This window comes from Narcine bancroftii, chromosome 12 (genome assembly GCF_036971445.1).
Source record: "Narcine bancroftii isolate sNarBan1 chromosome 12, sNarBan1.hap1, whole genome shotgun sequence".
Lineage (NCBI taxonomy): Eukaryota > Metazoa > Chordata > Chondrichthyes > Torpediniformes > Narcinidae > Narcine > Narcine bancroftii.
In genome coordinates, this window is record NC_091480.1 from 13,944,805 (window position 1) to 14,016,893 (window position 72,089).

Here is a 72,089-nt window from a genome sequence, read left to right on the forward strand (position 1 = left end):
ATCACTACACTTAACTTATGGATGATGATGATCTCGCACTCTCCGTTCATTGTGGTCTGAACTTGAACTGGGCTGGAATCAGACACCCCAGCAAGTGATGACCTCCTCTCTCTAAGTTTCTAGTTGCTCAGTCACCCTGAAGCCTCTCAAACTTTACTCTAATAGTTGCAAAGTGCTCAGTTAGCTTGTATTGCTGACCTTGAACAAGACTAAAGGTCAGACTTCATTTGTGTATCAACACTAACAAGGACAAACTCACAGACTGCTGCAAAACATGGCTGAATGTCCCAGAAAGGAGTCCAAGAGGTCAAAGGGCAGACTTTCTTATTCACATCCATCCAGGATTTCACCGCGAGGAAAACCATGTACTGAATTTAACATTCTATTCAGAGACTTAGAAGAAAAAAATGTTTATGTTGCAGCGACAGAGTTAGCTCCTTGGAGGGGAACTGTAAGAGCTGGGGGTTGTTTTGTAAGAACTGCAGCGAGGGAAATAACCATCTAACCATTGACGGAGCGGAAACAGGCCATGTGGGCCTTTCGAGTCCGCACCAGTTCACTGATTTTGTGCGCCCTCTTCAGGCCTTGGTCCCGGTAGATCTTCATTCAATAATGATAGATAAGTTTTAATTTCAAAAGATTAAAAGCAAATCAGTCATCATATTTCATGGACTCAAAACTGCCAATGCTTTTGGAATACAGTCCATTGACATTACAGAACGTGCACTACCCATAAGTGCCAATGTCATGGGTTATAAAAGTATGTATGCTTGTAGTTTATTGATATTATTTGTGATGTCACAGAGTGATGCCAGAGACTGAACGATGAAAATTTTGTTTCTGAACACTTTTGGGTGCATTTTATGGAATTTGGGCCCCTGATCACGAAAATCACCTTAAAATTTCCTATCACATGCTGTTTTTTTAAGATATAAACTATATTTGTGATTTCCTGTCATATTTTAAGACTACTAGAATATTATCACAAAGCAAGCTGTTTTGGACAGTCCAGGCATACCTGGGCATGCACTCAGTTCAGGTTGTCTTAGGCCTGGGCATGCTTAGTCAGGATAGATGCAGACAGGCTATAAAATCAGTTCACACATACAAAAGCTGTGCATTGCATTGAAATTGATTGAAAGCATGTTGATGCACTTGTTCAAGCAATTGAATAGTGAATGTATTTAACAATGGCATTTATTGTCTTCAAGAACATTTAATACAGCGGAAATGCCTTGTCAATGTTACAACAGCTGCAATACATTCTGTTACATTTGTGGTGAATATATGCTTAAGGCTCAAAGACACAGCATGACTTTGTAATAAGCCTTTGAGCTCTATTTTGATTGTAAAATTGGTGACCAAGGACAAACAAACCCTGGGCTCCTCACATTTGTTGTGCAACATATGCAACCTGGGAGCTTAGCTCAGAGGTACTCAGACTGCCATTTGCAGTCCCAATGATATGGGGAAAACAGGATCACGTGATGGACTGTTAGTTCTGGCTGAATGATGTATCTGGGTTATCTTCTAAAATTAGAACTCTATTGAATACCCCAATCTGCTTGCAGCCATGAGATTGGTGTCGCAAGATGACAGTTTTCCAGTTCCGAAGACATGGAGCCTAGATGAGGCAGATGAAGATGCCACAATGGTCAAACCAGATGTGGAATTTGACATCGATCCAGATGTTAAACCATTTATGCCTGGTTATCCTCATTTGATAACACAACCAGAATTAAATGACCTGGTCAGGGACTAAGGTCTGTCAAAAGCAAAATCAGATATATTTGGTTCAAGACTGCAAGGATGGGGATTTCTGTCACCAGGTATGAAAATTTCTGTCTTTTGGAGCCGTCTACATCAAACTATATCCAGCTGATGGACAAATGCTTCAAGCATACAAAACATTGAAGTGGATCGTGCCATTGAAAATTCATTTTCTGCATTCGCACTTGGACTTCTTCCCTGCTGATCTTGGTGCAGTCAGTGACGAACATGGTGAAAGGTTTCACCAGATTTTGTGACCATGGAAAAGCTGCATCAAGGCAACTGGAATCCATCAATGCTGCCTGACTGTTGCTGGACACTGACAAGAGAGGCATCAGATGCTGAGAACAAACAAAAATCAGCAGCAAAACATTTTTAGCTCAGTTGAACTAACGCAATGTCGGCATCATTACGCCATTAAGCAGGCTAAATTCAATAAAAGTTAATTTAATGTTTCTCCAACTTCCTCTGTGATAAAGCAAATCTGAAATTATCTTTGTGTTTAGTTTGAATCATAATTCCCTTTTTTTTCAGGAAGCAAACCTTCTGAAAAAGTTTGTTGTCCTGTGTAATATATTGTGCTGTATCTGCTATAGGCACTCATGCCTTGTGTCTCCGCCCTAGTGATCATGAAAAATGAAGAGCCATGTTCACTCGAAATATCTGAGACCTGCATGTTCTGTTGAACCATTATCACTTCTGCAAATATTGCAACTTTTCAGATACTGAGTGTGTCTCATGGTGACTGATCCATCCCCAGAGACTCACAGGTAGTTTGGATCAACAGGCAAAACAAAGGCCAAAACTGATGCTTTTGTTCTTTCACAAATATAAAGTATTCACCCAGTTGTCCAATATTGAATCATAGATTAGTTCAATGCAAAGTGGGGCAAGGTTCAAATGCATCCAGGACGTCTCGGTTCAAGAACAGAACTGCCATCAAGCTCTAGAGTCTCCCCTGTTCCACTAATCAGATAATGATCTCATAAATAATCAAAATAAATATATATTTGGGATGATTTACATGGTTAGAGAACACTGCTCATAAATCTCACAGCCTGCGGGAAGAAGCTATTACCCAGCCTGGCAGTCCTGAATTTAATATCCTGTACCTCTTTATTGATGGAGGTGGGTTGAAGATACTGTGCACTGGATGGAAAGGATCTCCAAAATTCCTTGATCCCTATTTAAGCCACACTCTCAGTAAATGTCATCTATAGAGGAAAGGGGGATCTCAGTGATTTTCTCAGCTATTTTAATGATCCCCTGTCTAGACATCTGGTCTGATGCTTTGTAGCTATCATTCATCCTTAATGTACACGCCAAGGAACCTTGAGCTCTCCACTTGCACCATGGTGGAACCATTGGATATGTAGTGGAGAATGGTCGATCTATGGTCATCTCCTTTATCTTGCCCATGTGGAGACTCAGGTGGTGATTCTAGCACCATTTTACGAGACACCTTGCTGGGATGTGGCTCATATTAGGGATAGAGTACTGGTAAATACTGGAAATATGTGTGGAGAAATCCTTTGGGAACAGTAATTGAAATCAGTAAAATTTAAGAAAGTAATGGAAAAGATTAAATTTGATCCTGGAATTAGGATATTAAATTGGGGAGAGTTGATTCGATGGTATAAAACAGATGCTGGTGAAAGTTGATTGAGAACAGCTGAGAGAGGGAAAAGGACATCAGGTAAGTGGGAGCTAAAACCAAGCTTCTGGGGGTAATTTGCAGAGTGTCTCTCAAACAAGTGGGAAATGTGTAGGAATTTCTTCAGCCAGAGGGTGCTAAATCTATGGAATTTGTTGCCACAGATGGTTGTGGAGGCAAGGACATTGTTTGAGACAAAGATTGATCGGTTCTTGGTTAGCCAGGGCATCAAAGTAATGTGGAGAAGGCCAGGCAATGGGCTGAGTAGGAAAATGGATCAGCTCATGATGAAATGGCAGGGCAGTCTCAGGAATTAAGACTTCATTGTCATATAATAAATACAGTGCAATATTACATGGAATTTGCTTTCATCTGCTGAAAGGCAGACAGATTCACCGTCACCAGGAACTGTGCCTCTTATAGTCAGAGAAAGAGAAGCAAAAGAGAGTCCCCTCAAAGTCCCCAAGGGTCCATGGATTCAGCTCCAGCCCCCACAGCCATACAGAGTCCAATTCAAACCATCAGCAATCCAAGGTCCAGAGATGAACCTCTGACATGATCAGGAAACCTTCAGTGCCCTTGGCACCCTCTTGCATCCCAGACTCAATATCTGGTACCCTTTCAGTCAATCTTGAGCCAGTCTCCAGGGTGAATCCCTCGGCTGCAGTCACCAGCAGCCCGCACCCTGGGTGGGTTCCGCACCCTAGGTGGGTTCCTCACCCAGAGTCACCAACACCCTGCCGGCAGTGTGTTCTTCAACTGCAAAACCCCTCAATCATCTGCCGCCATGGTCACCATCCCGTGGGTCATCTCCTGTGCCCTTCCTTCTCAAATGAAGGGGGGTATCTCTGTTCTCTGGTGCCCTACGCCAGGTCTCTGTTTGCTTGGAGTCTCCAATCCCTTGTGGCTGTTGCCAATTATAAGCACCACCATTCTGGGCCCAGACCCTGCGGTCACAGAATTTTAAAACAAGACCACAGTCAGCTCCATTTAAAGCCTATAGGGATCTGACAGCCATCAGACTGGGTGATTGGGCCCAACAGGGTCTCCCCTCCCTGCTTTCGATGGGCTGAATAGCCTATTTCCACTCATGTCTGAGAGTTCAGAGTCAGCAGATCCCTGAAAGAGAATAAGATGAGGACATCCTTGGCCAACAAAGTAAATTGGAAGTTTGATCAGAAGAAAGGAGGAAGCATATACCACATTGTATATAACACTAGCAGGTTGTTGAGATGCTATTAACTTGCCAATTGGCACTATAACAAACTGGGCCAGTCTGCCTGAAGGATACCTTGATGCTCACCCATGGTGTACCATTGTTCATTTAACACAGGTGAGGGAAGTGTTCATTTGAGATGTAGTAAGGAAGAGGATGCTTCATTAAACGTATTTAAAATTTGGTTAGATAAATTTTTACATGATAGAGGAATTAGAGGATATGGGGAGAAGGCAGGTAGGTGGAGTGAGGTCATAAATTAGATCAGGCATGATCGTATTGAATGGCGGAGCAGGCTCGATGGGCCATTTTTGGCCTACTCCTGTTCCTACTTCCTACATCAACCACCCATTGACACCAATCCTATATTATTCCATTTTTTTAATTCTCCCTACATTCTCAACAATCTCCCCCACCCCACCCCACCTTCTTTCTTCAGGCAGAAAAGAAAGCCCTTGTATTCACTCGTTACCAAGTTCTGTTCCACTCCTGGTGATTTTCTCTGCCAGTGTGAAAGTCCTTTTTATCTCAACTGTGTACATTGGCATTCAAGGATCATCTTTTTAGCAGTCCAAACCTTAAACTGTAAGGGTAAATCAGAGCAAAATAATACATTTGTCAATGTTAATAATCTTCTAGCACAGGCATGATTAACTCCTTGTGGCATTAATGCCCCTTCAGATAGCATATAACCTGGCATCAAATCAGTAGCCCTCTATGCCTTTTGAGCTACTAATATTAATTCATTTGTTTTGTAATGAATAATCTGCAAGCATGCCCTCCTCACTCTGCTACCATCAGGAAGGAGGCACAGGAGCCTAAAGACTCAGCTATACAAGGACAGCGTCTTCCCCGCTGCCATCAGATTCTTGAATGATCAATGAACCAAAGACACTGTCTTACTTTCATGACCCGTTACTGTTTATTTTGTGTATATTGTTGTTGTAAGTAGGTTATAATATGAACGTTTGGACTGTGACGCTGCCGCAAAACACCAAATTTCATGACTTGTTCATGACAATAAATTCTGATTCTGAATCATGTTCTGGTATGGGAACACCATACCCCTGAGTGGAAAGGCCTTCAAAAGGTAGTGGACCCAGACTAGGACATCACAGATAAAACCATCCCCACTATTGAGAAGATCTCTACAGGGAACGCTGCCATCAGAGAGCAACAGAAATCATGAAGGATCCACACCATCCAGCACAATCTCCTGTCATCAAGAAAAAGGTATGGGTGACACAAGACTCACACCACCAGGTTCAGGAACAGCTGCTACCCCTCCATCATCAGACTCCTCAATAACAAACTCAATCAGAGACTCATTTCAGGACTTTTATTTTTGCACTTTATTGATTTTTTTAATTCTCATTGTTTTTAAATTTTAAATTTAGACATACAGCAGGGTAACAAGCCATTTTGGCCCACAAGTTCATGCCATCCAATTTACACCCAATTAACCTATACCCCAGCTACGTTTCAAACGGTGGGAGGAAACTGGAGCCTCCGGTGAAAACCCATGCAGACACAGGGAGAGCGTACAAAGTTCTTATAAACTGCATGGGAATTCAAACCCTGGTCCTGATCTCTACTGCTCCTGCTTTGCGCTAACTGCTACACCAACTGTGCCATCCAGTCACAGTCAGTTTGTTTACATTAATTATCTGTTTAAGGTTATTTGTTTACATGTGGACATTGTGCACGGTTTTTGTTTGGCACCACTAATAAGGGAAAGTCTGCCTGGCCTACAGGAAAAAAAAGAATCTCCTGTTGGTATGTGATGTCATGCATGTACTCTGACCATAAAAAAAACCCCTGAAATCTAACTTCTGCAAACATGTGTCCCACAAAGTGGAGAGAGAGCTTGTAGGATGGCATGAAGAGACTCGAGCCCGTGCATCGGTACCCACCCACACCAACTGCCTCTGTGGAGGGGTCACAGTGCTTCCCACATTAGCCGTACCAGACACCAGAGTCCATAGAAACAGAGTGGCAGCAAATCACTCTTCATCTTGAGGAGAAGTGGAAAGATATCAGCTGCAGCAGGCTGCAAAGTTCATCCCCCAGAAACATTGCTCACAGACTCAGACAAAAAAGGACAACTAACCAGATTATGGCTGATTAGGTGAAAATAGTTCAGCCTTCCAACTACTCTCTATTCTTCAGTTGGAATCCTGCCTAATAAGTTAATTGTGTTCTTAATGCAAATAAGCAATTAGCTGCATTCAGAAGTTCTGGCAACTGATCTCTGATGTGAAAACATTTTGGCCCAATGGAGGCATTCAGCAACAGGATGAGCATTTTGTATTCAGGCCACTCACTGTCTTCTTGAAATATCAACCTCCAGCAGTAAATGAAGGACAATGCACAGGCAGTGGGGGGAGAGGGACAGGCACGGGGTGGGGGGAAGAAATAACCATATAACATATTACAATTACAACACGGAAACAGGCCAATTTGGCCCTTCTAGTCCGCACTGATCCAAGTACCCTCCTCTAATTCCACTTATTAGCAGTCTGCCCATATCCCACCATCCTCCTCCCATCCATATACTTATCCAACTCTTTTTTAAAATACAAAATTGACGCTGCCTCCACCACCTTTCCCAGAAGCCCATTCCACACAGTAACCACTCTCTGAGTAAAGAAGTTCCCCCTCGTGTTACTCCTAAACCTTTGCCCATCAATTCTCAATCCATGACCTCCTGTATCCATCTCTCCTACTCTCAATGGGAAAAGCCTTTCCACATCGACTCTATCTATCCCTCTCATTATCTTAAACACCTCTATCAAATCCCCTCTCAGCCTGGGTGGGAGAACTGATTAGCTCTTTAGCCATAGATAATCGTGAGGTTGTGCTTAACCAGTCCAATAATGGAAACCTACTTATTGGAAATGATAGGGGGCAACTGCTGAGATATTTAAGTTAAATCAATGAATGCTCTTTCCTCAATTTATATTTCTTTGATTCAGTCAAGATGCACCTCAAGAGTAAAACACAAAAGTCTGCAACCACCATGATTGAAGTAAAAACATAATGCTGGAGAAACTCAGCAAGTCAAACAGTATTTTATATAGGAAAAATAAAGATACTTAACCAACGTTTCGGGCTTAGGTTCTTCGTCAAGGTATAGAAGTAATTGAAGACGCACTTCAACAATCATTTGTGTAGTGGAATACCTCGAAACAGGAATGTACTCAGATTGTTCAAGCAATGTAACATATGCTAATTTCATTGCTAAATATTTTCTTGGTGAAGTTAAAGATTAACTATGATTGGAAACCTAAAGGGACACAGATAAGGTAAATGCTGCATTTTTGCCCAGTCTGGGGGTATGTAAGACTAGAGGGCATAGATTCAAGATCAAAGAGAAAGATTTAAAAGGGACCTGTGGGGTACCTTCCTCACACAGAGGTTGGTGGGTCAATGGAATGAACTGCAAAGGAAAGTCAAGTTCAAATCATCTGATTGCACAAGTATAACCCGACGAAACCACGTTCTCCAGTCCTCAGTGCAACGCACGCAGACATGCAACAGGACATTACACATATACAGACAAGCAATACATATGCAGGACAAGTATGTATCGATACAGATAAATAAATATTGTTTCATATGAGAGTCTCAAAAGTGGTACTGACAGAGACAATTGTAACTTTTACAAGGTATTCGGACAGGTACCTGGTTTAGAAAGTTTCAGAGATATCAGGGCCAAATGCAGGCAAATGGGAGTCAGCATGAATAAGTTGGGTCAAATAGCCTATTTACAAGCTGTAGAATGACTCTATAATTGCTATTTATAGCTCCTATGATACAGCATTCCCATATTGTACTCTTCCAGAATTCCCTATAGCTTCCTTTTACTTTCAGATTTCTGCTTATTGCTCAGTGTTTAAGCAGAAATCCATGCTAAAATGTTACTGCAGCTAATGTCACAATGTATTCTCCGAATGAAGTGAGCATGGATTGGAATGGCACACCCAAGAGGCAAAGATTCAACTTCCAATCTGGAGGATCTGGGCTCATTTTTAAACCCGAGGATTCTTTCAAGCAGCAGTTACGTCGCTGCAGGATGGAGCTGTAGGAGTTCCTCATGTCTGTGTCTCAACCCAATCAACTACAGATGACCTTCCATCCTTCAAAGGGTCTGATGTGAAGATAAACATTGATGGTCACTCAGTTTTCAGTCCCATTGTGAATTCTTTAGGTATGAAGCAACTATTCCTGCATGTGAGCAGACCGGGACAATATTTTCGCCATAAATTGATCAGTTACAAGTAATACTGTATCACATTAATCCCAGGCAATGGTCCATGACCAACAAGGGAAAGTCTGGCTAGACTGACAAACTCTAAAGATGAATGAATGAATTAATAAGTCTCCCATCTGCTTCTAACAAACATGTTGGGAAGAACCTAGTCAAAGATAGGGACATGGTGATAAGTGCTGGTGTCTTAATCTTATTTGTCATCCCATCTCAAATGTTCAATGATTCCTTTTATTGTCATGTAATGATGCATTAAACATGCATAATATACATTCATATTTTGTCTGCCATAAGGTGAACAAAGAGTTGCCATGAGCATTGCATGGTGCCCCTAACAATAGAGAAAAAGCAGCAAAAAAAGAGTCCCTTCAGAGACACTGAGATTCTCCACCAGCGAACCTGCAGCCTCTGTAGCCTCACAGATTCCACTTCAAAACCAGCAGTAACCTCTGACATGATCAGGTGTCCTTCGGCACTTTGGGAGCCCTTCTTGCCTTCAGTGCCCTCTTAAATCTGGGTTCCGATATCTGGTTCCCATGAGCCAGTCTCCAGCAGCCCGCAGCCTCTGTGAGACCTTCAACCATCTGGCTCCAGAATGAAAGGTTAGTTCCCAAACACTGTTGTGAATGACCTGACCAAGAAGTTGGCTTTTGGTAAATTTTGTTATACTTATTTCGACAGGTATACGTTGCTGAATGTCCATGATTTGCTCTGTGAAATTGAACGTTATGTGATGGTGTTTGTTGTGCAAACACCATATTATATACTTAGCAAAGCTATATGGGATATTGTAGTGTACCTGTAAACCTTGTATTTTTAAGTAGGGATCAGTATGCGGACCATCACGGGGTTGTGGGGAGTGAGCGGGGCAGTCAAATCAGTTTGGGTATACAGTATACAATCTCCTATAGCTAGTGATTGCTTTTTCTAAATTGCTGCAGACTTGCTCACGGTAATTGAATAATTATGGGGCAACGGACTTATACGTGGTCGGACATTGCTTGAATGAACATTAAAGTGGCGCATACCTGTAATTTTTAAAAAATGGTGTTATGGAGAAAAACCTGACTGAATAAGGAAGGAAGTCATAAGATTAAAACCCCAGAAATATGTCCTATCAAATTTAACGATACAAGGTCAGCAGAGGGAAACAAAATTCAGTCACAGGCTAAGTAAGATGGATGGAAATCTTTCTGACAGAAGAATGAAAGTTTTCCCAAAGGGTTTTCACTAACAAATTTGGGAGCCATACATGGAACATAATAGGGAGGGCTTGCCTCGGACCTCCACCCCCTAAAATGATAAGAAGACAAAATGACTTGATCCAGTGTGTAAAAGTTGATGACACATTTTTCTTATTTATTTTCATTGTGGGATGACATTGTTTAATGGTTTTATTGTATTGTACATGTTCAATGTTCATTGGTTTTGGAGGGGGTGGGAAGGGGGGAGGGAAGGTGGGGGGGGGAAAAGGGGAGAAAATGCCACCGTGTCTATTTAAGAGGGAAATGTTTGTATGTATCTCGGATGATATGGTTCACAGTGTGAAAAATAAATTAAAAAAAATAACAACTTCACAAGGATAAAAAAAAGGATTTTCACTGACCCCGTTGAATGAGAAACATACTACTCCTCACACATCTTCATCCCAACAAATCTGAGTTGAATTACACTTGAGTGAAAAATTGTTTCAAGATCAATTTACGGTGCGTCTAAAAGTCAGAAATGGCTTGGTGATGTGGAACAGAACTTGATCATGTATTCCTGATTGGAAGATTTGACATTGTGGTCGAAAAAAGAACATGTTACCAAGATCATCGACACTCCCTGTTCCTCCAAGTCATTAATGCAGTTTATAAAGTCCTGACACATTTGCATCTAGATCAATAATAAAATAATGCCTCTGAGCATGAAATCCTTTGCTACTCAGCAAAACAAGCTGTCGAAAGTCAGCAATATTCACCATTGTAAAGTGGCAGATAACATGAAATGCTGCTGGATTCAGAAAAATCTTGCACCAAATTGCTTTGGGCAAGAATTACTTTTCAAACTAATTTCAAAGTTTTGGTTCAAAACTATTTTATTTATTAACTACAAGAGATCTCGAGTAACTTCAGGGAACAGGGATAAAGGAGACCATTTTAATTGGTTGCAAGATGGTTGTGTTGAACAGACACCCTTCATCATTGAAAGTAAAATACAAAAGTTTGCAGACTCTGTGCTTGCATAAAAAACAATGCAGGAGAAACTCAGCAGGTCAAACTGTACTTTATAGAGCAAAAGGTAATAATACATAATCAACGTTTTGGGCTGGAGCCCTTCATCAAGGTTTGACCTGCTGAGTTCCTTCAGCATTGTGTTTTTATATTTCACCGTTGACTCATTTCCAAGAATCTGAAGTGAGGAGGTTTACTGAGGTATCAGAAAAAGAACTGCAACTGGAACAGCTGTTAGTTCCATTCACAATACCTCAGATAACAAATAAAAACAGAAAATGGTGGAAACAGCACGTCAGGTAGCATGTGTGAAAAGGGAAACAGTTAATGTTCCCAACTCCAAGACGCTTGGTCAAAACCACAGATAATAAACTAGTCTTTAACCTTGATATCTTATATCATGAAGTAAACAGTGTGTAAACTGTTCTTGAATGGTACAGTATCCAACACCTAATGGGGATTAGTCGATGCCAGATAAGTGAATTTTCTGGTTGCATGAGATTGCGTGTTATGCGATTGGTGAACTAACAGTGAGGCAGGGGAATTTTAAATATCCATATTTTTTGCCTATTTATTTTCCGTGATTTTTTTTTGCCAATTGCTTGAATTCGGTCTTTTCGAGATTTTACTGTAGCAATACTTATCTGGAATGGTATAAAGAAGGTAACTCAAGGAAAAGTAAAAAAAAACTACAGATTTATAAATCCAACATAAAAACAAAAGAAATTGTGGCAGGGTGGGCTATTTGGCCTTTCACTCTTTCCAAAATCGTGACAGATCCTGTGATTTAACTTCTTTCAAACCCATTCCCTACTATCCCTCAATTTCCAGGCTTGAAATATACTCCATGATTTATCGTCCTCAGCACTTGCTGTTGGAAAAGTTTTTGGATGGAAATAATTCTCAGTTTAGGTGGCTGACGCACCTCTCTTGAGACTGCCCTCCTAATTGTGGTGGATACAGTCAAAACTTAACCCCTGTAATCCCAAGGACTATCCAACAGGTCGAATAGGAAACTGCTCCAAACGAAGGAATTACCATGGGGTTGCTCCTGGACCTCTCTCACTTCTTAGACCTTCTGACCTCATCAGAATGCCCCAGTATATTTCATAACAACAAATACAAGAAAATACATCTAAAATAGGAGAGGACAGGCCATTTTCTTGAATGTTGCATCAAACTGAAAAGATCTCAATGGTCAAGGAACAAGAGGAGGCTTGCACACCTAGAGTTAATTCAAACTAATATTTCATTAGATGCATTCTCCAAAGGGCTGCATAAGGAAATCTACTGTGCAGGCTAAAATTTGATTATGCTTTGGTCTATGAGTGTACACAGGCAAATTACAATGTCACTTCCAACCATCCCTCAGGGCATCATATCTCTGAATGATAGGGACACAATCCACTAGCTCTTGGCAGGTAAATGTTACAATTAAAACAACTGCAGTCAAAACTCTTTGAAAAATGGCATGCCAAAGTCAAGGCTGCAGCATTATTTTTAATTTAACTCCAGTGATGGGGTAATTTCCCCGGACTTCCAAGCCTATTCCCACATCCCTGTCCCCGAACCAACCCTCACTCTTTTCTCTTAAAACTATACCCATCTCAGTGTCTGGAGTCTTACATATTCAGATCTTGGGCAATTGACAAATAAAAGTACAAGGAATTCAATGTCAAAATGATAGAGCTTTTACAAAACTCAAATAGCATCAGTTCCAACCCAAATATACCTTCAAGATGCACTAAAAAGAATTTCCAAAACAAAACTTTCTTGCTGTAAGATTTTAAACCAAGACATTCATAAAAGCCAAGCTTCTGGATGTCTGTTCTAATTGAAAGACAACCGTTGGCTGCAGTTTTGTTTTTTTGTGTGTAAGCTTGAGCTGGGAAGGCAGATATTGATGACTTTCTGGGCCAGGTTACTGTCTCCTGATAGTTCTGCTCCATGTTGGTGTAATGTTTCCTCAAGAAGCCTTCAGAGATGGCTGGTGTAAATTCTCAGTTTAATAACTGCAGAACCAGGGCCTTTGAATGGCAAGGAACTCTCATGACGCAGACAATAGTTATCATTTGCATAAATACAAATTCAATTACACCATTATGATTTCTTGCTACATACTTGCTTAACTATGAATAAATATATCACACAGAATAGAAGTTCAATGTACAGAGAGCAGAAGAGAGAGAGGGACTTGTGGTTTGGTTCAAATACAGTGACCACTCATTCCCTCAATTTCAGCCATGGTTATAGACTTCCAAAGGAGGGCAAAGCTCATTTCCTGGTCCACATCCACGGTGCCAAGGTGGTGATAATGGACAGTTTGAAGCTCCGAGGAGTCAACATCTCCAGTGACTTAACCTAGTCCATCCATGTGGATCCAATGGTCACAAAAGCACACCAGAAGCCAGAGTAAATTTGGAATATCACCGACATCCGTGAGCAGTATTTGCAGATGCATCCTCTCAGGGTGAGTCTCAAGACCTCAAGAAACTGCTGAGGGATGTGGATGTGGCTCAGACCATCACAAGCAACCCCCTCCCCTTCATCAACTCTATCCATACCTTGGAAAGGAAGCTAATATATTTAAAGGTTCATCCCTTCCCCGCCACACTCTCTTCACCCTCCCCCCATCAGGAAGAACATGAGATCTACAGTACCAGATTCAAAGAGAGTGTCTTTTCAGCCATTACAAGACTTCTGAATGAACTCTCAAAGAGTAAAATTATGTTGCCTTTACTCCTTTCCAACCAACTCCTGGAGTATCTCTGCACTTTACACTCACAGGCATGCACAAAGATTAGATTTAGTCTTTTTCCTAACTTCCTTTCTCTTACTCAGCTGTGCACATGTCTCCAACATTGAACTTGTTCCTGGTGTTGAGGAACCTGTAAAGTCATGACTTGAGGAACGGTTGTTCATTAACAGTAGTTTTCAATCAACATCAGGAATAGATTAATTGTCATCCATTCTGCCAGTGTCTGCAGGTATGTGTCTTGCTGTGATTGTTTGGACATTACCAGCATGAGTGACATCAAAGGACTTCAGATCTGGATCATTCACCAAGGGCCTTTTGCTGAAAGTTTACTACTCTAACCCCTGCTCAGTTGAAATTTTTATTCTTTTCCTCAAAAACCTTGCCTTCAATGTACTTCGGTTGTTGCCTCTCCACTCCTGACTTGGGTGCACCAAGCTCAATCAAGCACAAGTACACAATGTATTAACACCACATTACAACGCTGGACCATAAAGTCATGGCAGTATACAGCCCAATGGTGCATGCCAGCCAAGTTACCAACTTGAACTACTCCCATTGGACTGCAGTTGGCCTATCCTCCTCCAATCCTTTCTTTATCCATGTACCTATCTAAATATATAAAATACTTTGTGACCAAGTTTGCAGATAATATGAAAGTAAGTGGAGGAGCAGGTCGTGTTGAGGAAACAGGGAGGCTGCAGAAGGACTTAAGTTCAGAAAATGGGCAGAGAAATGGCAAATGGAATACAATGTTGGAACGTGTACAGTCATGTACTTTGGTCGGAATTAATAGGCAGGCATTTTTTTTAAATGGGAGAAAATTGAAAATTCCCCCTTGAAAAGGGATCTGGGTGTCCTTGTGCAGGACAGCCTGAAGTTAAACTTGCACGCTGAGTTGGTGGTGACAAAGACATATACACCGCTGGCATTCATTCCCAGAGGAATAGAATATAAGACCAGGGATGTTGAAGCTTGAAAAGGCACATGGAGCATTGTGAGCAGTTTTCGGCTCCTCATTTAAGAAAGGATGTGCTGTTATTGGAGAAGGTTCAGAGGAGGTTCACAAGGATGATTCCGGGAGCATTTGACAGTTCTTGGCCTGTACTCGTTGGAATTTAGGAGAATGATGGGGTGATCTCATTGAAACTTTTCAAATGTTGGAAGACGTGGACAGAGTAGATGCAGAAAGGTTGCTTCCAATTGTGGGAGATTCTAGGACAAGTGGGTACAACTTCAGGGTTGAAGGCATCTGCTAAGAACAGAGATGCAGAGGAAATTAATCAGCCAGTGGGTGTTAAATTTATGGAACTTGTTGCCATGGGTGGCTGTGGAGGCCAGCTCATTGAGTGTATTTAAGGCCGAGATTGATAGGTTCTTGACAGCCAGGGCATCAAAGATTATGGGGAGAAGGCTGGGCAGCAGGGCTGAGTTGGAAATGGATCAGCTCATGATTGAATGGTGGGGCAGAACCGGTGGTCTGAATGGCCTATTTCTGCTCCTATGTCTTATGGTCTTATTTTAAACATTATGATTGTGCCTGCCTATACCAGTTCTTCTGCCAACTTGTTCCACATATTCATAACCCTGTGAGTGAAAAAATACCCTTTCATGTCCATATAACCATATAACCATATAACCGTTTACAGCACGGAAACAGACCATGTCGGCCCTTCAAGTCCGTACCGGTTCATTTGAACAACTCCACTAGCTCCTCCGCAAACTCTTGAGGAAGTAGAGGCTTTCTTCATGATGCCATTGGTGTGTTGGTTCCAGGAAAGATCTTCCGAGATAGTGACTCCCAAGAAGCTACATTTGCTCATCCTCTATTGATAAATCTTTCCTACCTCCCCTTAAATCTCCGCTCTCTGGACTTAGACCTCCTTACCTTGGGAAAAAGACAGTGACTGAACACCTTTTCTCTGCCTGACCATGTTCATGCTTACATTGATAAGTAAAAAGTAACCATCGTGGCACACAATTGCCAGAAAATGACCACTTCCTACTCAAGAGAATTGAAACAGCATGCCTTGTTATCTAGTAAAATTGCCATCATTGTGTCGCCTATGGTCAGCATCCTGGGGTTCACCATTGAATGTATGTTGGTCACAAGAGCATGCCAGAGACAAGGTACTCTGCTCTGAGTCACGTGTCTGTTGAGTCTTTCCACAATATCCAAGCAATTGCAGGGTGGGATTGAATCTTTTGCACTTGCGTGGATGAATGAAAAGCAGTTGAGTTCTCCCTCCCTGCCACTGACCTGACCAGGGGACCCTTGTGAAATGGACCCACTCTGCCTGTGGAAAGGAGACCAAACCTTCAGGTTTCTCCCACTTGATTGTTTGCAGATGCACAGCATTCATGGATTCTTTGCAATAACAAAGCCTAATTTAAATGTAGCTTTTTTAAACAATTTCTCTGATCCATATCACTAAGATAATGCAACTCGGCATGGAGATCGGGATCTGCTGTGACGTTAACAAGGAGGAGCTGGAAGAAGTCCATGAATGTAAAGTGGCGACGCTGCCTGAGTCGCTGTAGCGGCAGCGCTGCCACAAGTGCAGGCCCGCGGAGAGCAGGTAGGAGTCACGCGGTGCTTATGATCTGCAGCAGCCATGAGGGGTTTATTCACTCTGGGGAAGCAGAGGACTAGCGCAGGACATCAGAAATCGGGGAAAATGCCCACCCATTTGAGAAGGAGAAGCAGAGGAGATGACCCACAGGATGGTGACCATGGTAGCAAACCAGTGAGGGCTGATGCAATGGAGGAACACACAGGTGGCAGGCAAGGAACCCATGCAGGCTGGTGACTGCGATTGAGGGATTCATACCAGGTGGCAGACTGCTGGTCTCTGGCTCAAGACTTATTGAAGGGGTACCAGGTACTGGAACTGGGATGCGAGAGTGTTGCTGAAGGTTTCCTGATCGTGTTGGTGGTTCGCATCTGGAGCTTGGGCTGCTGATGTTTTGGACTGGACTCTGTGTTGCTGTCGGGTCTGCGGCAGTGCTGGAGCTCAACCCACTGGCGCTTCAGGACCCTGAGGGGAGTCTCTTTGCTTGTCTTTCTCTGACTTTGTAGAAGAACACTGTAATACATGCAATGTACTGGTTGGGCTTCCCCAATACTGTAACTACTCTCTCTTAGGATTCCTAATAAAGACAGTACCGCCGAATCCCTTCCCTCAGTACTGCTTTGGAATCGGACCAACAGCATGTATGATATGCCTGTAAGTTTATAGCGATTAAAGCCTATTAATCTTAACTTCTGGTCTGTCTGATCTAATTGATAGCACTACAGACTGTAAGAAGCACTTCAGGCAACTTCTGCCGATGGAGAATCTGTCTGCCTTCAGGAGACTAAAGCAAATTTTATATAACATTGTACTATTTTTAATTACATGTCAATAAAAATATCTTTAATCTTGACGAGAACTTAAATGGGCACGGAGAAAATTAATTGATTATTGATCATCTACCCCACCACAGAATCAAAAGTAGCCATCAATCACTGTTGACAGGGTAATTGACAGTAAATCCAGATAAAGGAAAGGATTTTGTAATTCAGGGCATGGGATAAGATGGCAGTCCAGAACTGGACAAAGGGAAATTTGGTTAAAGAAATGAGCCGCAACTTCATTGTAAATGCATTGACTGGAATGTGAAAGAAAATAACTTGAAGAGGAAATGAAGAGCAGAGTGTGGCTCTAGTTGTAAATGCTCACAGTCAAAATGAAAACAGAGATAAATGAGTCATGACCTTAGCAGGGACAGTCAGTGAGCAGATATGAACTACCCCTTTCATTGCAAAATTCCAGACCAATTATCATATCACCAGATCACCTCAATTCTTTGTGACAGTAATTTAGTCTCCAGCTGCAAGTTAGGGTGTGATTTTTCAGAAAATGAAACCTTGCTCTCATTCTGGTCAGTGCTGCTGGTTGGTTTCAAACAGATGTTTTGGTTTTGAATGCCTGATATTCAGAAGAGCAAAATCTGCTGAGAACACATTACAGTGGAAAGGGAGATAGATTTATAGGCTCACCTGTGAACCCCTCATCAGTGAGGCGAGGTGGAATGTATTGGCTTTGTTAATAGGAGAGAATCAAAAACTGTTAATGGCCAGCAAATATAATTTTTGAGAGATTGGCATTAAAAAAGCAATTTTTGCCAGCTCAGTACATCATTGAAAGGAGGCCATTCATTCTATCAAATCAAGAGCAATCCACTGATCCTACCCTTATCACAAAGTCTGGTAAATATTCTCCTTTCAGATATGTATCCAGCTCTCTTTTGAACACTATACTTAAATTGTCCTTCACTAATACCCTTGGAACATTCCGACTCCAAGTACCTTGTTCAGCAAAAAATAAAAATTTCCACCTGTCACTTATTGGGTTTTCTTGCCAATCACCTTCACTTTATGTCCTTCTTCCTCTTGACCCCTCAATCAATGAGAAACTATTTCCCTTTTTCATTTTGATAAAGCGCTCCAGCCCAAAATGTCGAGTTATTTTCTCCCACTGATGTTGCCTGGCCTGCTGAGATCCTCCTGCAAATTTTTTTTTTAATTGTTGCTCCATATTCTACCACCTGCTGACTCATGTCACCCTTTATCTACTAAGCATTTACTCTTCCTGAATTAATTGGCTCCATTTGCAACCTCCTCTATTCAAAGAGAAAAATCCCAGCTCCTCCAATCTGTGCCGGTTATGGTAGATTAGGAAATGATGTACTGATGGAATGTACAAGCATCTCCAGCATGAGACTGAAGTTATTATATTGAGATGATGGAATGCCTGGTCATTCAATGCTTCAGACTATAAGGTCTCAGGAGCTAGAATACAGAAGGATAATGTTATACTTAACATTAGCCTGAATGAGGCTGGTTCCACCATGACTTAGAAATCTAGGTTTGATTTGGTACCTTAAATATATTTTATCTCTGATGCAGTGTAGGAGCCTATTGGGCTCATGCCAGTTCCCAGTGGAACCAACCAAACTGAGCCAATCTCCTATACCTACCTTTTCCCCTAAAGACTTGTGCATGTAACTTTTCTTTGATTCTTTTACAGAGAGAGAAAAAAAATGCAAAAGTAAAAGCCCTTAAATGAGTCCAAGACTGACTTTGTTGTTGAGGAATCTAATGGTGGAGGGGCCTTGAACCTGGTGGTGTGAGTCTTTTGGAACCTATACCTCTTTCCCATTGGCAGTAGCGAGAGCAGAGCGTGTGCTGGGTGATGTGAATCCTTGATGATTGCTGCTGCTCTCCGACAGCAGCGTTCCCTGTAGATGTTCTCGATGTTATGGAGGGGTTTCGTGAGATGTCCTAGGCTGTGTCCACTACCTTTTGCAGGGCTTTACGCTCAGGGGTATTGGTGTCCCCATACCAGCTCATAATGCAGGTGGCCAACACACTTTCCACCACACATCTGTAGAAATTTGCCAGGGCTTCCAGTGTCAAGCCAAACCTATGCAAACTCCTGAGGAAGTAGAGGCACTGACGTGCTTTCTTCACGATGCCATTAGTGTGTAGGGTCCAGGAAAGATCCTTCACGATAGTGATTCCCAAGAACTTACTCACCCTCCACTGATCATTGGATCCTACACCTCTGGTTTTCCTTCCTGAGTCAACAATCAGCTCCTTGCTTTTGGTGACATTGAGTGAGGTTGTTGTTGGTGCAACATTCAGCCAAGTTTTCAATCTCCCTCCTGTGTGTTGGCTCATTGTCCCTTTTTACACAACCTACTATTGTTGTACATTAGTGAATAAGGAAAAAAAGGTGATTAATTGTAACTCTGTAAAAATTATGACCAGTCGACAATCTTTCCCCTCTTGCCTGATTCAAGCCAACATAACAATACTTCTGCAGATCTGCCATCACCTCGTTAGAATTCAAGAAAAATAATGAATAAGAGAGCTTCCCCAATCCAACAGATTGTCAAACTCCCAAACCAATTCTACTCAAAATATAGAGAACTTAATATCAGTTAATTGAGAACTGTCAGTTAGTCTCATCAAACACGTGAAACATCCACTGTCACTTCCAAAGTTAATTAAATTTTGTCACTCCCTTAGTTTGTTGAAATTCAGATCCAGGATGTCGAAGTAAAGAATCAACGAACCCAGGATGTAACTGAAACAGAACAAACGTGCTGAAAATCTTCACACTTCAGCACTCACCAAGACTGTCCTACTGCATAACAGGGACTGGATACATTCAGCTTCAGCTGTGGATCGGTGTTTGCATTCACTAACGTTGCAAGTAGCATTCAACCTGTAAGGGGCAAGGTCAGCTTCAAATGCTTAATATCTGGAGTGCCAGTGTTCCAGACTCTCTGAACTTGGTGTGTTGGTCAAGAGGAATAGAATATAAGAGCAAGGATGTGATGTTGAGGCTCTAAAAGGCACTGGTGAGACCTCATTTGGAGCATTGTGAGCAGTTTTGGGATCCTCATTGAAGAAAGGATGTGCTGACATTGAGAGAGTTCAGAGGAGGTTTACAAGGATGATTCCAGGAAGGAACGTGTAACTTGTATGAGAGCATTTAACGGCTCTTGGCCTGTCGTTGTTAGAATTTAGAATGAGGGGTGTCTCATTGAAACACTCTGAATGTTGAAAGACATGGACAGAGAAGATGTAGAAAGGTTGTTTCCTATGGTGAGAGAGTCTAGGACAAGAATGCACAACTTCAAGTTTAAGGGTTTCCACTTAGAACAGAGATGCAGAGGAACTTCTATTGCAAGAGGGTAGTGAATCTATGGAATTTGTTGCCACAAGCAGTCGAGGAGGCCGAACCATTGGGAAGGCAGATATTAATAGGTTCTTGATTAACCAGGGCATTAAAGGTTATGGGGAGAAGGCCGGGCAATGGGGCTGAGTGGAAAAATGCTTCAGCTCATGATTGAATGGCGGGACCGACTCGATGGGCTGAAGAGCCTACTTTTGCTCATACATCTTATGGTCAATCTGGTCTGAGATGAGACACCAAAGGATGAATTGGGAACCACTTGAAGGGACTGCATCCCAGAAGATTTAAATTGCAAACTTGACTCAGTACAGCAACGACATTGCAGATCGAGAAGGGTTTCACAGGTCCTAGTCAAAGAATCCATCATTGATATCCTATGGTGCTACATGCAAAGCTATTTTTGCCAATTTTGAAACATCTTGGGGAGTCTGTGGTTGGCCTTAACACCACGTCCAGCATGCCAGAAGGCAGTGAACTGCCATGTGAATGCAGGCACATGGAAAAGTGTGTCACCCATATTTGATACCAGTTAGAATATAGCTAACAGATTTTTATAATCATCAGCTTTTTCCTTCTAGCTGTATTTGAAAATGCTGTTGGTTTTTTCATCCAGAATCAATAGCAAATCCTTTTGATTGCTACATTTATACTCCTATTTGCAGTGTAACTGCTTGAAAGTTTGCTACAACTCGGAAATTCATTGTACTTTCCAACCCTGGAGACTATAAGAGCACATTTCAGGATAGATGCAAGGAGAACCAACCAAAGAAATCACCTGCAAGTAGGAAACCAGGGTCAAAAGATTATATCAGTTCATGGGTCCATTGCAGAAATTACACAAAAGGCAATGAGGAAGCATACAGGAGGGAGATAGATCAGCTCGTTCAATGGGGTAAAGACAACAATGTTGCACCTAATGTTAGCAAAACCAAGGAGATAATGGTGGACTTCAGTTGGAAGTCAGGGGAGCACGACCCAGTCCTCATCGAGGGCTCAGCAGTGCAGGGGATCTTCAAATTCCTGGTGTCAACATTTCTGAGGATCTGTCCGGGAGCCTCCATGTTGATGCCATCACAAAGAAGGATCGCCAGTGGCTATACTTTGTGGTGCATGAGGAGATTCGGTATGTCACTGAAAACTCTTGAAAACCTCTACAGGTCTATTGTGTAGAGCATTCTGGCTGGTTGCATCACTGCCTGGTGTGGAAGCACCAACTCTCAGGACAAGAATAAACTCCTTAGGCTTGTTAACTCAGCCTACGTCATCGCAGGCACCAGACTTCACTCCATCGAGGACATCTACATGAGACGGTGTCTTAAAAAAGCAGCCTCTCTCCTCAAAGACCCCCCCCCACCACCCAGGCCTTGCCCTCTTCACTCTGCTACCATTGGGGGGAAAGGTAAAGGAGCCTAAAGACAAGCACTCAGTGGTGCCATCAGATTCCTGAATAATCAATGAACCAAAGACCCTGCCTGACTTTTCATGCTCTATTATTTTTATTTTTTATAGTAATGTTGTAAGATGGTTATAATATGTATGTTTGCTCTAAGACGCTGCCACAAAACATTGAATTTCATGACTCATTTATGACAATAAATCCTGATTCTGTTTCTAAAATGCAGATCCTCGAGCTATGGATCAGGTGTTTTCTACATCTTGACTTCATTTCTCATCCTGGTTCAGAAGTATATAATTTTCTTACTGAACAGAAGCACATCAACCAGGTTGTGGAAATATAATAGATTGCTGTTAGCTCCTTTGATTATATTTCGCTCATCGAATAAATCATTTTTTAATTTCCACTCGCCATGAAAACATTCCACGTGCATCCACTGTTGTGCATACTGGAAACCTGATATAAAAGCTGGAGGTGCTGAACAGACCTTGTGTGGAGAGAGTAATAGAGCTGGTGTTTCATTTAAATGGACTTCCATCGGAACAAAGAGAAGTTAGACATGAAATCAGTTGTCGTATGGATGAAACACGTGCATCAGTAAATCTGATCAGGTATTTTAAAACGCCACAGAGGAACAAGCGGCCAGCTGAAGAGGTCAATTTTAATGTTTAAGAAAAATTTGGACAGGGTCATGGATGGAAGGGCTAAGGAGGAATATGGACAGGGTGCAGGTCAGTGGGACGAGGCAGAATAATAGTTCGGCACAGACTAGAAGGGCCGAAGGGTTTGCAATGTTTCATACTTCTATGGAGAAGGAATCTGTTGCCTTTTCCCCATCGGGCCAAACACATCACATGACTGACTTTACCAAGATAAGGTGCATCCAAGAGTAATGAAAGCAGAAAACTGGAGGAGTGACCAAAATTCAGTCAGCCACAATCTAATTGAATGGTGCAGTATCTCAAATGGTTCTATGTCCAACGCTTGCTCCTATTTCTTATGAAAGGAGGAAGACGGGGAGAAGGCAGGAACTGTCCCCTTGGTTCTAGGAGAAGCTATCAATAGATGAGCTCTGGTTGGAGTCACTGTATTTGAAGAGTTTGATGATACAATAATCCTCCTAGATTAGCCTTTGAAAACTAAATATCTGAACCACTGCAAGAACTTTTGACTTCGAACTGGCATGCTGAGGAGAATAAGAGCAGCTCCTCAAACTCCTGCCAAGTGAGGTTTTGTCGTAGATCCTCTATTAGTTCTGAGTCAATCGTGGGTGCAAGTTCCACTCCCCACGCTCCTTTAGGCTGACATTCTGCAATTTCAGTGTTACACTGCTGGAGGGGGCACCCTGCTGCTGAGAGATTAAACCCAACCCATTTCCAAAGGTGGGTTAACAATCCCATGGCATTATTTGGAATAATGGCAGAGGATTTATCCCTGGTGTGCTATCCAATGCTTATCACTCAGTCCTCATAACACCCCCCCCCCCCCAAAGGAAGGTCATCTGGTCATCATTATATATTTGTTTGATGTTTTATCTTTGTGCTAATTGGCTTCTGGTTTTTCCAATATTACATCAGCAATTACTTATAGAAGTGCTTGCCAGTGGCTATACTTTGTGAGGTGTTTGAGAAGATATGGTATGTCTCCAAAGACTGTCAAAAATTTCTACAGGTGTACCATGGAGAGCATTCTGGCTGGTTGCAACACTGTCTGGTACGGAGGTACCAATGCTCAAGTCAGGTAAATTCTCCAGAGGGTTGTTAACTTGGCCTGCATCATCACGGGGACCAGCCTTCACTCCATCGAGGACATCGCAAGAGGCGATGCCTTAAGAAAGCAGCCTCTATCCTCAAAGATCCCCACCACCCAGGCCGTGCCCTCTTCTCGCTGCCACCATCAGGTAAAAGACACAGGAGCCTGAAGACGAGGCCTCAGCGGCACAAGGACGGCTTCTTCCCCGCTGCCGTCAGATTCCTGATTGGTCAATGAACCACAGACACTGCCTGACTTTGTCTTTTTCTTGTGCTATTTTATTTATTTTGAAATGTGGTTTGTAGAAATGCTTGCACTGTGATACTGCCACAGAACAATGTTGATTCTGTTCTTGGAGTGTAAAATGCTTTGTGATTTCCATTTTATTTAGTCTGCTTTATTAAGTATAATGAAATAGGCGGCACTGAAACCAATATTCCTGGATGCTTTTGTTAAGGGAAGAATGTGATCCTCTTACCTCTGAGTGGGGTAAAACGAATGAAAGGCGAATGACAAAATTCAACCTGATTCCTTGGAGACTCCTTAGAGTGGTATAAAATGTTATTTTCAATTAACATTGGACCCTGCAGCACCGCTCTGGATTCTCTTGATGTTTACCAGCTTATTTCCCTTTAACAGTTACATAATCGTTGTGATTAACCCCCACCTCCATTTCCACTCTCAGAATAATAATTGTCCCCTGTAGGGTGAATCTTCCATGTTGCAACTTACACTTAATTTTAGACATCCTTAAATCCAAAACTAAAATCCCAATCTTCAGACGTGTTGGGTTCAAAAATCCCAGTCTCCAGAATACCTTGATGAAGGGCTCACACCCAAAATGTTGGTTATGTATCTTTATCCTTGCTTTTCCAAGGTACACCGTTTGACCAGCTGAGTTTCTCCAACATTGTGTTTTTACTTCCAAATGGAAAATGGGAGGAAGCATTTGTTGGCTATCCAGCGAAGGATTAAGAATACCACGGCTGGGCCAATACTGCAAGTCCACACTTAAATTCATCGTCATGAAAGAATCATTAAACAGCTGCAGGATAAATCTACGAAGGTGTGGCATCATTAGAAACTACCCAGATTAGGAAGGCAAATAGCATCTTAAAACAAATTGAATTTTTCCACTGCATTTCAGGCAGACTTCCCAATACCCTACTGCAGCCTCAGGGAATAACTGTTCACACTCATTTATGATACTGTATATTCTGGCATAACAAAACATTCAGGAGGCAATGACCTGTGCTTTTTGCCACAGGATAAACATCGCAGCTCATCCAAACAGGGAGTGTGTTCTATATAAAGCCTTAGACAACTCGAAAATCTATTAAATATCGTTTATGCACTGCCTGCCTCTACTTTTTAAGAAGCCAGATTCTAAATGTTAATTCTTCTGATGTTAGTATCCCTCAGGATAATATTTCTGCATTAATAATATTCAAACATTCCTGTTATTTTCATGTGCAATGAAAGGATTTGGATATTAAAGCTATCCCTGTGCCATTTCAACTGGAGTTGGGCTAAAGGCAGACAAAGTCCTGGAATCCCCATGCAGATACAGGTGGATTGTAGCTTTTCAAATTTAGACATACCGCACGATACCAGGCATTTTGGCCCACGCGCCTGTGCCGCCCAATTAAATACCCAATTGATCTACAACCCAAAACCTGGAAGGAAACTGGAGCACTTGGAGGAAGCCCATGCAATGTCTTTACAGCCAGTGTTGGATTCAAACTCCTGTCGCCTGTGCTGCAACAGCACTGCACTAACCACTACTCTAACCGTATTGTCCTTCATGACTTGGAGGATCAGCTTCCAAAATGTGCCTGTGAAGCAGGAAGGTTGGGATTCACGCTATGGGTGCAAGTGGAAAGTGGTACTTGGATGGTCTGCTGATGAAGGATGTTTTGAAATGGGGAAATGGCTCAGATCCAGTATAGATCCACTCATGATGAATGACGTCAGACATTCAGCCAAAAGAATGACTCCAACTCAGGAGAATAGCCTATCTAGGAATTCACTGAGTGGTTGGAGGGCATAGAATCATGACATCCCAGTGTTGTAAGGCCAAAACTGGCCCTTTGCCCATCATGTCCATGCCAACTCTTTTGCCATTCTACACTAATCCCATTTATCTATTTTGGTCCCTTTCCTTCTATGTGTTACCTATTCCAGTGCCTGTCTAAATGCCTTCTAAATATTGTGATTGTATTTGATTCTACCCCCTCCTCTGTAAGTAGGTTGCAGAGGTAATTGGGTATATTTAAGGCAGAGATTGACAGATCTTTGATTAGTCAGAGCATCAAGGATTATAGGGAGTGAGTGGGAAACTGGATCAGCTCATGACAGAATGTCAGAGCAGTCTTGATGGGCCGATGGGCCTATTTCTATTCCTATATCTATGTAAAATAATACTTTCCTTTCAGATCCCCTTTTAAAATCCTTCATCGGCCCTTTACTTTTTGTCACGCATACCACAGGAAAACATTCTGACTATCTGCTTAACCTGTACCTCTCAGAATTTTATATACCTTCATCAAATCCCCTTCAGCCTCATTTGGTTCAGAGAAAACAAACCCAACCTCAACATTGCAGTGAATCTCCTCTGCAGCAGCATGGGTCTACATCTTGTACCTTCTGCTCCTATGCTATGATCTGGATTAATGCTGGATGGAGAGTGCTGGCCAAATCCAGAGCTGGTGGCAGGAGGGATAGTTACTCATGGCTGATTCAACAGCCCCCTTCTCATTGACGAATCTACATTATCTCACTCATTCCATGAAAGAATGAAGATAGCTTGAAACTTAACCCAATCCTCTTTTAAACTGTATTTCTTATGAATCTTTTATCTCACTGTACACTCTGGTGAATTATCTCAGCCAAAAGAGGACACTATTGTTGTTACCTCAACCAGTCAGCTCAGATTCTTAGAGGGGGAATGTTCCTCTTCACAACCTTTCTCTCATTGTCCCTCCAGCTGCTCCAAGGGTATACAAGTGACAAGGCAGGCAGCTTTGTCACCAATCTATCTGAATGGGTGACAAGCATCAGGAGCTCACCAAAATCAGGCCAAGCCCAGTTCCAGGCAAGACTCAAATAAATCACAAAATGCTGCAGACACTGTGGTTGAAGTAAAAATACAAACCTGGAGAAACTCAGCTGGTAAAACTGGATTTTACATAGAAAAGATAAAGATACAGAACCCACATTTTGGCCTTGAGCCCTTCATCAAGGTGTGTAAAAATAGGCCTAGCTAGTCAAGGTATGCCCAACCAATTTATATCTCCACACATTTCCAATACTCATTCCTTTCTCAGAAGTCTCCTTGACATGATTTCTTGCATTGAAGCAGTTTGATCTGCTTTAATTTAAGAGTATTGACCATATTCAAAGGTCTATGTAATTCTCCAGACCACTTGATGCAACCTGCTATTTAGAAAAAAAAATTACAGAATAACATCATGATCAGATGCACTTTCCTTCCCTTCTCAAGTTGATCAATGTTTTGGTGTGAAAAGCGATACCGAGATTCAAACCTGTTCATTTGACATTTGAAGAAAAACTAAATAAATAATCCGTATCTCTGCTGTTTTTGAAATGTGGATCTCTCACGGGGGCCAAATAAACGCTACAGTGTCTCAATAATGAGATCGTGACAATGTGACTGTTGAACCTCAATGGGTGACATTCATCTCTGTGGGCTGAAGACTGATTGTGGAGATTTGAACAGCTCATTACTGAGGAAGGAGGTGCTTTCTTGCCAGTACAATGTGAAGTTCAAATTTATTGTCAGAGCACATACATGACATCACGCGCGCAACCCTGAGATTCTTTGTCCTGCAGGCCACGCAGAATTTCTGCAGATGTTAAGATACCCTTTGTTCTGCAAGGATTTCAGGAAATTGTTCTGTCAGGTGTAAAAATGATATAGGACTGCTCAAAAGCACAGGGACTCTTACAAAGTACATAGGGAATCGAAGTAGACCATTGGGCCCCTCAAGTTACCCAGCAAGGTCCTGACTTCAGTCTCAATTCCACTATGCAAGAGGTTTCTCTCATTTAGGATCAAGTGGCACTAAAATCCCACCTACAGAATACCCATAACTCTCGACTCTCCTATAGTTCAAACATCTACTTTGAGTATATTCAATGACCCCCAACTCCAGTAGAGAGTTAATTGATTCTCAATTTCTGATCATGTTCTGTGATATTACAGATCTATCACCAATGTACATAGTGTATATAGTTACTGTATCTAGACTGTGCTTACAGCGATTGGCTGAGAGCATAGCCACGCCTATTGTCTGGGCTTTAAAGGGTTGTGTCCCTAGCCAGGTTGGATCATTCCGGACTGGTCGGCCACCTGTGAAGAGCTCCTGTCTTTTGCTTTGGATCAACAAGCCTTTGATTCTTTCGACGAGCTCTACATGTTCATCTTAAATGGATGCCACTAATTCAGCGACAATATTTTCCAGTACTAAATGTCCTCCATAGACAAAAAGTCCTCTTAGCATCTACCTTGTTTCACCTCTTTGAACATTTTTTTATAACATCAACCTTTATTCTTCAAAACTCTGTTGGCTTCAACTTTCAAACATACCTCACAATATGTTAATTTTTTGCCTATAACATGACCAATGTCCTACCTTGGCATACATACAAGTGTGCAAGCATGTGATTTACAAACAAAAGCAGACCATTTGGTCCCTCAAGTCTGTTCTACCACAGTTGATTGGACCTGCCCCCAAATCTGTGCTCCCAACCACCATTGTTAGCTTATCATCCCTGACTTTATGAAGACTGTATGATGTGCTGCAGTGCGAACAAACAGGCTCAAACTATGAAGCCTATACTATAGGCTTTAATTAGCTTAAAACTTGCACACAAGGTTCAGTCTCTTGTCTGACTCCATGTGCTCTACTGTTTATACCAGGGCTGGCGTGACCCTTTATATGGGTCCGGTGATTGGCAGGGAGTAGGTAGAGCCAGCCTCCCAGGTTACCTCCCTGCAGGTAGGCAGGCAGAAATACAGATAGGCACAGACAGTCACAGACGGTCTGGTGGTTGTATCATGACAGACTGTAAATATGACTTATGGTTAATCACTTTGCTGTACTTGAGCTCCTGTGGTGTGAACACTGCCTCCAGCATTTCTTTCATTACAACACCACCTCTGAAAACATTTCATGGGTTTCACAGAGGTCCAAGGTCATGAATGCTGCTATATAAATGCAAGAATTGCATCATGTGACCAACTGAGTACAGAGAGTAACAATGTTCCTTGTTGGCAGTTTTAAGTTGGAGTGACGGGATAAAAGGTGTCTCCCAATTTTGCGTGGATGGTTGCATTCCACAAATTTAGAAGGGGTCTCATTTTGACAAGAGTTCAATCTCAAGTCATGAAGAGTATGATTGGACATAAGAGAATAATCTTTCTTGTGTGAAGAATTCCTTCTTCTTGGTAGGAGGTAAACCTCCGCAGTCATGAAGCCATCATCCTCCATATATCTGAAAGTTTCTGACAGTGTGCAGCATGGGTGAGTTCTTTGACATCATCAGAAATAATTGATTTTCAAAATACAATTATCTTGGCTGCAAGATGCTGGATATATATTACAAATTAAATGTGGGGCCATGAAATATACAGTATGGATGTCAGCTCAGGTTAAATATGGTGAGAGAGAAGGACAAAAAGGACAAACTCGTGTCCAGTACCAGATTTGATCCATCAGTCTTCATAATAGGTACTTAAAACATCCCCACTCTAAGATTGAAGATGATGAATGGTGTCCAGGAATTTACATCAACAGAATGACTCCGAATTTAGCATCAGTGAATTAACATTGATTAAAGTGTGCATTTTCATTGAATGACAATGTCATCTTATTGGATGAGGGAGCCATCTGTAGATGAAGACAATGATTGGGACAACTTGGACAAAGAAGTGGTGTAAGTTTACAAACATTATTAGCCTTTGATATCTGTTAAATCCACCTGTATGGCTTAGCACCACAAACATTACATATACAAATGGCATGGAGATCACTTTTGCTAAAACAGGTTACACTGGAGTAATTTGTTAGTTATATTTTCAAATTTTGTCCACAGTTTCAAACCAATAAACTGGAAAAGGGCATTTGTTTAGAAGATGTCTGAGATCCTTCTTTGATGTGTTGAAGTATTCGAGACTGTCTGGTGATGACACTCATTTGGGACCTCGCAAAGGTTCATGAAATTGATCAAAAGGGAGTGTTACAAATGTACTAACAGGTAGGAAGGTAAAATGCACCAGATGTTGGTTCACTGCTCCAAGAGGGCATCTATATCACAGTAGGGACCAATTAATTACAGTCACATACCAGATCCGTGCACAATGTGCTCTGTCTTTTTTTCCTCTATGAGTTAACAATCGTAGTCATGGGCTTCCCTCTGGAGCTCAAATTTCTCCCAACACAGAGGAAATCTTTGCTCTTTGACCTACGAGATCATCAGCTGTGTGACTAATGTCCATAACGTCCATAGTAAAAACCATCTAATCAGAGGCGACTCTCACTCAGATGTGCCTGAGCGGATTTCCTAATGGTTGCTAAGCAACCTGGAAATCATTCTAGTGCAATATATTGCGCCGAGACAAGTACAAATATAACCAAAATGGAAAAATCTGCAGTATATTGGAATAGATAATCAACAATTTGATCAAAGATGGGAATTTTCAGCAGCTTTTGGATGCAGAAACTCAGAAGGAGTAGCAGGTAAAAAATGAGAAATTGCTGCCTCTTGTACAACTGTATTATTCACAGGTTGTCTATTTCTATCTGAAAGAAAGTTACAGGAGGTATGTGTTCAGAGAGTTATTTCTGTACAAAATAATGCACGACATAAGAACCAGGATGGTTTGTTCGGTTAACCAAACCAAATACAAAACTGAATGAACAAAGTCTTTCTGGTTCGCGTCCTTGAGACAGAAGCCGGCACAGAGTGCTCAAAGAACAAACCCAGCAGATGCCAAAAACCAAAAATAAAAGCAGAAAGTGCTGAGAATGCCTTGCAGGCTAAGCAGCATCAGCAAAGAAAGAGAAAGAGCTTAGGTCTGAGGTTGATGACTTTTCATTGGACTAGAGAACTGTTGGAGATGGTGGCGCATTATTGCGTACTTCATTGAACTCCACGATTTCATGATTCAAGATTATTTTATTGCCATAAAATTATCATTGTTATAATAAAACAGAAAATGTGATGTGAAACAAAATTTCCTTGAGTCTACCATAAAAGGGACAAAGATTCGCTTTTAGCCCCTTACAGTCCAAGAAAGAGAAACAATCAGCCACCTGAGCTCCAGATGTACACCTCTGACATGATCAGGAAGCCTCCATCACCATCGGCACCCTCTTGTGTCCCGGTTCCTATACCTGGCACCCCTTCAGCCAGTCTCGAGTCAGACTCTAGCAGTCCGCAGCCTGGCGTGAGTCCCTTGAGTGCAGTCACCAGCAGCCTGCATCCTGCATGGGTTCCTTGCCTCGAGACACCAACAGCCTGGGTATTCTTCAGCCACAGAGCCCCTCACTAGTCCGCTGCCAAGGTCATCGTCCCGTGGGTCATCTCCTTTACTTCTTCTCAAACGTGCAGTGGTCTCCCCATTTTCTGGTGCTTTGCGCCAGTCCTCTGCCTCCGCAGTCTGCAACCCCTCTAGGCTGCTGTCTTCTTGGGCCTAGACCTAGTGGTCACAGGATTTTAAAAGAAACCACCGTTAACTCCTTTAATGGGCCATTTAAAACCTGAACAGAGCGGACAGCAGTCAAACTGCATTGGACCCTGTGTGGGAGCGCTATGTCTCCTCTCCCTGCTGGTTCGCACTGGATCTGGGAGCACTGCCTTTTTCTCTCCTGCACTTTGCAAGAAACTGTGTCAAGACACCATTTAAAGTTTTGAATAGAAGTTTTTCTTGGGCTCCATCCTTAGGATTGTGGATCAAGACTTATAGTCTTCCAGAGGGATCCAAGCAAAACTCATGGGGTGATGGATCAAGTCTCCTTTGAGAATGACTCAAAGAAAAATGCAGTACTGAAACAGGCTCTTCAGCCCATCTACTCTGTGCCAAACTATTATTCTACCTGCACCCAGAACATCCATATAGCTATCCAGTATTTTTCTTCCATGTCAAAATTGAGCCCACATTCACCAATTCATCTGGCGACTCCGCCCACACTTTCACTACTCTCTACATGAGAGGGAAATATGGGTCAGCAGAACATCGAGGGCCGAAGGGCTTGTGCTGTGCTGTAGTATTCTATGTTCTCTGAAGAAGTTCCCCCCAATGTTCCCTTGAAACATTTCGCCCTTGACCCACGTCCTCTAGTTCTTGTCTCGTCTCACCTAAACTCAGTGTTTATTTATACCCCTCATAATTTTGATGATGGTTTTACTTTGGGCTCCTTTCTCCTTCCTCTCGCCCACATCTGTATTTTATTCTACCATGGAAAACAAAATGAACTGTCAACTCTTATTTGCATCACCAGTGAGGTTACAGAGAAAAGGTGGCATGAGGTAGGCCTCCCCCTCTCCCCATCTTGTCATCGCTTTTCTCTCCTCACTCCCTACTCCTTGACAACTCTCCCACACTTTTACCCCCCGACACCATTCCACACACTGACAGATGCACATCCATTTACCACAAACAGCAAGGAGAGGAAGATCTGTCCTTCCTTCATTCATCCTTTCAAAAGCCATCAAAATTCAGCAGTTTCATTCAAATAAACAAAATTAAAATGCAATAATATCCCTGCTATCTCCTTGCTGTCTCTCTTTAACTCGTGAGACAGAGATAGGTAATTTATACTTTTAATTTTATCCTTCATTCATTTGTTTTTGTTTATGGAATGTGAGAGGCAGCATTTGTTGTCCATCTGTATTTGTCCCAAACTGAGCAGATACTTAAGGGTCAACTACATTGATGAGTTCGAATTCACATAGCGACAAGACAGGTTAGGGGTGGGAGATTTTTATGTAACCATATTATTGAGAGGCAAGCCTGAAATCTGAGAGACTGCCTCAGTGTGCATACAAGTTTACTAAAGAGTGGTCCCTCTGGCAATAAAGCATGCCAATGTTAACTTGCGATGTATTTCACCTGAACAGGAGAGAATTAATGGATTTTTAGAATCCAGAAGTTTCATGATTGCTGTTATTGAAAGTGGGTTTCTTTAATAAATTGCAAATGTATTCAATTACATGAATTTAAACTTCCCAGTTGGCCTGATGGAATTCACATTTATGTCTCTGCATCGATGATCTGCTGGTCCAGAAGAGTACTTATCATACTCTAGCAAATTAATGTAAATAATGTGACCAAACGAATCCTAATGGGCTCTCTAAAGTATGAAGGGCTTAAAGTCAAAGTTGCAACTGGCGCAGAGTATTTTCATATTTCAGTATGAAGTCGGAGGTGGCCATTTGGCCCATCCTGTCTATTCTCATTCACAGAACCATCCCAAATGTGGGGTTTCACTTGGAATTAAGACCTTTCAGCCACAGAGCTGCTGCAGTCTGAAAAATGGCTTGGTCAGTTTCCAGAAGTCATGCCTCAATGGATTGATGGTGAATTGACTGCTAGGATAATTATAGATAATAGATTCATAGGGTTCAGTTTGTGGCATGAAAACTGAAAACGACAAATTGAGTTAAAAGGCTCAGGCCCGAAACGTGGACTGCCTTTTACTTCCTGTGGATGTTGCAATGACCCGCAAGTTTCTCCAGCACGTTTGTGCAACTCAGCTGCAGATTTTCTTTCTTGCCTTCATTTCCAGAGGATGGTTTTGTCCCACAGTTCTCATTGTACCACCTCTTTTATTATGAGATGCGCTTAGAATCATTGCACAATACAATAAACAGGCCATTCAGCCCACGGGATCTGGCCTGCCCATCAATCACCTGGTTACATTGATCTTATTTCATTCTCTCCACTTCCCTGTCAATTCTCCTCCCCCCGATACACCCCTCCCCTACAAACTGGATGGTCCGCTAACCTCCTATCCTACCCATATTTGGGATGTGGGAGGAAACCAGGGGACTCAGAAGAAACCCATGCAGCCACTGGAAGAACCTGCAAGCTCCACACCAATGGAACCAGTTGTCAGGATCAAATCCAAGCCTCTGGTGCTGGGAGGCAGTGGCTTGACTTACTATGTCACTGTACTGCCTTGTGGTAAAATCTGAGATGTTAAATAGTGAGGATTATGGTGTTTAAGCCCAGCCCTATGCATTGGATTTAAGTCCCAGTGGTTGTGATGTCTCTTCCCTCTTAGAATTAGCTTGCACACCATGTTCAATGGGTAAAGATGCATGAGGAACAAATCAATTTCACTGTCATTTCAAAGATTTTCAGTGCAGCAAGGACCAATGGAGCACACAGGCAGAACAGTAACCTTAAGAATACAATGTACTGAGATATCAGAGCAGTCATTTAGCTGAAAACATGAAATCAATTGCGAGGCATTGATGAGTTGCAACCCAGTCAATGTCAAGTGTAATTAGGAGACACAATGAAGAAGGGAGGATTCTGGGAGGTTTCAGGTCAATCAATGCATGTCAATATTCTACTGGAAGCTCGTGACAAGGCAATTCTAACCAGTCTTGCTGCCTGTGAACTCCCCCAACCCCAGGTTTTACAAAGAACTTCTGAAATGTGGTGTGAGAACAAAGATGCTGGAGAGACTCAGAAGATCAAACAGCATCCATGAGAAGAAATGGCCGGCCAACATTTCAGGTCAGGACCCTTTATCCAGGCTCAATGAAGGATCCCATCCCGAAACGATGACTGACCATCTTTCTCCAATGGATGCTGCTTGACCTGCTGAGTTCCTTGAGCTTCTCTGTTTCCACTGGGTTGCAGTTTTTGAACTTCTGGGAGATGCTGTGTCATTGGGGGCAGCAGGCAAGATTAAAAATCAACCCCAGATTAATTTCCACTCCATCAACCCCCAGGCAAACCAAACTCTTCAACAGGATGTTTAATGCCACTGGGGGAAAATGAACACAATTAAGAGATGAGACCAGAGAAATGTTAACAAAGACCATTAGACAAGGAGCAGCTCCGGTCTCTTCAAGGAAAATGAAGACCAAAAGCCTTTGTCTGTCTTGTGAGTTATTTTAATGATGCTAACTCTGTTGTGCAATGTGTCCCAAACATGTGTTCGCCCCCTTCCCACAGGAACACAAAGAACAAGGTGCAGTAGTAAGCCAGAGCTTCCAAGCCTGACCTGCCAGTTCGACTTCAGATAGATTTTCAAACATCACAGACAATGCTGAGAATGCTTTTTCCTGCGGGCGAGGCAGAAATGCCGATTGCTGGTGTGCATCGAAACTGTTCTCAATGTAAGGGAGAGATTAGTTCAATATAATTTTTTACATCAATTATATTTAACTCCCTAAAAATTAAAAAAGTGAATTTAGTATGATCAGATTTATGTTTTAGATGTGATCAAGAAACTGGTTCATTTTTTTCATTCTATTTGGGAGTGTCCTAGAGTAAAATCGTTTTTGGTTAGAAATAAAAATTTTTGGAGAAAATATTAAAGGTTAAACTCCCGCTTGATCCAATGTTATTTTTGTTGGGTAATATTAAAATTAAAATTAACTATGTATCAAATTACGATTAACTTTAACTGTTTCGAGAAAGTGCATAGCCATTACTTGGAAATCAGATATAGATTTAGGGATGGAAAGGTGGCATGCTGAATTACGTTTTTGTATTCCTCAAGAAAATCACATAATTTATATATTAAATATAATTTCTTTTTGAAAATTTGGAGCCCATACTTACAATGTGTTGGTTTGAACATCTGAAGGACTCTGAAAGATGGCCACACGGGTAACCCTTAGCTCCAGTATTATGTGAAATGAGATTTAAATTTTTTTTTGGCATTTTCCTTATCTTTTTCTTTTCTTTTTATGATAAAATTGGGTGGATGGGTGGGGAGGGAAGGAGGGATAAGGGAACATTTATATGTATACCACATATGTATGACTTTTTAATTTATTCATTATTAATTTTAGATGTGGTTTTAAATATTTTTAAATAAAATATTTTAAAAAAAGAAATGTAAACAAACTATGCAATACAGAGAGAAAAAAAACATTCAAAAAAGTGCAAAAGTAAGAGTCCTTAAATGAGTCCCTAATTGAGTTTGTCATTGAGGAGTCTGATGGTGGAGGGGGAGCAGTTGTTCCTGAACCTGCTGGTGTGAGTCTTGTGGTACCTATACCTCTTTCCTCATGGCAGAACAGAGCTTCTGCTGAGTGATTTACATTCTTGATGATTGCTGCTGCTCTCCGATGGCAGCGTTCTCTGTTGATGTTCTCGATGGTGGGGAGGGTTTTGCTGTGATGTCCTGGGCTGTGTCCACTACCTTTTGCAGGGCTTACCGCTCAGAGGTATTGGTGTCCCCATACCAGACCGTGATGTTGTCATTCAACACATTTTCCACCACGCATCTGTGAAAATTTGGCAGGGTTTCCAAGGTCATACCAAACCTCCACAAATTCCCGAGGAAGTAGAGATACTGACGTGCTTTTTTCGTGATGCCATTAGTATTGTTGAATCTAGCAAAGATCCTCTGAGATAGTGACTCCCAAGAATTTAAAAATTTGCTCACCATCTCCAACTCTGATCCCTCCATGATCAATGGATCCCTTCCAAAAGTCAACAATCAGTTCCTTGGTTTTGGTGACATTCAACGTGAGGTTGTTGCTAGCCTTGGTTCTTTATCTGTACCATTTCTCCATTTCTCAATCTTGCAAATAATTATCTAATTCCAATTTAAATATTTTTAATTATCCAGTTTTCACCATCTGTTCAGATAGAAAATGCCAAAGATTCACCATGCGCTGCCAAGAGAAATGTCCTCGTTGGTGAGTTTAAACAATCGGCCCCATATCTTGTGGTTGTGCTTCCTTGTCTGAGACTCTCCCACAGGTGGAAAAGTCTCACCATCTGCACTGTCAAGAACCTGTGGGGTCACAGTCTCGGCCAGGAATGGGCTGGCTAGCTCACGCTGGGTCCCCAGATAGGCTGTCTCACCTTGCTGCTGGGACCTGATGCTGAGCAGGTACCAGGTGCAGATCACGTTTGTAGTCCATGCAGTCCTTGATGGCCTGGAAAGCTCGTGGGCCCAGGTTAGTGTGGAACACCATGAGCCTTTTCTGGTTGGTGTTAATCACCTCCGCCTGTGTTAGGATGATCGCCTCAATTGCGCGCTTCCAGATCTCGAAGCATGCCTGGGCATCTGGGTGTTGGGGGTCGATCTCCAGGCTCCCAATCGTCAGAAACTTCTGCATGGTCTCTCTTTAAAATTTTACTGGAATAAATTGTGGTGCGCTGAGGTAGCAGGGAGCAAGCACAAAACTCAAAAGACTGTGCAACAGGCTTTCTTCCAGTAAACGTCGGAACACCAGTTCAAACCTTGGTGGCTCCCCATGTGACTGGCTCAGGAGGGGCCGGCTCAGGTTTATATTTAGGTCGACTGATTGACAGCCGGCCAGGTGGAGTCAGCCCCTTAAGTGGACTTCCTGCAGGTACAGAGATCGCCCCCTGCAGTCGGCTGGTGGTCATATCACCACAGTCCTGCACCATTTTTAAATTTTTCCCCCACCCCCCTTCCCAATTTAAACATGTGTCCAATTATATGCCTGATTTTAATTCTATTTCTTATGTTTCTGTTTATTTCACTATTATGAGATAAATGCTGAAAACTCAAGATACTGCTTCGTTTCAAGAAATTCGAATCAGACATCTACAAATGGAAATAAATGCAATCACTTATCACAAGCAGGAAGAAATTTTATCCTCTCTAACTAGGAAACACCTTTTTTCTCATTCCAGATCACCAACTCTAGGCCCCAAACCAACAATTCCAACAATACATTCAAGATTGTAAAAGGAGCAATTCTCCTGCTAGCGGTTCATCAGTGCAGAGGGAACTGCTGACAATCTCCCCACATTATCAGATGAATCATCTGACAGTTTGATTTCACCCTGCAATCTGTCTTAGACGATGTTGCGGTGAGAACCGTCGAGGCTGCTCAGGCAACTCAGCAAGGTGCTTCGCTGAAGGAAGTCTACAAATACACTGTGAAAGGGTGGGCAAGTGTCCAACTTAAATCTAAAACAATGTTAAAGGCAAGTGCACAGCAGAGGGTGCCTTGAGAAAACCAATGAACAGACTGAAACTGTAACGACACTGAATGTGTGCAGAGTGCATGTTTTCAAAAAGGAAAACACCCTGATGCATTTATATGCAACAAGTGAACATGTCATGTGGGTATACAATGAAGTAATCATGTGTCTATGTGCCATTGTATCACCTGTAATATTGCCCTGTTCTCTATCCTGAATGAAGTTAACATCTTTGTTTTAAAGGTCCTGATGTTCAATCCCTTTTGTCTCCTGCCATGGGAAACAACCCTTTTACATCTACTCTCTCCACACTTTTCAACGTTCAAAATGTTTCAATGAGATTCCCCCTCATTCTCCTTAATTCCTATGAATATAGTCCAAGAGCTGTCAAACATTCATCATAGGATAACCTTTCATTCCTGGAATCATCCTTGTGAACCTCCTTTGAACCCTCTTCAACTTCAGCACGTCTTCTTAAATGAGGAGCCCAAAACTGCTCACAATACTTTGTGAGGTCTCACCTATGCCTTCTAAAGCCTTAACCTCATATCCCTGCTCTTATATTGTATTCCTCTTCAGGCTATCCTGCATGAGGACTCCCAGGTCCCTTTGCATTGATAAAATAGTCTGCCCATTTATTTTTTTTCCACCAAAGTGCATGACTGTACACTTTCCGAAATTATATTTCATTTGCCACTTCTCTGCCCATCCTTCTAATCTGTCCAAGTCCTTCTGCAGCCTCCGTATTTACTTGACACTATCTGCTCCTCGACGGCAGGAATAAATCAAATCAAGAGCAATGAGCATTTCAGTAAGTTTAGCATAGTGTAATTTACATTTAAAATCCATGTGCTACAGGCTGAGAAAACAACTGTCAAGAAGTTAGTTTCATTACAAACTAATTGTTATTAGGGGTTTTCTCAGGACTAAGATGATTAAATCCAGAAGGTTCACAAACAAAAAGATCTGTTCATACAGATTGATCATGGATGATTATTATTAAAACGTGGTGCACAGTCAGAGTGCACAATTGGTTTTAACTGGATTAAGAAATAATTATATGAATTCATAACACAGTACTGTGATGATGTAGGTTGTTTTGTGAAATTTAAATTCACACTAAATAATTTTATCTCTGTAATTTACTGTCATATTTTGATAAAGAGAAAAGCTTTGCTAATTTTCCAATTTGCATTTTGTGCTGCAAATACTAAATAGGGAGGTCATCTCCTTCGCCCTGCAAAATATTTTGTTAAGTAAGCATTTGTATATGAAAAGAAACACATTAGAGGATTTGCACCTAGTTTTACAGGCAGATCTGGGTCAAAAATATTTCTACAGTAAAACCCCTGGCATGCAGAATTCAAGCAACCAGCAGCCTTAAGCAAATGGCAAAATATTGAGAAAAATACATTTTAAAAATTAAAATAAATAAGTTTTTCAAAATGCAAGTTTAAAAATTGTAAAATAAATGTTCTCTGAAGTAACGCACAAACATTTGGTGAAGATGGGAGCAAATATCCAGCCAGCAGAGGGCCTTGGTCGAGCTCTGCTCGTAGCAGTTGTGTGAAACATCAATGGCGTGGCCCAGGATGAAAAGCTGGTTGATGCCCCTCACCACTGGAGTGTCTCCCTTAAAGTGTCTCCTTATTTCTGCTTAGTAAGAGTTGCCTCGGTCAGAGGCTTTAGTTGTAAACTTGGAGGAGAGGGGGTTAATTATCTATAACTTTATTATTTGACTTTTGGCAACTCCATGGAGGGGGAAGAACCCGCAGATATAGCGACAGTTAAATGTTTTCAAAGAATGTGACTGAAAATAAAGTAAAATGCTTTAAAATTTATATATTCATGCAAGTGAAGTTTGTTCAGTGTAAGTACAGTATTTTTTTTCTTTAAACGGTTTAATTTTAATACAGGTGTATGAGTTAGGCATTGTAACTCTCAAGCAAGCAGAAAATACACTTATCCGGCATCTACCTATTCCCACATGTGCCAAATACCAGGGGTTTTACTGTATATATTTATTTTAAATTATATCTTTGTGTATATGTGATTATGATGTGATGTGTATTATGCATGCAACATGGTCCAGAGAAATGTTATTTCATCTGGTTGTACCAACAAGGTCAGGTCAGATACAGCAATGAGCTCTCTGAACCCTTCTCCATTAACAATGGCGTGAAGCAAGGCTGTGTTCTGGCACCAACCCTCTTTTCAATCTTCTTCAGCATGATGCTGAACCAAGCCATGAAAGACCCCAACAATGAAGACGCTGTTTACATCCGGTACCGCACGGATGGCAGTCTCTTCAATCTGAGGCGCCTGCAAGCTCACACCAAGACACAAGAGAAACTTGTCCGTGAACTACTCTTTGCAGATGATGCCGCTTTAGTTGCCCATTCAGAGCCAGCTCTTCAGCGCTTGACGTCCTGCTTTGCAGAAACTGCCAAAATGTTTGGCCTGGAAGTCAGCCTGAAGAAAACTGAGGTCCTCCATCAGCCAGCTCCCCACCATGACTACCAGCCCCCCCACATCTCCATCGGGCACACAAAACTCAAAACGGTCAACCAGTTTACCTATCTCGGCTGCACCATTTCATCAGATGCAAGGATCGACAATGAGATAGACAACAGACTCGCCAAGGCAAATAGCGCCTTTGGAAGACTACACAAAAGAGTCTGGAAAAACAACCAACTGAAAAACCTCACAAAGATAAGCGTATACAGAGCCGTTGTCATACCCACACTCCTGTTCGGCTCCGAATCATGGGTCCTCTACCGGCACCACCTACGGCTCCTAGAACGCTTCCACCAGCGTTGTCTCCGCTCCATCCTCAACATCCATTGGAGCGCTTACACCCCTAACGTCGAAGTACTCGAGATGGCAGAGGTCGACAGCATCGAGTCCACGCTTATGAAGATCCAGCTGCGCTGGATGGGTCACGTCTCCAGAATGGAGGACCATCGCCTTCCCAAGATCGTATTATATGGCGAGCTCTCCAATGGCCACCGTGACAGAGGTGCACCAAAGAAAAGGTACAAGGACTGCCTAAAGAAATCTCTTGGTGCCTGCCACATTGACCACCGCCAGTGGGCTGATAACGCCTCAAACCGTGCATCTTGGCGCCTCACAGTTTGGCGGGCAGCAACCTCCTTTGAAGAAGACCGCAGAGCCCACCTCACTGACAAAAGGCAAAGGAGGAAAAACCCAACACCCAACCCCAACCAACCAATTTTCCCTTGCAACCGCTGCAATCGTGTCTGCCTGTCCCGCATCGGACTTGTCAGCCACAAACGAGCCTGCAGCTGACGTGGACTTTTTACCCCCTCCATAAATCTTCGTCCGCGAAGCCAAGCCAAAGATATGTACAGTCAGCTGATTATAAACTTGAACTTGAAAAGACTTGGAAACATTAATGTTGAATGATGAACTGGATTTCAATGCAATCAGCCATGTGGAGAATGATAGGACTGCCCAGCCCATATTTGCACATTCACGGCATGCCAGTATCCAAAGGCAAATCCCTTACACTATGGAGACAGGCGGTTTCTTTGCAATGTTTGCTTTCTCTCTCAATTACCTTCATTTGTTTCTCCCAAAAGAAAGCAACACTGCTTGGTCTATTTTGGTCCAGATCTCAAGTTAATGAAGCGCTGCTTGGGTTTGATGGAGAGAAAAAAGAAATGGCTCTTAAAGTTTCTGAAAATGATCAAAAGCAACAAATTTATTCAAAGAGAAGATTGCAAAAGAATGTGAATGGAAATTGTGTCTGACTTTGAAAATTCAGTTTTATAGTCACAAATAAACAAGTCATTTGTGTGGAAAATGGGGAAAATTCCTGATAGAGCAGTGTTCCGCATAAGCTGATAAATGCTCGCATTTGTGCCATTAACTACAAGGACAAGGCAAGAGTGTTCAGAGAGAATCAACTAATTTCCCTTGAGGTTCAAAACCATTGCCGTCATTGAACTCTTCCTCCACTGGCCAGAAGGTTATCTGCAACAGCTACAAGGGAAGGTCCAAGTTGAGGCATCCCTGAAGCACGAGGCTTAAAAGTTCAAGTTCATCATACCAAATCTTTTCCACCATTGTCAAGATTCAAGTTAGGATACGATGGAGGACATCTCCAGTCAAGATGCTCTACACAATCCTCAACAAAGCAGTCCCTAAAAGGGTCGTTTGGATTTTGGTATTATTGCACTTCAATTGTAGGTTCAAAAACAAAATATCTATTGGCCTGTTGTGAACCTGCATTTCATTTATTTAAACAGGGCATCTTCATTTTCTCTCTCACTCATATCAAATGCACAAAATGGCCTGTTTTCATCCTTCTTTCTCACATATAGCATGGACTGCTTGGATTGGTCAAGGCAAGAGACAATTCACAGATTTGACTCAGATTACTATGGTGCTTGCCCAGAATTCATGACTATCTGCTGAGACACCAGGATCATAATGCCATTGGAACAGGACTTCCAGCATACTAGAAGGCTCTTCCAGCCTATGAAACCCATGCTGCCCAATTACACCCAACGAACTTACCAACCTTGTACGTTTTGGAGGGTGGGAGGAAACCAGAGCAGGTCAAGTGGAGAACGGACAAACTCCTTACAGTCAGCATGCCAGATACGGACCCCAATCGCTGACACTGTAACAGGGCTGCACTAACCACTATGCTAACTGTGCCTGCTTCTTGGTCCCCTCCTTCTTTTTACCCTTTGTGCGTGCTTTAATATCTCTGATAGTTTACCATGTTCCCACTCCCCTCGAATTTCCGAGGCCCAAGTGCCCTGGAATCTTCCATCTGGAATTGTTCGCCCAGTCATTCTTTTAATTTGCCCAACATTTCCACTCGCCTTTCTTTAATTTAGTTTTAAAAATCAGATGCTAAAATAAAGCTTAACCATAGTCCATTTTACTAATTTATTTCCAGCTGTTCACAGCAATAGAGGGATTGACAGAGAAAAAACACCAAGGCCAATCTTATTATTCCCCTTGGTACGATGGTAATGGAGGTGATTAATTATAACAATCAATCTCAATCAAGTTGACTGTGGAATAGAAAAGCCACTGAGCTCATCAAGGCTCTGCTGACTGTTTACACTACCAGTTCATCCCTTGGAGACCTGGAGGTGACATTGGTGCTAACTTGTAACTTCAGTCATCTTTTCTGTCCCGGCTAGCAGTGGAGAGGGTAAGAAATGTCAAATCTCTGAAGATCTATCCTGGGGCCATTATGTAGATGCAATCATGAATAAGGCTCGCCAGCGGCTATACTTCGCGAGAAGCTTGTGGAGATTTGATACATCACCAAAGGCTTGCAAATGCCTATGGGTGTACAGTGGAGACCATTCTATCTGGTGACATCACTGTCTGATATGGAGATGCCAATGCACAGGATGGGAAAAGGCTACAGAGGGATGTGAACTTGGCCAGCGCCATCATGGGCACTCCATTAAGGACATCATCTTTAAGTAATTTTTGTTTAATTTTATATTCGTAATTTTACATGGACAGCATATTGTTGGAAAATCCTTGGTTATTGTAATAAAGGTTTCACCTCTTATATTATTTAAAATGAAAACCTTAGTGTGATGTCCTCATAAATGAACAGTATGATTTTTTTTTTGCATTTCCAAGAAACTTGACAAAAAAGGGGTAATTATTTCCTTAAACAAGTGATCTGAAAAAAATATATAATGTTTACCACATGAACTACAATTAAAAATATAAAAGAAGTAGATAATAATAATGGTATATAATAATTTTTATGCAGGGGTTCCCTGAGACATGAAAACTATTTCAAGGGTAAAAAGGTTGAGAAACACTGCCTTACATACTCTGGGCCAGAAATGGTGGTGAACCCCACAGCATTGGCCACCACACCCCCTGAGGGAACAGTCATTGCATGTTTACCCCCTCACACTGCAGGGAACTGGCATCAGAAACAGTGGTGGTGAGGATTGAGCTAACAGATCCAAAAGGTTCAAGGAGTTACAAGTCTGGTGATGTGTTAGTGGTAAAAACACAGAATATATTTACCATCGGGAAACAAATACAAAACAGGAGAAAGCACACATACATACAAAAACCCGGGCGGCACGGTTGGTGTAGTGGTTAGTGCAATGCCTTTACAGTGCCAGTGATCAGGACCAGGGTTCGAATCCCATGCTGTCTGTAAGGAATTTGCATGTTCTCCACATGTTGGTTTTCCCCAGGGGCTTTCGTTTCTTCTCACAGTTCAGGTTAATTGGGTGTAAATTGGGCAGCACGGACATGTGGGCTGTAGGCCTAAATTAAATTAGAAATATAGAAACATGCAAGTTACATTACCTAAGGAAGATATCTAGAACTACTGAGGGTTGAAACAAATGGTACCTGCCACCCCTCCCTAACATACTGGCTTAGCACACAGAGTAAAGAAGCTATCTAGCTACAGATTCAAATGTGCAAGTTAAACACACCATAATTGAGTCCCCACCCCTTGCAGCAGACAGCTCATTATTGCTCCTTCTGCACTGATCTCAGCCAGGAGTGGGCTCAGGGTAGTAACGAGAAAGAAAGGTGCTGCTTTTTATAGTCCTGGGGCTAAAGACCAGCCAAGGTACAAACTCACGTGACTTCAGGTGAGGAGGATGACCATTTGGAAGGTGGCTTAGTCTGGGTATCAAGTCACGTGTTATGGGAACTAAGGCCAGGATCAGGAGTTATGAGCTTGAGAAGACACAAAGTCAAGGAGGCTGGATTAGACAAAGATATAGTGTACTGGTGCCTCATGAACACTGAATTTGTGCATAAACCAGTCCTCAACGAGGGGTCAGCAGAGGAGAGGGTGAAGAGCTTCAAATTCCTGGGTGTCAGCATCTCCGAGGATCTGTCCTGGAGCCTCCATGTCGATGCAATCACGAAGAAAGCTCGCCAATGGCTATGCTTTGTGAGGAGTTTGAAGTGATTTGGTATGTCACCGAAGACTCTTGAAAACTTTTACAGGTGTACCGCGAAGGGCATTCTGGCATTTGTATCTTCTTCTTTGGCTTGGCTTCGCGGACGAAGATTTATGGAGGGGTAATGTCCACGTCAGCTGCAGGCTCGTTTGTGGCTGACAAGTCCGAGGCGGGCCAGGCAGACACGGATGCAGCGGTTGCGAGGGAAAATTGGTGGGTTGGGGTTGGGTGTTGGGTTTTTCCTCCTTTGTCTTTTGTCAGTGAGGTGGGCTCTGCGGTCTTCTTCAAAGGAGGTTGCTGCCCGCCAAACTATGAGGCGCCAAGATGCACGGTTTGAGTCGATAACTCTGCCTGTGAAATCACAAGCATCAGACCACTCCATCGAGGACATCTACAAGAGGTGGAGTCATAAGAAAGCAACCCCTACACTTAAGAACCCCCACCACCCAGGCCTTGCCCTCTGCACTCTCCTAGTTATCACCAGGAGAAAGGTACGGAGCCTGAAGCTGAGCACTCAGTGGCACAAGGACAGCTTCTTCCCTTCCGCAATCAGATCCGAATGATCAATGAATCACAGACATTGCTTTACTTTGACATTTTCTAGCCCTACATTTATTTATTTTGTAAGGTGGCTTATGTGAATGTTTCCTTGATAATGCTGGTGCAAAACAACACATTTTGTGACATTTCATTATATTAAATTTTGATTCTGATTCTGAGGTCAAGTCCTCAACCAGGAAAATGATAAATTGAGAATTGGCCCTTTGTTTGTTTTTGCTCCAGATTCCAGCATCTGGCAATCTCTTGTGTCGTCATAATATCAGTTCACGGCATGTGTAATACAAGGGTCATGCTACGAGATAGCTACCAAAGAAATCCATCCATATGATCCATCTACATTGCCAATATTTTCACAGCATGGTCACGTTTGTCTGAACCAAATGTGATATCCAATGAATATCAAAATAAAACAAATCTGAAGAAAAAACATGAGAAACATTTTTTATAATTGGGAAGAGAAGCTCCTTCTGATCTATGGAACTCAAGTGAGGTTTTTTTATTGATACCTGACAGCCTCTAAATCACCACTAGTGAAGGGGTTCTATCAATCACAATATGCACCCTTCTTCAATGAAACTAATACAGGGATTATACATTGTACATCACTTGTCAAGGTCACTTATGTCAGAAAAATATTGGGATATATATATTCTCATGGCTGAACAATCTTCAATCAAAATTCAGAAATAGTTGTTGGCTTTTTATGACCTGCCACAACTAGGAAGAATGTGAAATATCAGGCAACTACTGACAAACTCATGAAAGACAATCACTGGAAGTTGAGGACAGTCAATAGATAGATGGATTAGATAGAGAAAGAGAGAGAGGGTAGATAAATGGATAAATAGATAGACAGACAGACAGACAGACACAGACACACACACACACACACACACACACACACACACACACACACAGTGTGTATATTTTAAAACTCTTTTTATGTGGCCTTTGTCCTTTTCATCAAAATCCACACCATTTGAATCCCACCTGGGAACAATTGGAGGAGAGATCGGCAGGATGCAACGTTTCGGTTTTAAGCCAGCTTCCAATGTGTTTCTAACATAACATGAAATGAAACAAGAAATTCACAGCCCATTTCAAATCCCCTCCTGTTGATTGATATCAACTTCAATGGAGAGTAGGCCAGCATTTTGCAACCAGCATCTTATAGTCTATTACAAGCTCACATAAAGATGATTTCTTGATACCAATACACTTCCTGAACCACTCCAGATATTGTTCAAACTAATTTTTAAAATATATAATTTATTCAATATTCTGGGATTTCTAACTTTTAAATAGTACCCTTTAAATAAGCTGTCAGGTTCAATATTTCCAGATATGTTTAACCAAGCATGCCACTGTGTTCATCTTCCAAGCCTGGAGTGAGAAGAATTGTAATAACGTTCAACCAAAGAGAACTTTATCAAAGTCATTGCATGCCTTTAACTAAAACTGGTGAATCATTTAGGGATATGAGAAGCAGGGGAAAGCAGACGTTTAATTAAACAAAAGCATTTACTGGAACACTTCTTCCAGCAGAAGGCAATCTACTTTATTGGCTTTGTCAGCATTAATGGCAGTGACAAAGCTCCAGAATTTAATCCTGAAATAGAAAGCAGCAAAAAAAAAAGCAAATATTGGAGAATGGGTTTGAACCTGCCAGAATAATTTGGGAGAGGTGGGATGGGGTGGGGTGGGGGTGGTGGCAAGGATTTGGAACCTTCAAGCTTGATGATCTCACAGCGATGGAGTAGTGGCCGGACGGTGAACTCCAGCCCTCTCCAGAAAAGTCGGGAAAAACAAGAGAAAACACAAAGGCACAGAAATAAAAGTTACAGAAAAGTGAATATAAAGGTGGAAAGAAGATGGCGACAAAAAAAGAAAAGTCGAAAGCAACGGTAAGAAGAGAGGAAGAGAAGACAAAGGAGGAAAAAGGTGAAGGCCTTACCTGTCCAAAGAGACCCGCTGCGGAGAGAGAAACCCGCTCCCTCAGGTCGGTAAATAATGGACTACAAAAATGGCTCGCAGAGCCGAGCAAAAGTGCGCAACCGCGCATGAAAAAAAACACACCGACGGGAGGGGGGACCAGCTGGGGAGTCGATCTCCACAGCCGGCAACGACAGCTGCAGAACACCTGCAGCAAGAAGAGACCACAGAAGACAATGGAAACAAGAAAGAAGAGGAGGAAAGGGCAGCAAAGAAACAACAGATGGTCAACCCAGAAGAAGAAGAAGAGGAAGAGTATGGTGAAATAGAAGAAGAAAAGATAGGCAAGGTAAAGGATATACTTGCTCTTATTAAAGGATACATGGAGTCATTTAAAGAATGGCAAACACAGGAATTTAAGGATTTAAGAAAAAGAATAAACAACACAGAGGAGAAAATAATTAAAATGGAGATGACCTTAACAGAAATGGGAAAAAAAATGGACAAGATGGAAGAGCGGGCAGTAGCAGCAGAAATGGAGGTAGAGGACTTAAAAAAGAAATTGGAGAAATCTAATAAAAAAACTAAAGAGACACAAGAACTACTAGCTCAAAAAATAGATACAATGGAAAACCATAACAGAAGAAATAACATAAAGATAGTGGGCCTTAAGGAAGATGAAGAAGGCAAGAATATGAGGGAGTTTATAAAAGAGTGGATCCCTAAGACCCTAGGATGTCCAGAACTACAGCATGAAATGGAAATAGAAAGGGCACATAGAGTATTGGCCTCTAAACCACAACCACAACAAAAACCAAGATCTATTGTAGTAAAATTCCTAAGATATACTACAAGAGAAAAGGTACTGGAGAAGACAATGGAAAAAGTAAGAGAGGGCAACAAACCACTGGAGTATAAAGGGCAAAAAATCTTCATTTATCCAGATATAAGTTTTGAACTCCTAAAGAAGAGAAAAGAGTTCAATACAGCAAAGGCGATTTTATGGAAGAAAGGGTATAAATTTATACTAAAGCATCCAGCGGTATTGAAAATATTTATTCCAGGACAACAAAACAGACTATTCCCGGATCCAGAAGAAGCACGAAAATTTGCAGAACAATTACAAAAATAGACTGAGGGAGGAAGACGGGTAATGAGAGTTAAAATGATCACGATTGATATGTATGCAGGTAAAGAGGTATAAGAGTGAATAGAGACAATGAGTATACATGAATGTATCTGTACTTAGAGGAAAATATAGATAGTATAGACAAGAATTAATAAGGGAAGGTAATGGAATAGAGAGAATAAGGAGGGAATTAAAAGAGGGACCTTTGTGACATATGAAAAGTGAAATCTTTTCTGGGGGAGGCGGGGTGGGGGGAAATAGCGGTCACTGCAAAATCAGTTGACGCTTGCGAGTGGATTCGCAAATCCAAATGGAGAGGGGAGATGTGGTTGTCCGACAAGGGATAAAGGACAACTCAGGAGGTGAAGGGGAGATTGGGGATAAATAAGATAGAAATAGGAGAATAAGGAAAATGTTAGATGTTGTAGGAATGTTGTCTTATAAAGAGTTGAAAATAAGAAAACAGAAATGGAAAAGGAGGAAAGGTAATGATGGAAAAACGGAAAGAGAAGATAAACAAAATATAAAAGGGCTACGCTGAACTATATGTCTTTAAATATTAATGGAATACATAACCAAATTAAAAGGAAGAAACTACCAAATTTAAATGAATAAATGTATTCCATTAGAAAAAATAACATATTGGTTAAGAAATAATATTGAAATATTCGAACAAGTATAGGAGCCTTACATTAAATACAATAGCGAAAACCTACCGGGGACAAACATTACCTAAGTTGATGGAAGGAGAAGGAAAGAAAAGAATGGACTCAGTAGAATTTCTGGTGTAATTTTGTTGAATGACAACATTGTCTGACTGGCTTAATGCAACCTAGATTGTATACCTAAAATGGATGAGAGGGGGGGGTGGGGGGGTGGTTTGGGAGGAAAGGGGGGGGGGGGGAGAAAAAGTCACTGTATATGTGTGAAAAGAAATAGTGTATATCATGACTAATGTGATTTATGGTGTGAAAAATAAAAAAATTTAAAAAAAAAAAGCTTGATGATCTCACTTAGAAATCTTGTGAAGAGTCTGACTGTCTCTGCAATTTGCTGTCACTCTCAAGGAACATTTTACAGGAAAGGAGGCAGAGAGAGGCAGAAAGAATTCCAAGATCTCAGCTGTAAAGGCAACGCTGTCAACATTAGAGAACAACCATCAAGGATCCACAGCACCCAGGACATGCACTGTCCTCACTGCTGCCATCAAGTTGACTGTGGAATAGAAAATCCACTGAAGGTGGACTCATACCGCCACATTTAGAAATAGTAGCTACCCCTCAACCATCTGTCTCCTGAACAATAGACTCACTCAGAGTCTCATTTAAGGACTCTTTCTTTTCACATTATTTAATATTTATATTTCAGTATTTGCACTGCCAGTTTGTGTACAGTTGACAGTACTGGTCATTAGAAATTCTGCCTGGCCCACAGGAAAAAGGATCTCAGGGTTGTTTGTGTTGCCATACATTTGAACTTTGAATCAGAAACCATGACATCGGTGCAAACGGCTCATTTTTGTCCTTTCAAATATCACAACAATAAGTTAGGGAGGCAATGAGAAAGATTCAAGCAGCAATATGCGTAGCCCACCAATTATACTGGACAATGAAGATTTTGCTTCCTGAAAACGTTTGGGTGTATTTTATGATTTTTGGGTTACTGATCATGATCATCGCCTTAAAACTTTCTCATCACATACCGTTTTTTAGATTTAACCTATTTTTTGTGATTTCCTGTCATATTTTAAGTCTACTTCAAGCATACAAAACCATGTCATTGAAAATTCATTTTCTGCATTCGCACTTGGACGTCTACCCTGATGATCTTGGTGCAGCCAGTGACAAACATGATGAAAGGTTTCACCAGGTCATTGTGACCATGGTGACTATTATCAGGGCAACTGGAATCCATCAATGCTGACCGCCTATTGTTGAAGACTGACATGAGAGGCATCAGATGCTGAGTACAAATAAAAATCAGCAGCAAAACATTTTTAGGTCCGTTGAACTAACGCAATGTGTCGGCGTCATTATGTGATTAAACGTGCTAAATTCAATAAAAGTTCATTTAATGTTTTTCCAACTTCTGACGTGATATTGTAAATCCGAAATTAGGTTTGTGTTCAGCTTGAAGTTACATAACATAACATAACATAACAATTACAGCACGGAAACAGGCCATTAGGCCCTTCTAGTCCGCACCGAACCAAACACCCCTTTCTAGTCCCACCTCCCTGCACAATGCCCATAACCCTCCATCTTCTTCTCATCCATATACCTGTCCAACCTTTTCTTAAATAATACAATTTACTCCGCCGCCACTATTTCTCCTGGAAGATCATTCCACACAGCTACCACTCTCTGAGTAAAGAAGTTCCCCCTCATGTTACCTCTAAACCTCTGCCCCTTAATTCTTAACTCATGTCCTCTTGTTTTAAACTTTCCTCCTCTTAACGGAAATAGTCTATCCACATCCACTCTGTCTATCCCTTTCATAATTTTAAGTACTTCTATCAAATCCCCTCTCAACCTTCTACGCTCCAAAGAATAAAGACCTAATCTGTCCAATCTCTCCCTATACTCTAGATGCTTAAACCCAGGTAACATTCTGGTAAACCTTCTCTGCACTCTCTCCATTCTGTTTATATCCTTCCTATAATTAGGCGGCCAGAACTGCACACAGAACTCCAAATTAGGCCGCACCAACGTCTTATACAATCTCAACATCACCTCCCAACTCCTATATTCCATGCCGATCATAATCCACAATTTTTTTTCAGGAAGCAAACCCTTGGAAAAATATTTGTTGCTACACCTTTATCCTTGCTGCTCCATCTGTTAGTAGGCTCTCAGAATCAGGTGCTATCTTAGCTTATTACAGGAACTGAAACAAGAAATCCATGGCCCATGACAAGTCTTAAAGTCGGTGAACCCCTGGCCTTCTTAATCAGAAAATCGCACATCAAACAGGTTGATCTATTTACCAATATGGGAGATATCAGCTCCACAGCACAGGAGAAGTTGGAAGTCTTGCATGAGCAATGAGGTAAGCTCATTCCTGCCTTTCTGAATCCATTTTTTTTTGCCACAGCAGAGATATTGAAGACCAAAGGGCTCAGGTTGAAGTTAAGGAATGAGGTTTGGAGGGGAATCTGAGGCTGGTTGGAGTCTGGGACACACTGTCTGAAGTATCTCACCACATCTTAGAAGCATCTGGATGAGCATTTGAATCACTGAGGTGAAATACAAAAGTCTGCAGGCACTGTGATTTGTAGTAAAGAAGCAGAAATGCTGGAGGAACTCAGTATGATTCGGGTTCAGGCCTGAAACTTCACTTGTACATCTTTATCTCCTCTGGACGCTGTAAGATCTGCTGAGTTCCTCCAGCATTTCTGTGTTTTTATTTGGATTACTGGGGCAGAATAAGCTATGGAACAAGTGCTAGTAAATGGGATTAATATGAAAAACTAGGTTCTTGATAGTCAACATAGACATGGTGGCCAAAAGGGCCTGTTTCTGTTCTGTATGAGAATAAGGGGAAATGCTTTAAAAATGTAGCACTTGATAAAATGTACAATTGGGCTGCCAAAATTTTGAATTTTGCAGATTGTTTTACTCCTATTCTGATCTGTAATCAAAAGAAACAGTGTTGGCACCTCCTCATTTTGAAGACCCTGGAAGGCATCCCATAAAAATGTTGCTGTGGGCTCCCCAAGATGGAGCCCGTCTGCTCCCTGAATTCCACTGCCGATTTCTGCCTCATACCGTGTCTTGTCCTGCAAGTTAAACTCGCTGTCTTTCAATATGTGCTCCCATTTAAATTGACGTTGCAGCCTTTTAATTACCACCAGCCATTTGATGAATCTGCCCCATAACAGCAGGTTCCCAATCACTGCTGGCAAACAGCATGAGACTTTACTCCAGATGTCTAATTAGGGTTGAGGCCAGAACAGTCCTTGAGATCTGATTGGTCACAATGTTTCACAGCCTTTCTACTCCATGAACTGACCACTCCGACGTGGGCCAAATCCAACCCACAAGCACCCAACAATACACTGAGATGAAGGTTCATTTTTCTCATTTGAAAGGGAAATGCACTACCGGATCTCCAATGCTCTTCTGAAATTGATCGAATCTCTGCATATTATTTCTCCAAGCTTTTATTGACATCATTGAACTATTCTCTTAAATTAAATTACTTTAGTAAATTACTCATTAACTATTAGCTCACTTGGCAAATTGCATAACCTTCAAAATGCTCAGACAATCTTATTGAAATCCAATGGAATTCAGTTTGTTCTCCTTTGACATTCTTAGTCAGTCATGAAACACTGATACAAATTGTGAAATACTTAACACATCTTGCTCCTACATGGTTATACATCATCACAGACCTCCTCATGAAAAAAATGTGAAGGAAACACTAATTAAAAGAATTCAATTTACCATCTTTAATTCATTTCAAAGGGCAATACTATTGTGTTAGCCACCCTTGACAATTAGAATGCCAAATCATGCATTGACTTCATCACTTATCTGATATTCTGCTCAAATGTCAATTTTCGATCAGCCTTGGAAGCACTAATGAACAAGATGGCTCTCTTTTTTCCCTTACTCTCTGCACCTTTCTGAAATGACATTGTCTCCACTGCCCCAACTGTACAGGGTCTGAGTGCAGCAGCTGAATACAGTATATTCTAGACTTGAGCATCTTCAACTCTCTCCACAACCAAAATGTTTTGGCCCCGATACATGTGGCCTGTTTCTCCATGCAACTTGGATTTTTCCTTCTCCTCGTAATACGATGCCTTGCCTCTGCAGAGTAGAGTCTTATCGAGCTGAATGGTGGAGAAATCAATTGCATTTTTTGATAATTATCCTGCATTTCTTAGCTCAAAAGCCTCCAAAGACAGGTATTTGATTTATTTTCACTTTGTAATACCTTGAAGGTTTTCCACAGTGTGGAACATGAGCACCAGCAACCTTTCAAACATTGGTCTCAAATTCCTCTCCCTTCATCCCATTGGAAAATCTCACTCATTAGTTATAAGGAACTTTGTGGTGCCCTGGGGTAGAGAAAGGGACTGTACAAATGCAAATCGTTCAGGAATGTCTTTCATGGAAAAAAACACTGCTTTTTCAATGACAAACTCTTGTTTTAGTTCTGCAAGAGTCCCACAGGAAGTTGATCATTCATTCAGGCGTCAAATATTTCTTCTGGGATCTCTAAAGAAGAGAAAGAATTGCAACTGTAAGGAAATTCAGACCCTGCTGTGAGATATGGTAATCAGTCTCCTGCTCAAGGCTTTGCCTGGTGTCTGGAGAACAAGTAACAGCTGCCTATTATCAGAAGAAGAAAACATCACCTTTTGAAAGAGTTTCAGCAAGAGCAGTAGCAAAATTTCTCTCGACATAAGACAGAAACAAAAATGTGTCTGAGGAATGGTCTCTTCAGGCACTGTTTGGCAAGCACGAAACAAAAATGTGTCTGAGGAATGGTCTCTTCAGGCACTGTTTGGCAAGCCACAAGAGCTTGTAGTTGGTAAAATATTTTGCAAAATATCTTCTTCAGAGTTCTAAAAGTAATAATAATAAAAAGCTGGATTTTTTTCAGCAAGTCGGGAAGCATCTGGAAAGAGAAACAATTAATGTCAAAGGCTCTTCATCAGAGCTGAGCAAAGGGAGTGCAAGTAACAGAGAAAGTGGGGGAGACAAGAGAAATGTCTCCCATACAACTAATCTATTTTTAAGCTTCATTGTCTATAAAATGTTTTGATAATGTTGGAAAGTCAGGAAAATGTTCAACAGTCCAGTTGACTGGCACAGAAAATAATTTAATTTAGAAATTAGAACAGGCCCTTCCAGCCCATGAGCCCATGCCGCCCAATGAACCTATAACCCTGGTTCATTTTAAAGGGTTTGGGGGGAACACTGATTGCACCGAGTTTCATGGAAGATCATGTAGACACGGGTGAACATACAAACTCCTTACAGGCAGTGCTAGATTTGAGCCCAGGTCGCTGGCGCTGTAATAACATCACACTAGCTGCCATGCTAAACATGGCGTCCATAAGAATGAAAGAGAAAAGGAACAACATGGAAAAATGGCCAGTCATGATACAAACTCTGTCAGCCAACCTTTAACTATCCGCTCCTTGGATTTGAGCCAGATTGTTCCCAACGTTCTTCCCAGTCTTTGCCACTGAGGATGGAACTTCAATCGGCCCATCCATGACTTCACAACAAGTCTGATTTTCACCTTACATCACATGCAAGAGGGAATGTGTTTAAGCGGAATTTAAAAGGAGATGTGTTTCACAGAGAGAAGGGTAGGTGCTGCCAGGTGTACTGGTGGAAGCAGATACCATAGTAGCATTTCAGAAGTTTCTAGATAAACACATGATAATGCAAGAAATAAATGGATATATAATAAAAAAAAACCCTGGTGTCTGGCACCAATGGGGATTCGTAGATGCTGGATAAGTGACTTTTCTGGTTGCCTGAGATTGTGTGTTACACGATTGGTGAAATAACGGTGAGGTGCACCATTTTTTTGCTGATTCCTTGAGGCTGCCAGTTGCTTGAATTCCGGATAACAGGGCTTGTACCTTGTGCAAGCTACAGAGTTTTAGTTTAATATGGCCTTCACATTCAGCCCAGTCATCGTGGGCTGAGGCACCTGTTCCTGTGTGGTACTGTCCTATGTTCTAACATCACCTGATGCCGCCTCTACTGTAGAAGACCTGATCCATGCCTTTGTTACCACTGGGCAATACCAGCTTCCTTGAAGTAGCCTCCACAAACCTGATTCATCCAAAATTCTCAACATTTCCTTACAATAAATCCCATCGTCATCACCCCATGTTTGCTGGCTCCATATACTGTACGTAGAGTCTTAATTTTAAAAGACCCATCCTTGTTTTAAGCCTTGTATCTTCATAATGCTCCAACGTTCTCCAGGACCATAACCCATCAATTTATTGTCACTTCTCCAATTCTGGCCTTTTAATGAACCACAAATTTAATTGCTCCACTAATGACTGTGCATATGGTGCTTCAAGTCCTTCTTGTTACTTCAAATAGAAGCTGTTTCAGTTTTCGATTTAGAATCATACAGCACAGAAACAGACAATTTGGCCCATCTCATTGATGCTGACTACGAAGTCCACATTGATACTGAACCTGTTTACAAGCACTTGATCCTGACCCTTCTATTCCTTGATGATGCCTGTGCTCATACTGTCCGTAAGACCATAAAGTATAGGAGCAGAAGTAGGCCTTTTGGCCCATCGAGTCCGCTCCACCATTCCATCATGAGCTGATCCATTCACCTACTCAGCCCCACTCCCCTGCCTTCTCCCAATGACCTCTGACAATCAATCTCTGCTTTAAATGCACCCATATTACCTGCCTTCACCACTGCCCGTAGTAGCAAATTCCAGAGGTGCACCATTCTCTGGCTAAAGGAAGTCCTCTGCATCACTGTTTTAAATGGGCACCCCTCAGTCCTGAAGTGGTGCCTTCCTGCCCTAGATTCCCCTAACATAGAAAACACCTTTGCCACATCTACTCTGTCCAGGCCTTTTAACATTTGAAATGCTTCCATGAGGTCACCGCTCATTCCAAGGAGAACAGACCAAGAGTCGCCAAACATTCCTCATGTGCCCATTCATTCCAGGAATCATTCTTTGAACATTTTTTAAATTCTGTCTCCACTACCCTCTCATGCAGTATGTTCCATATTCTACCCACTCTCTGGGTAAAATAACATTCTTCCCTATATCCCCTTTAAGCCTCTTCCACCCTATCTTAACCCAATACCTCATGGTTACAGCTACTGTTATTTCCCGTTTCTTTTGTTTCTTCTTCCCCTTGAACTGTCAGGTAAGCTCTATGAAAAAGGATTCTGATCCAAATCACTGACTATCCTTTTCTCTTCATGGATGCTGGCTGACCTGCTTCTCATTGCAACCTCTTATCTCTTTCTTTTCCTTTAGACATATAGCACGGTAACAGGCCCTTCTGGCCCACATATGGAGGTTGTAGGTTAATTAGGTGTAATTGCTCAATTAGACCCCGACACGCTTTGAAGGCTGGGAGGAAACTGGAGCACCCAGAGGAAACCCACCCAGACAGGCGTTGGCCACCCCTGCTCTAGAATCCGATCCTTCCCCACAGCGCCGTCATGTTGGCTTTGCCACTCTTCAGTGTGTCCCTCAGCACGTCCTCTAGCAGCCTGGAATATGCCAGACAGCAGCATCGCCGCACCAGCATCTCCATGTGCTGAAAGACAAACAGGTTTTGGGCAGACCAAAGTACGTCTTTCACTGAATTTGTGGCCTTCCAGTAATTCTGGATGTCTGACTCTGTATGTGTCCCCGGAAACAGCCAGTAAATCAGAGAGGCCTCTGTCACGCTGCCATTGGGGATGAACTGTGACAAGGAGCCTTCCATCCTTCTCTACACACTGAGTGAATCTGCATTCTGCAAAAAGTTGGGCGACTGTCTCCTCTCCACTCCAGTTATTCAGCGCAAAATGCATTGTGGGTGATGTTCCAATTGTACAAGAAAGATTTGACTGGGAGGTCTCCTCTCACCACAAGCCGGGCCAAGTCCTGGTGTTTGTTCGTGAGCACTGGTGATGAGGCATTCTTCATTCCTGGGCATTCAAATTTCCAAACTTGTGGAGTTCAATTGAATATTGAGGATATGCTGTTCTCTTCAAACTCCTAAAAATAAAGCTGAGGCATTGGTGTGTCTTTTTCACGATTGCCTCCACGTGCAGGAAACAGGAAAGTTCCTCTGATATGTGGACATTCATTTTCTTTGACAAATTCACATCAAATAGTGTTACATTGATCCAACACAACAGCCACGGGCACTTTCCTAATTGATTGGTCACAACCTGCAACTTTCCATGATTCAGGAATTTGCTGTCAGCGTTCGACTACTGGCCAGGTGACAGCTCCTTGAAGCAGGCCTCAGACTGAATCTTTGTGCTTGCAGTTGTGGAAAGTTTGTGTGAATTCTTACCGAAGGTTCCACAAGGTTGGAGAAGGCTCGTCATCGGATGTTCTATCTGGTGATGGAAATATCCTTGGATCCTCTGAAGAAATAATTAGGCTGTGCAATCCTGCTACCAGTGAGTGTTTTAGGATGGATTAACTAATATGGACCTATGTAATTACCCATCCATAGTTATCTTACGAACTTCTGCTCTGTTTGACAAAAATCAGATCTGCTCTAAGACAGCTGGCTACCCATTAGACTTACATGGAGAATAAAATCTGACAAAATGCCATGGAGCTGAAACTAGAAAAATATATAAAAACCTGCAAAAGTGCAGTAAGTCTAATCCAATCAGGCCAACCTTAGCAAGTTTCTCATGATGAAAGACTTTATGAATCACCTCCTAACAATCAAGGACATCTTTTAAAATGTGGCCTAGATTTTATGGGCAACCAACATAAAATAGTTCCCCACATATCCTTGACAGTTTTCTGCTTAACTGTCTATAAGTTTGGGATTTCCCCACAAAATGTAAAGCCCCAAAGTTGTAGGAAGATTTTGTTGGAGGTTCTGCCAATTGTGCTCCAGCATAGAGCTCTTCTCAGAGGTACACAAAATTCTGGGACAACTGTCCACCTCTTTTACAGAGAGGAATCCACCCAAATAAACCTGTGCTCACCACTGTAACAGTTTAATTAGCTATTAGTCACAGTGGATGAGGTCAGGGCCAGACATGTCTGTGTGAGAATGGGAAGACAAATTAAAATGGCTGGCAATTGGACCCGAGGACAGGTGATGTAGGGGAAGACTGTTCCAGTGCACTGAACGCAGTGCACCAGATTCATGTGAAACTCTGCCTTGCCCGGCTGGTCTCTATAAATGGAGGTGAGAAGGGGAGATGTAGGGACAAGTATGGAACAGTGCAGTTTCAGCAGGGGGTGGGGAGAGAAGAACAGACCAAAATGTCATGGAAAATGTGGTCTCTGCAAAAAATGCAAAGGGTGAAATTTACCCTCCTGACTCTCTGTGTTGTTGCACCATTAATCCTGCTCTTTATGAGAGGACATAAAGATTTGAGCGTATGTACTGGGCTGAGAAGCCAGTGGTATCAAGCTACCATTCCCAGGATGATGGCTGAACACCTCTAAGTCAGAGACCTACTCAGTGGCCAATGGTAAAATCACAATGCAGTTGGCTCAAGCTTTCAGCACCTGTAGTTCTGGTGCTATTCAAACTCCTTTGTTTTATAGCAGGCAAGCTGAGGATCGTACCTGAAGTATCAATCAAATCATTTCTGGGGTGGTGCCTACAACTTATCACAGAAAGGCCCTGCACTCTGCCAGGACTGCCTGATCACAAGGCCGCTTAAAGGACCAGGATACTGCTTTTGGTATGAGTAGGAGAGAGGTGAGCATTGTCAGAAAGGGAAGGAAACTTCCACCTGGCCAGATGCCACGTTCTACTATTTCCTGACTTCCTGAGTGGTCTGACAGTGTCAGGTTTAAATTTGCCTTTGAAAGGTCCTACCAATGACAATGCAGCCTTCCCTCAGTTCTGAACTGTTGTGTCTGGCCAGACTCGTGCTGGAATGATTAGCTTCAAGATTGGACCCACAATCTTCTAATGCAGACATGAAAAGATGATGGAGTGAGTTATGGCTAACACTTAAATATAGCTGAACACTTCTGGAATATTATTTAAATGCTTTGAACTTTAAATACCCTGAAGTTAAATATTTGACAATCCATTCAGCTATCTCCTTTCAAATCTTCTCTCAATTTTGATGCAAGTTATCTGCATTTCCCACAAGCTTACCTAAGCAACATTCACCTTCAGAAGACTCTGCAGTCATGCCCGAGGTATTATCTTTTCTGTCTGCTTAATTAACACTCAATAACTCAAGAGTAGGTCAAGGGACATCTTTAATACCTTGCTAGTGTTTCGCATGTCATTTGACTGCAGAACTCTGAGCTAAATCCAAGAAGTTTAGCCCTGTACCAATACAACAAATGAATAATTATGAAAAATTATCCTGCCTTTCAGTCTGATTTAAACACTTTTAATATATGAGCATCAAAGGATTTTGGGAATTACATCTGCTTAATGGAACTGAAATCTCCATCAATATTGATACTGTGGAAGAAATTAATGAGCTGAAATCAAGCAAGAACTGATAAGCCATAACCTATTGATAGTCAAACCTCACCCCAGTCCTTCTTGACTCCACAATCTAACATTTAAAGTTAATTTCTTTAAATTCTTGATGACAGGAGTGGTTGATTTCCAATGGGCTCCATTGCTACAAAAGGTCCCCATTTGAATTTTTCTATTCTAGTCCCGCTGGCACACATTAGGTCCATATCTTTCCGTAAAAAGTGGGTGCCTAGATGCCTTGTAAATGTGATTGCATCAGCTTCTTCTACTCTTCTCGCAGCATATTCTAGATATCATCCACTTATGCCCACATCTCTTTCCTCACCACTATTTGGGGCCACAAACACTCCTTCCAAGTGAAGCAGCACGTCACTTGTGAATCTACAGGGGTCATCTACTTCATCCACTGCTCCCCTTATGGTTTCCTCTAGGTCAGAAAGACTGGGAGATCGCTTCATTGAACACCTTGGCTCTGGGCGCCACATTATTGTGGATCTCCCAGTGTCTGCCCATTTCAATTCCCTGGCCTATTCGCTTGCTGACATGACTGTACGGTCTAGTGCATTGCCAGACTGAGACCATCTGCAAACTGGAGAAACAACACCTCATCTTTCATCTGGGCACCTTCCAATTGGATGGCATTATCATGTCAACTTCTCCAGTTTCAATTAAGAAAATCTCCCCTCCCCCCCCCCCCCCCCCACTTCATCTCCTTCCCTGTGCCCTCTGCCTCCTTTCCCAGAGTTGAAATCAATTCTCACCTTTCCTCTTATCATATCAACCTTTTGGCTGTCTGGTCACCTCTCCCTCCCAATCTTCTCTGTTTCTCTCTCATCTTGAATTAAGATGTTTGCCTGCTTTTTGCTTACAACTTGAGGAAGGGCTCAGGCCCGAAATGTCAGTAATATATCTTTATCTCCGATGAGACCAGCTGAGTTCCTCCAGCATTTCTGAGTGTTTTTACTATCATCTCAGCATCTGCAGACTTTAACGTTTCAACTCCCACCCCAACCTCCTCCTGCTCACCTTAAGTCTAAACCCTCTTGTTTGAGACATCCCCCACCATGGTGAAAAGGTTTGCATAATCCACACCTCTCTTTGGCAGGAAGGTTGGGTATGATGCCATTCACCTACCAGCTCTTTTCTTGTTCTACCGTCTTAACCCTTCCCTGTCACATTACTCCTTATGCTGGCTTGGTCCTCACTCCTCACAGCCCTCTCCTCTAATCAGCTCTTTAGATTCCCAAACACCCAAATCTATGTTCTGAATTATAAGAACTGGTGTGGTGAATGAAAATTCTGCTCATTTCAGTTTCAAGGGTCACTCTCATCTCTGCCCCTCAAAACAAAAAAAAATTGCACAGGGAAGTAAATGGGTAGGTCAGAAATTGCCACTTCTTTGGATTGTCATTTTCATTCAACAAAAAGCTGAAGAAGGTCTAATCCAGCGATGAGGTAGTCAAGTGAAGAGCACATCCCACAGGTTCTCGTCATGCCAACTTCTGCACAAGTAACGCCAAAGTAAAATAATGATAGCACAAGAACATAAGGATTAGGAGCAGGAGTCGGCCATCTGGTCTCTCCAGCCTGCTCCACCATTCAATAAGATCATGGCTGATCTGATGACAGGCTCAACTCTACCTACCTGCTTTCCCCCCCCCATATCCCTTAATTTCCCTCCTTTGTAAAAAATCTATACAACTTTGTCTTAAATACATTTGCTGAGATAACCTCCACTGCTTCAATGGGAAGTGAATTCCATAGATTCTTCACTTTCTGGGAAAATCAGTTCCTCCTCATCTCCATCCTGGATCTTGAGGCTATGTTCCCTAGTTCTGGTCTCCCCCACCAATGGGAACAACTTATCTATGCCTTTCATAACGTTCTTTTTTTTTAAATGTGATCCCCTCTCATTCTTCTAAATTCAAGCGAGTATGCCCCCCAATGACTCAATCTCTCCTCAAAGGCTAACCCCCTCATCTCTGGAATCAACCTGGGGATCCTCCTCTGGACACCTCCAAAGCCAGTATATCCTTCCTCAAGTAAGACCAGAACTGCATGCAGTACTCTAGATGATAGATAAGGCTTGCATTATTATGTACAGTTGCATCATAACCTCCCTACTCCTAAATTCAATCCCTCTAGCAATGAAGGCCAACATTCCATTTGCCTTCTCGATAGTCTACTGCACCTAAAACCCAATCTTTTGCGATTCATGCACAAGAACTCCCAAGTCCTTCTGCACGACACCATACTGCAATTGCTTGCCACTTAAATAATGATCTGATTTTCTAATATAATCTAATCCAATCTGATAAAGTGACTGGATTAATAAGGCTTTCAAATGCAAATATAATCTTCTCCCTGTATGGCTCCAGATCTGTTCATTTGTTGAGCCATTCAATCTGGAGAGTGTTTCTCAATGTGCCTACACTTGCTATGTGCAAATAGACAGAGGGGATTGTAGTGGAGAGAGCACAGAGGAGGTTCTCAATATAGTGCCTGGGTTGGATGGCTTTAGTTATGGAGAGAGATTGCATTGGCAAGGTTTCTTTACCCTGAAGAGATGGAAGTTGACCTGATAAATATAAGGGGATGGCAGGTATAAAGGTAGCCAATATCTTTTTCCATGCCTGGGGTGTGATAAACAAGATGAGGGGAAGGAATTTCAAAGTCAATCTGATGGGAACTTTTTTTAATTGATAATGCGAGGGGCTGATGGAGCTCATCCTCACTGCCCCAAAATATTAAGTTGGAGCCAATAATCTGTTTTGTTTTGGTCCCTTATCCTTTCTGTTAATAAGAACCAATTATATCAGTAGCTCTTGACAGCTAAGAACACTAGAACAGGATTAAATTTTTTGAGACATACAAGAGACAGTAACAGGCCCTTCTGGCCCATGAGCCCGTGCCGCCCAAATACACCCAAATGAACTTAGAAGCCTGAACATGTTGGAGGAAACTGGAGCACCCCGACAAAACCCACGCCCGCACGGGGAGAATGTGCAAACGTCTTACAGACAGCACCAGATTCGAACCCAGGTTGCTGTAAGCTTTGTGCTTACAGCCACCCTTGATGTGGGCTTGAATCTGCCGGGGAATCCTGGGAAAGTGTAATAGTTAATTCAAAAGGTAGTGTTCAAAACTAATCTGAAAGGGTGCATTACACATGATCAAAGATCAGAAGGTTAGATGCAAATAAATCAGATATCTTCTAGAAGAGATAATAATTGTTATTCCAAACCATGGACTTTTTTTATTTAGCAATTTCACATCAGTTGACTGTTTGCATGTTTAGATCCTGAAGATGCATTCTACTAAAATGTCTTACTTACTTCAGGTGATGAAAAGTTAATTTGGTAGGGTTCAAAAACAGATACTCAACCCAAAGACTACTGCCCTAGAATAGAAAGTTGAAATTTGCCACATAAACTCTAACGGATGATAGTTTATTTAAAAGCCAAGCAAATATTTATAACCCTACTGAGGATGCAATGGTTGGCGGAAATCATCCTTTCTCTGCTTTGACATGAAATACTGTTAAAAAATTAAGGTAAGATTAGTATTTAATGTATCAGGTGATTTTTGGTGATGAATTATGCAGGATTCTCAGGAGTTAAGCGATTCAAAAAAATACACTCTGAAAATCCTTTGTTAATAAAGTAAGGCTCTTCTTAGTTCCTCCAGGAGATTTTCTGAGTTTCCTTTCCAAAGATTAGGTTTAGGATTTTATTGCTGATAGCAATTTTTATAATGGCTTTGTTATTTCATAGTTTAATAGTCCATCAATATTTTTCTTGACCTCTTCAAATCATTTAGCTCTAGTTTCAAGCGTCGGCTCTGTGCCTGAGACAAGAGTCTAACATCTGCTTGACTCCAAGACTATTTCCCTGATTTACATTGACTTCGACATTTTAATTGACATGATGAATGCCATGATAAATTTGCAGTGATCCATTTGATTATCCAGATTTGTGGAGAGTACATTTTCTGTGAAAGGCAATATTTAGAGCAATGGATATTCTTTGTGCAATAAAGGAAAATAATGGCTTTCAGTGTACAATGACAATTCACAACCTTCACTTTAGTTACGACGAACTGAGATTGATAAAGAAGCAAAGGAATTGGAGATGTTTTGTATCATAATTTCTTAAGTCCCTCCCCAAATCAAACCTCTCGCTCAATGTGAACAATACAAAGGAGATGATCATTGACTTCAGATGATGGACCAGGTTTACAAGACCAGCGCTCTAACCACTGAGGTATTGGAGCCTGCCAGGTTTCTGAGTCTTTGCCGATACGAGCGTCGAAGTCGCCAAGAATGACAACCTTGTCGGCTGTAAGGGTGCGTGGAATGAGGTTGTGCAGATCAGTGTAGAACTTGTCCTTTTCTGCTGGTTCCGCCTGGAGGGTTGGAGCATAGACACTGATGAGGGTGATGCGACGCTTGTTTTGAAGGGGGAGTCGCATGGACATGATCCGGTCTGAGTGGCCTGTCGGGAGGTTTTCGAGTTTGGAGGCAATGGAGTTCTTGACCATGAAGCCTACACCAGATAGGCGTCATTCATCCATAGGCTTGCCAGACCAGTAGAGTGTGTAGCCCGCGCCGCGTTCTTGGAGGCTGCCTACATCGGCAAGGCGGACTTCACTGAGAGTAGCTATGTCAATGTCAAGTCTGAGGAGTTCATATGTGATGAGGGCAGACCGACGTTCAGGTTGGTGGGTGTCAGCCTTGTCTAGCATGGTTCTGATGTTCCAGCATGCTAGCTTGAGTTTGTGAGCATCTTTTGAGGGGGAGGACATGGAGGGGGAGGAAGTGGACCTGTCCTCGGGACTGCGCAAAGGAGCTTTTAGGTGGAGTGCAGTGTGCGCACTACTGGCCCCACCCTTTACACCCATGGTTCGTGTGCCATGGCCAAGCAAGCTGGAATGTGGCAGCGAGGTCTTTGGGTCGTAGGTTTTATATCGGAGTGGCCTTCTCCTATGCAGGTTTCTTACCCGGGCTGCTTCGCTCTGCTGAGGCTGGGGCCACCGCCTCCCCCTCGCTTTTGCCCAGATGGGGGCCGCCGCCGCCCACCTTCTGCTCGGACTGGGGCCGGGGCCACCGCCACCTACCCTCTGCCCGGGCCGGAGCCGCCGCTGCCCTCCCTGTGCCCGGACCGGGGCCGCCGCCTCCTTCTTTCTGCCCGGACCGGGGCCTCCGCCTGCTTCGCTCTGCCGAGGCCAGGGCCACCGCCTCCCCCTCGCTAGTTTAACAATCTTTTCTTTCTTTGGCTTGGCTTCGCGGACGAAGATTTATGGAGGGGGTAAAAATCCACGTCAGCTGCAGGCTCGTTTGTGGCTGACAAGTCTGATGCGGGACAGGCAGACATGGTTGCAGCGGCTGCAGGGGAAAATTGGTTGGTTGGGGTTGGGTGTTGGGTTTTTCCTCCTTTGCCTTTTGTCAGTGAGGTGGGCTCTGCGGTCTTCTTCAAAGGAGGTTACAGCTTTACAAAATACGCAACCACAATTAGAATAGTTAGGGGTTAATTTCACTTGATGTAGTGCAGACACATTAGATTGAATCTTTCTTCCATTTCTTTCCCATCCCCTTCAGTCTAGTCCCTGCCAAACTCTCACCCCTCCCCATCTCCTGTGTTCCTCATGCACAATGTTATACCTGTACCAATCGGACCAGGTATGGTCCGACCTAGGAGGGGAGGCAGGCCCCTCCAGCCCGGGTAAGGAGCCTCAATATAGCAAAGCTAAAGATATATCACTACTGTTTCAGCCTTGAGTCCTTCATCAAATTATAGAAAAATGTCAGCAGGCAAAAAATGTCAGCAAGTCCAAAACAGTGATTATGTTTCTTTATCTTTGCTACAAAGATTTGACCAGCTGAATTTCTCCAGCATTGTGTTTTCAAATAGATTTTAAAAGACAATCTTTATGTGCATCATTAATGAGTCTGTCTTATCTTAATTCCAAAAGTATTTAACAATTGGCAGGCTGCTATGATGGGATTTGGTTCATGTCCCTCATTGTGAGATTGGTCATGTAAGCACTGGGCTCCTACACGGTATCATTACAAATAAACTTTCCAGTTTTATTGCAGCTCAGATTGCAAGCATGCTCTGATTAAATCTCTATTCCTACCTATTCCAGTCACATCTAATTTCTGAACTGCTGGAGTCCTTGTGGCCTTGGTCTTTCCATCTCTGCAGCTTGATCCAACGACAATGGAGGCAATGACAAGGCAGTTCATATTAGAATTTAAACTGAAAAGTGTGCAGATGGTGGGATTGTAGTGCAACACACAAAAGCACTCGAGAAACTCAGCATGTCATGCAAGTGGATTATTGGAAGCGAAGGAATATAACTAACGTTTTGGCCCAGAGCCTTTCATCAAGGTATAAGCAGAAAGCAGGTATGTACCTGAATTAAAAGGTAGGGGAGGAGTGAGAGGAGGGAAGAAGTGGTGGGGGAAGGACACCAGCCACAGGAAAAAGATGGATGGGAGGGCAGAAGAGAAAACAATCTAGGAAATGATGGGGAGTAGCTCATTACTTAATTACAAAGATTGGTTTGCAGTTTTCAGTATCGTCATGGTGTTTATAACAACTCAGCAAATATTCATTGGAGAAAGACCAATAACATAGACTTCACCTTCTGGTATCCTGAGACTGGTGTCACACAATGTTGAAGGAGCTGGCAAATATCTTCTACCAATTCAGTGAGTGAAAATGATATCTCCAGGAAATGACCTAACAAATGTTGATATCTCTGTAACTTGTTTAAAATGTTTCACATATAGTGAATAACAGGTTCAATTCAAGAAATGAAGCATATTGCAACCAGAATATAGTTCTGAAAGCAATCTGATTTTTGACAAAATAAATGTACAAATGAGAAGCCTTCAAATCTTAGGTCCCTGCAGAGCTTGGAAGGTCAGTAGTACTGTATTCTGTTTGGTCAATCCAGGGTACGTTGGCTTGGGAGATGTGGATGCTGGTTTCCTCATCCTTCCAGGAAGTTTGGATGATTTTCCAGACAAAATATTGGCTCTAAGTAGTCCAGGTCTTGGAAAGGTAGGGATTGCTTCCGCCAGTTTTGGATCTGAAGTCCATTTTTTGAATACCCTTTTCCCTCATTGAACGGAGATAGAACGGGGTGAAGAGCAGGGCAAAAGGCAAGAGAGAGATAAGGATGAGAGAGAGAGAGAGAGAGAGACAGGGAGGGGGTTAATAGACACTGGAAAAGTCAACATTAATGTCATCTGATTGGAGAGTGCTCAAACTGAATATTATGTTTTGCTCTTCCAATTTGTGGGGAACCTTTATTTGGCAGTGCTTGAGGCCATGAACTGACTTGTTGGTGTGGGAATGGGATGTGAAATTAAACTGGTTGGCCACCGGGAGGTCCCTGAAATTACAGCCAAAATTCATATTAAGATGAAGTGTTTGTATTTAGGAGAATTTGGAACATCTCTAGAAGTTGCAGATTTAGAAGCAAATCCAACAATGTCCCAATAACAAAACAGATCCATCCAACAATGTCCCAATAACAAAACAGATCTATTGTTAGGCAAGTAATTACTATTAAAAAAATTGTCAGGCTCGGAGAACTCCCCCCCACCCGGTCTTTTTTGAAAAACATTCCCGATCCTGACGAAGGAGATCCGTTGGGATTCCATTTATGTAGTTACTCTCAGTTCTCGAAGGTTGACTTCATTGGATGGTGTTGATGCTGTCGTGAAAACACTCAACACGTCAACCTCTCATTGCTCACCTTCAGTGAGCTACAAAGGCTTTTGCTGCTGTTATTGAACTGAGAAGTGTCTTTATTTTCAATTCTATGTGAGCTGTTAGGGGAATCTCAAATAGTGATGTCTTTGAAGGTCAAGGAAAGGTATTTCTGGATATGATGTGAATGAGAAATAAAAGTTATGGTTTTGGTTCAGTCACAAAATGTTTAAAACTTGGGGTTGATGAAATGCAAAGCTGGGATTGTCAGAGAGTAGGGCAGCAGTAACACTGGTGTAGACCCTTTAGTGGGGAAAACAACACAGTTCTCCTCCGCTGGGTCCTACTGCCCAGTCCTGATACTGGCAGCTTCATGAAGCCAACTGGGTTTTGTTTTAACATCTTTGAAACCTTGGACGGCCCATGCCCAAGATCACAGCAGACCACAAAGGGCTGTGGACTCCAGAGGATCAGCAGACCAACACAGGGCACCAGAGCGGGAGAATGTCTCTCCACCCACAGCTGAGAAGAGACCACCTGACAGGTAAGCTGATCATGGCAGCAAACCAGCGAGGGGCTCAGCGGCTGAAGGACCCACTCAAGCTGCGGGCTGCTGAAGACTGGAAAATGAAGAATACACACAGGTTGTGGACTACTGGAGACTGGCTTTTGGCAACCAGGTACTGGAACTGAAATTCAAGGGGCTGCCAATGCCAAGAAGGGTTCCCAAGGGGTCACAATGACTGAAAGCTTCTTAAATGTATCTGTGTGGTGATATACCACTGTATACTGTTACTTGGTATATGTACGGTCCATATGTATGGCTGGTCCGCCCTCCCTCAGTGACTCCAACCCCTGGAATCCCCTAATGAAGGCAGTTATGCCAAGTCCCTCCCTTAATACGAGCCCTGTGATCGGTCCAGAACAGGAGGATGGAGCACATCTCATGGTATTAAAAGCATGTTATCCTGAACCTCCAGTCTTTTGGGTATTATTGATAGTGTATCATTCAGGAAGTTCGGATCTGGGACCTCGAGTTTACCAATTGATTGAGCAGGATGCTACTTGGCAGCAGATACTGCAGAAGTGCATGAAGTGAATCCACGGACACCCGGTGGATCTGAAGAGACTTTCTTTTGTTTCTATTTTTCTTATTGTTGGGGCATCGGGCAATACTAGTGGCACCTTTGTGTGCCTTAACAGCAGGCAAAAGTTTCCAAATGTTGCTTTTTTATTACATTTTGTGACAGTAAAAGAATCTTGAATTGTTGCACATTACTACATAATTTTAATGTGTCTTTATTGCACAGACACATTATCATTGCAATTCGGTTAATATTGGCATGGTCAGTGCAGGACAGCACAGTTAGCATTGGGTGAAACAGTTAGCGTAGCGGTTAGTGCAACGCTGTTACAGCGCCAGCGATCAGAACCAGGGTTCGAATCCGGAGCTGTCTGTAAAGAATTTGTATGTTCTCCCAGACGGTGTCTGTGTGGGTATTCCCCTGGGGCTTCAATTTCCTTCCACCGTTCAAAATGTACCAGGAGTGTAAGTCATTTGGGTGTAATTAGGCAGCATGGGGACATGGGCCGAAAGAGTCTGTTACTGTGCTTTAAAGAAAGAAAGAATTTAAAATAAAATAAATATTTACCATGGTCTCTCCTAAATGAAATAATAGAGACAAACACTCCAGGACACACATGCAGAAGGAAGCCATGAAGCTTATTGTGCCTGAGTCAACTGGGAGAATGAGAGGAAAAAACTGAAGATGCTGTAAATCTAAAATAGAAGAAATAGATGGGGAGAAAACTAAAAGCTTCAACGTGCAAAGGGATTCCTTACTCTTTTGCAGACAATGACAAACCATTTGAGATGAGCTTTTTCTGTGCAGAATAACGTTCTATGGTTCTCGCCCAAAAGAGGTGACCTTTGTCTTGCATACGTAATGCTGGTCTGTCTGTGTGTTATGTCTGCTTGTGTATCTGCACTAAGGACCAGAGAAGGTTATTTCGTCAGATAGTACTTGAGCAATCAGATGACAATAAACTTGACACACAACACATTCCATCGTGGGGTGCTATCGAGTTGGAGCTGCCATCATTTGCATGAGACGTTAACCTAGAACTCTGCCTCGCCTCTCAAATTCAATTCCCTGAATCAACATCACAAAGAAAAAAACAGGTTATCTGGTCATTTTCATGTTGCTGTTTATGGAAGTCTACAGTGCACAAATTGGCTACTGCTTTGATCACACTCCAAAAGTACCTACTCTTCCTTGTCCACTTCCCATGAAAGATGGTACAAACAGGCAGATGAATGTGTGACTGAAGAGTTGGTGTAGGGGGCAGAGGTTCAGATTTCTGGATCATTGGGATCTCTTCTGGGGAAGGTCTTATCTCTACAAAAAGGACAGGCTGCACCTGAACTGGAGGGGGACTAATATTGAACCATTTTCCTCATCAGAGTTGCTCACTCCAAAACTGGAGAATATGCAAGGATAAGGAGTCACTTTAAGAGAGTCACCCCAATGGCGAGCAGCATCAACCAGCTCTTCACCCTGGGTGACGCCATTTTATTCAAACACAACTTTAGTCAAACAGCTTGCATGAGCAAAGCACGACCAAGGCCCTCCGCTGGCTGAATACTTGCTCTCATCTTCACCAAAGGTTTGGGTGTTACTTCAGAGAACAATTACTTTTACAATTTTAAACTTACATTTTTAAAGTTTTTCTTAGTTTTTTTAAATTAAAAAAAATTATTTTCTTTGATTTAGTCTTTAGTCAGTGGGTCATGAGTCTGCGGAATTTGTTGCCACAGGCAGCTGTGGAAGCGAGGTTGATGGGTGTATTTAAGGCAGAGATTGTCAAGTGTTTGATTAATCAGGGAATCTCAAGGGTTATGGGGAGATTGTCAAGTGTTTGATTAGTCAGGGCATTTCAAGGGTTATGGGGAGATTGTCAAGTATTTGATTAGTCAGGGCATCTCAAGGGTTATGGGGAGAAGGCTGGACAGTTGATGGATGGATCAATTCATTATTAGAATGGCAGAGCAGACTCGATGGGCCAATGGGCGATTTTTTTTTGCCTGGTACTTGAATTTGCCATTTGCTTGAATTCCGGATAACAGGGGTTTTTACTGGATAATGCAGCCTCCATGTCACATGGACTTGAAAATTAATTTCCACTCGGACTATCTGGTTATCATCGAGATTGATGTGCTCACATGCAAGGTATATTTTCTGCATTCACTCTAACTCAAAAGAACTTCCAGTAATTAACTGAGAGGCATACGCAGGAACAATATGAGAGTGAAAATCCCTGTGACCTGGAAGATCTTAATCCTGATGTTGTACCAGAGTGAATGGAGAATCACAGGATGCTCCTTCCTCCCTAGTGAGAGGGAAGAAAAATTAACAAATTACCGTGCAAACCAGAAGTATGTTGGGCTTTGTTTGTGTGAACTGTGAGCTTTTCTTCATGCAGGAAGCCTGCTGTTGAGTGCAGTAACGTTATTGCCATTCTAACTGCTAGATAGCAGAATTTAATATTTTAAAGATTGACTCCAGGGATAATATCTGAGGGGGAATAACTGCAGAACACCAAAAATCAGATTGAAACCCATTACAAGAAAGCAACGATGTCCTGAGAGTGACATCAGCGATAAGCTGCAGCTTTAATCTTTTTTTCCCAGCTAAGAATTGTGTTTTTAAACGAAGAATGGAGAATTAATCATTACCGCACACAGGAAAGGAGATTTAAAGTCAATAAGAGAGTAAATAGACTCAACCTCCAATATAGGCTTTAAGTATTTAAACTCTACCATGGGCTTTTTAGCAGAATCCATTGTGGCTTTGATTTCAATCTTTACAGCTCCTGTGGGCAGTTAAAAATTGAGCAGGTTATGCCTTTTCCAATTTTAATCTGTGCATGGATAAGGTGGTTATCTGAGACAGGGGTTATGATAGCCAGGCTATCATAGTGTGCTAAAAGGATATCAGTTGTACTTGAGGTTGACCATTTTGAGAAAGCCTTTGGAACATTACAACACGGTGCCGGCCCTTCGGCCCATGATGTTATGTTGCTGGCCTTTTCCACCCCATTTTGTCTCCTCACCAATGAGAATCCCTGATCAAATTCTGAGAGGGAGCTAGGCTCCTTTGAGAACTAAAAGGAAGGTTGCATTCTCATTACGCCCAAAGGAAAGTCAGATTGTCTCCACCGTGAGTCAGTGATGCAGAGATTAGGGTTGGAGTCCTGTTCCAGAGATTAAACCACAAAGCTACCGAGCAACAAAACACCATTGATGTATGCCTAAAAACCCCAAGAAGTAACGCCAATTATAAATTAACCTTGGAATAGGTTAGTCCATCCTACAGAAATCTTTTTTGGGCACCTTTAATCCATCAATGGCTGCAGAATACCATCTCATATTTTTTTCACATGACCTCCCTTCTATCTAAAAGACTGAACAATGTGGAAATAATGAAGTCTGTATGAAACACAAAAGTCTGCAGAAGCTGTGATTGGAGTAAAAACGCACAGAAATGCTGAGGAACTCAGCTGGTCGCGCAATGTTCATCAGAGGTAAAGATATATTACCAACATTTTGGGCCTGAGCCCTTCTTCAAGGAATAAGCATCTGAATAAAAAATGAAGACCATCAGTGGCAGGAATCCAGAC